The sequence below is a fragment of the Lathyrus oleraceus genome, chromosome 4 (assembly GCF_024323335.1).
Source record: "Lathyrus oleraceus cultivar Zhongwan6 chromosome 4, CAAS_Psat_ZW6_1.0, whole genome shotgun sequence".
Taxonomy (NCBI): Eukaryota; Viridiplantae; Streptophyta; class Magnoliopsida; order Fabales; family Fabaceae; genus Lathyrus; species Lathyrus oleraceus.
The window spans coordinates 57,224,901-57,296,989 of NC_066582.1; the positions used below are offsets into that span (position 1 = coordinate 57,224,901).

At 37.6% G+C, this 72,089-nt stretch overlaps 2 non-coding genes across 2 annotated transcripts; one reads left to right on the forward strand and one right to left on the reverse strand.

Annotated features, from left to right (window-relative positions):
* The first annotated feature begins 33,555 nt into the window (after positions 1-33,555).
* Positions 33,556-33,662, forward strand: LOC127077089 (small nucleolar RNA R71). The gene has a single exon (XR_007787073.1). It is a non-coding gene; the product is annotated as a small nucleolar RNA R71 (small nucleolar RNA).
* A 34,151-nt stretch (positions 33,663-67,813) lies between these two features.
* Positions 67,814-67,920, reverse strand: LOC127077865 (small nucleolar RNA R71). Its single transcript, XR_007787632.1, has one exon. It is a non-coding gene; the product is annotated as a small nucleolar RNA R71 (small nucleolar RNA).
* Positions 67,921-72,089: the final 4,169 nt, after the last annotated feature.

Genomic DNA, 72,089 nt, shown 5'->3' on the forward strand with positions numbered 1-72,089 from the left:
ACCTTGCAATGTAGTTCAACCTCCCTAAGAAACCACGAACTTGTTTCTCTGTTCTTGGCTCAGACATTTCTTGTATCGCTTTCACTTTGGCCGGGTCCACCTCAATCCCTTTTTCACTAACAATAAAACCCAACAATTTTCCAGATCTCACCCCGAAAGTACACTTGTTCGGATTAAGCCTCAGGTTGAATTTTCTCAAACGCTCAAACAATTTCTTCAAATTCACCAAATGTTCTTCTTCCGTCTGAGATTTGGCAATTATATCATCAACATAAACCTCGATTTCATGATGAATCATATCATGGAACAGAGTCACCATCGCTCGTTGATATGTTGCTCCGGCATTTTTCAGACCAAACGACATCACCTTGTAGCAGAAGGTGCCCCATGGGGTTATGAATGTTGTCTTCTCCATGTCTTCTGGTGCCATCTTAATTTGATTATAGCCAGAAAAGCCATCCATGAAGGAGAATACCGAGAACTGAGCCGTGTTATCCACCAAAACGTCAATGTGAGGTAATGGGAAATCATCTTTAGGACTAGCTCTGTTCAGATCCCGGTAGTCAACGCACATCCGTACCTTTCCATCCTTCTTAGGTATTGGAACGATATTTGCAACCCATGGCGGATAATTTGTGATTGCTAGAAACCCTGCATCCAACTGTTTTTGCACTTCTTCCTTTATCTTGACAGCCATCTCTGGTCTTGTTCTTCTGAGCTTCTGCTTGACCGGAGGACAACCTTCTTTGAGAGGCAAACGGTGTACCACAATATTTGTGTCAAGCCCTGGCATGTCCTGATAAGACCAAGCGAAGATGTCAACATATTCTTGCAGCAATTCAATCAACCCCTTCTTCACATTATCTTCCAAAGCAACCCCTATCTTGATCTCTCTCTTGACGTCCTCGGTGTCGAGATTAATCACTTCCACAGACTCTTGATGCGGTTGAATGACCCTTTCCTCTTGTTTTAATAACCTGGTAAGTTCTTCAGGGAGTTCACAGTCTTCATCACCCTCTTCTTCAGCTTGAAAGATTGGATTTTCAAAGTCGAAGCGAGCCATAGCAGAATCGTTATCAATAGGTTCTAGTGATGTGCATCTGCATGAGTGATGGTATGTGCTTATGAGTGTGAAAAAATGAAAACTAAACAAAACATTGCCAAATATTTTTTGATTTTTGAAAACTGCAAAAACGGAAAAACAGTGAACGAAATATTTGAATGCAAAAAGACGTCCTTTATTGATGATAAAAAATGCAAGTATCCACATAGATGAGCCCTACAATGAGTCATTACGCCCTGGGCGGAACGTAAGACTTGGATATGCATGAATAAACAAAGAAAATTACTCCTCCAGAAAAGTGACTTGGACAATCTCCTCAGAAGACCAATTGTTGATGACTTCACCCGGGATCCTCGGACGCACCCAATTATCGATGTCGCAATCACTATCCCCATCTTCATCGTTGACCGCAAAGACCTGGTCATACTGAATGATACCAACACTGGAGAAAGTAATCGGCCCCTGACGAGTCTGAAGTGTTGAAGTACACACATCCGAAACATCGGAATCAAGTTCAATTACATCAGAATCAACCACATTGGAAAAATTAAATGCATCATCATGGATTACAGAATCAGTAGGAACAACATCTGCGAATTCATCAGTAGCATCTTCAAACACCTCTTCCTCAACCCCTTCCGCAGACTCTTGGACAGACAAATCTTCAACCTGGAGGATAACTTTGTCGAGCAAGACCTGGATACCCTGCTGTAGCTTCAAACACCCTCCACTCTGAGTAGCACAATCCAAACAACCCTTCCCACAACCGGGGAAAACATCGGCCTTCAACAAGTATCCCTTGATACCCGACAACGGAGTCTTCAGCTTCAACGTATCTTTGAGGGATCTGGCTTCCCCTTCCATCATATTAACATTTGCACCACCATGCTGGGGCATGGGATTGTTGACGACATTCGGAGCCGGTGCAAGGTCGATGGCCTTTGAATCTATGAGATCCTGAACTACGTGCTTAAAAGCTTTGCAGTTCTCAATATTGTGGCCAGGTGCCCCAGAGTGGAAGCTACACCTAGCGTTGGCGTCGTAACCCATCGGAAGTTTACCAACGGGAGGAGCCAGAGTGCGTAACTGCACAAGTTGTAGTTGTTGAAGACTAGAAAGTAGCTGAGCGTACGACATTGGAAGAGTGTCGAAACGCCGGTCCATCGTCCTTTGCCTCTGTTGATAGGCGGGTTTGTTACCCTGTTACTGTTGTTGGTACTGAGTTTGCTGACGTCGTGGTTGTTGTTGTTGTAGTGGTGCTGCAGCTGGAATGGTCACAACCGCAACATACGGTTGCTGATGATAGTTCTGAAAGTTATTCCTCTGGTTATCCCTGTTCTGATAAGAAGATATGACATTTTCATCCCCTTCTCTCCTCTTCTGTCCCTGAATGAACGACATCTTCACCCCTGATGAAGATCCACCTCCACTCTGGATCTTACATGTCTTCAGATAGTTCTCCACCCTCTCTCCGGTAGAGACTACATCAGCAAAGTTGGAGGCATTGCAACCCACCAGGCGCTCCAAATAAGGTCTCGGCAGAGTGTTCATGAACATGTTAGCCATTTCCTTCTCCAACATAGGAGGTTGAACACGGGAAGCTGTCTCCCTCCAGCGTTGAGCGTATTCCCTGAAGCACTCATTGCCTTTAAGAGACAGATTCTGAAGTTGAGTTCTGTCCGGAGCCATGTTTGCATTATACTGATACTGCTTCACGAAAGCCTCAGCCAAATCCCTCCAGCAGCGGATGTGGGCTCTGTCCAGCCTTATATACCATTCCAGGGATGCCCCAGCTAGGCTATCCTGTAGAAAGTACATAAACAACTTTTCATCGTCAGAGTATGCAACCATTTTACGGAAGTAGGCTTGCACATGGGTCTTCGGGCAAGAGTTGCCGCTGTATTTGTCGAATATCGGGACCTTGAATTTCGGTGGCACCCTCACGCCTGGGACCAATCCCAAGTCAGCAACGTCTACTCCTAGAGGACTTTGTCCTTCCACTGCCTTCAACCTCTCTTCCAGTCTTCGAAACATAGGGTCCATACCATGACCCATACCAAAGTCTTCCAGAAGCAAGGGGAACTGATCCTCCTGGTCATCATGGACGGGTTGTTGACCGAAGTTGACAAGTAGGATCGGGGTAGGCCCTGGTCCACTGAGTCCGTTAGCTTCTCCAGCTGGGGGATCAGTCAACGTCTCTGGTTGAGTAGTGGCGGGATTCCTCTGCATCATCTGCCTGAGCTCTTGCTGTCCCTGAGCCATCCTTTGAACCACATCCTTGAATTGGTTCATGCGGATCTTCATCTCGGCGAGTTTTGCTTGTAGGCTTTCCATTACTCTCTGGTGGTTTCTGCGTGTACCATACCGGTGAATGCCTGAGTCAGCTATCTTGCTAGTGGAACACCAAACAACTGAGAACACTGTGGCGGTACCTGTTATGCAAGACATGCTAACGGATATGCCAATGCAATGACATGTTTATCATTTCCAAAGGGTATTCTAACCCCCTTGATTCGAGTCTCACATTTGATAAACAGTGTAAGAAGAAAACCCCGACTAGAATCAAGAAGAAGATATGAACCCATGGGAATAGATAAACATGTGTTAAATGATATGATTGCAAAATGATGTGATGCAATGATGTGAATGCAAAACGATGTGATGCAGTGCAGTGACATGGGAATCAGGATTGCTGGATCCGCTTGAACATTTGTCAGGTTGCACTGTCTGAAGAGAAACCCACTGAAGAATGTAATACAAGATCAGAACTCTGCTCTAGAAAACCGGGTTAGTTGGAGGTTAAGGTTTCCTGAATTTAGCCCGCCCCTCACTGGTAGGTTCTAAGAACAGAAGTTCGTCAACTTCAGCCCTTCGGTCGAGAATAATACGTTTACCACTGAAGGTTTGGCATTATTATGGGATAAAAGACCTCCACTGACTCCCCTCAACAGGACATCCTAATAGCAAGTTCCCAGTCTCGGGGTCCTCGGATTGATCAGCGAGAATGCGCCCACCAAAGCTAACATAATCACGTCTCAGAGGAGAGGCCTCGACTGAGTTCTCGGGAAATGGTCACCAGAGTCGACGATTTCTAGAGGAACATCTGCCGTTATGGAACACCCATAGGACAGAATATATCCAAAAGAAACCTCGTCTGGATGTGGGTCTTCATGAACGACTTAACATAGCAACACGTCACGCAAGCCTCATGACTATCCACTCTAAAACCTGTGTGTACACTCAAGCCTGGGTAATGGGCTTATCTCTCATAGAACACCCCATCCCAACAAACAAACAAACCAACAGCAGAGCCAACAGATACAACAATGATATGTACACAATGCAATGAAGCAGGTAAATGCTGAAAAATAAATAACTGTACAAAAGAATGAACACCCAATAAACAAACAACCTACAAAAGCTAGGAGGGACTCGCTCAGGGAAACCAGGGTCCCCAGCAGAGTCGCCAGCTGTCGCAACCTGAAAAAGGAGATGCGTAAAAACAACCGGCGAGAAAGAAATGACAGAAGAGTCGCCACCGTGCGTTAGTTATCCCAAAGGAGGGAAAGGAAACGCTCAAAGTAGACCTGGAAAAAAAGGAAAGGAAAAGACAAGGTCTCACAACCAAATCTTGGGTTCGGGAGTCGATTATGCGAAGGGAAGGTATTAGCACCCCTACGCATCCGTAGTACTCTACGGGATCCACTTTTGTTGTTCTTGTCTAAAGGGTGTGGGTTTATCTAATGTACTATTTGCTAAAAGAGGGGGTCAAAAGAAAATGACTCGCACGGATATCGCATCCACTGCATACGTATCTCATCTGGATATGAGAATCAGAGTCTTCGTAGCTCGGCTGCCTATGGGCTAAAGAGGAGTGTGCTCGCTAAGACATCGCGTCTTATGCCTACGTATCTCATCTGGAATGAGAATCAGAGCAAGCCGTAGTTCGACTAACTACGGGTTAAGGGTTGTGTTTTTTAGATGAACGACGTTACTACGCAATCTACCGGATGCTCGACCTTTGGAGACTTACTCGCCTGTAGTAGAAGGAGTTAACGTGTTCCTAGGAGAATAAAAATCAATGAGTTTGTTTGTGTTTTAGGGATGCTCATGCAAAAAAGGAAGTCCTAGACGAAGGAACAGTGCTACCTTAATTGACGTGCAAACGAGAGACTATATGAAGCCTAGCAATCCTATGGGGAGACGATCACACCATACAAAACAAACATGCATAAAGTAAAATGCCACCAAGGGGGCTCAAACCTACATGGGTAGGGCTTTAGTCAAGAGGGGTATCAACCTCGACAAACAAGCCATGGAATAGGTAATCAAATGGGCTCTTAACCACTGACATTGAACGTCAGGGTGAGCAGATCAAAAGGGTAATGAGGATAGGACCTCATAACTCTTAACCCTGGACAGGGTGAGCTCATGACAAAAAGTGGGGATTCAGAAAGGTGGAACCCTCTCCACTGACTGACCGGACAAAAGATCTTGGGCTTTTGTTCTGAAGCATCAGCACGTAGTGCGAGCATAAAGAACGACACACTGAATAACGGGGGATTGATTACTAATCCCTTTTATCCGTCAATTGCCTCTTCGTAGAGGTCTTTAGCACTGGTGCCTCCTTTTGGAGGTCTTTGGGCACAAAAGTAAACAAACAAAAGAAAACATTGCCTCCTATCGAGGTCTTCCAGCTAAGAAAGCGGTAAAATGCGGGAAAGATAAAGGGATCAAGAGGTCTACCACACGGATAAAGATCCGAAGTAATAACAGCTAGAGAAATAAGAAACCTAGAGATCTCTCGAGCTGGCACCATCAAAGAAAGCAAGTCAATACAGGTAATCGGAATAAATCTCCAAATGGTATCCCACAAATAAAGTGGAATACCAAGCAAGCTATCCTTTCAGGAGTCATGTGAGCCCTCACAAAAAACTCAACAAACAGGTTAGAGTGACAAGATGGGGTGCAATCAAGAGTTGCCCCAAATCAAAATGTAACCACATGAATCATACCATTAAAATTCACAAAAAGAGCTCACAAAAAGCAACCAAGTGTAGGAGGCCTAAACCTCTTGTCAAACACATGCATCAAAAGGGTATCAAAATTCAAAGTCAGGGGGCAAGGATCCACACATCAAGGCATGACATACATACTAAAACATATGCCCATATGCAAAACCTAACGATACCCACTCTTCCAAATTCACCCATAATACCTCATACATTCAGAAATTTCAGGTTGAAAGTATAAAGTAGTGGAAATAGGGCATACCTGATTGGGGAGGATCGATTAAAATTGAATTGCACCGTTGGCTTTGCAGAACAATCTTAGGGTTTATATGAGAGGGAATTGGTTCTTTGCAGATGAGTTCCCTTCAGTCTCTGGAGGTTGCTCTGAATTAGTTAGAATCTCTCTAGGGTTTTTTCACTGAATTTTTTTTAGAATTTATAACCTGATTTTCGTGGCTTTGTGGGCTCAAATGAGAGAGGTCCAAGTCCAAGATATTTCTGTTATATTTTATTTATTTATTTATTTATTTATTTATTTATTTATTTCGTTTATTATTTATTTTTTTCGTTTATTTTTTTCATTTATTTTTATTTATTTTTATTTATTTTTTTCGTTTATTTTTTTATTTTTTTATTTTATTCTCAAAACGCGTGGGCTTCGCCTAGCGAGCATGACAGTTCAAGAAATTCCTCTGAGCGTAGGTGATTCTGGTGGCTTTTCTTGGGACTCGCTAGGCGACCCATTCTGCTCGCCTAGCGAGCATGACAGCCCATGAACAAACTTTTGCTCCTTCAAGATTAACGTTTTGACTGATGAATAGACCCCATTTGAACATGTTGGAAGTATCTCAAGCCATTCCCTTGTGTTGACTGATCACCCAGATAGGACCCACAAAGTGTCTTGGATGATATTCAAGCTTCTTGGATCTAATTCCGATTGACATGATGAAATGCAATATGAAATGTTAAATGACCTAAAAATGAATGCATGAATGAGGGGGGCAAATTTTGAGGTATTACACCCGGCAACGGCGCCAAAAACTTGATCGTTGTCGATTCGCAAGTGCACGAATAACGTCAAAGTAATATAAAAGAAAATCGATCCCACAGAGACCAATCGTCAATCTATCGATTACTATCGTTACGGTGTTTATCTAAGGCGGTATAAAAGAGATATTGGGTTTACAAAATAACGGTAAATAATAAATGCAGGTAAAGACAGGTTCAATGTAATCCACGTCAGTTAAGTGATGTTTCGATTGTCTAAATAGAACTACTTATGAGGCAATATTTTCTACTCTTGAAAAGAATCATTTAACAGGAATTGTCGCTTTCGCGTATTCAGAACCGAGTTTACCCTTAAATTAAGGCCTTTTATTGTCACTTATAAAAGGTGCGCAGAACGCTAAAGTAGTAAACCTATTTTTAAGAAATGAGACTCGTAAACTTAGTTGAAAAGTGATTTTGATTTGGAAAGTTTACCCAAGGAGTTTCCTGATTTTAAATCTATCAACGCGTCCGAAAATAGTTTCAAAAATAGTTTTTCCTTAAAGTGATAAAAATTCCTAGTTACTAAGCCAGGGTGCTTTCGCACTCCTCGAATAGTTAAAACTAACCAAGTCTGTTTTAGAAAACTCAAGTTAAGAATCAAAACAACCTTTTAAGTATTTCTACAGATTTCAATATGTGAAACATTACTTTAACCACGATCCTTACATTCTAACCTTTAAAAGATTTAGCCAGACATGGTAACACAAACAAACACAACGGTGTTAATCATGATGAAAAGTTTGTTTTAGAATGTGAGGCGTAGAGAGCGAGTAAAGTGCGTAAAGTAAATAAAGTAAAGCGAGTGCGGAAAATAAATAAAGTAAAGCGAGTGCGGAAAATAAATAAAGTAAAGAGAGTGCGGAAAATAAATAAAGTAAAGTGAGTGTGGAAAATAAATAAAATAAAAGCGATGCAGGAAATAAATAAAATAAAAGCGATGCGGGAAATAAATAAAATAAAAGCAATGCGGGAAATAAATAAATAAAGCGATAAATAAGAACCTACTCCAAACGGAGGCTTCGATTCTGGTACAAAAATAAACCTCCGACTCCTGAAGCTAAAGACGACAACAACTCGAAGTGACCCAACTCAATCTCACAAAGGTGCGATAACCCCCCGATGTAACGGATTATCGCTATTACAAATGATAAATATATGCTTAGTGTTGTAAAACTAAGTTGGATGATTAGAAAACAAAATGGAACGAGCTATTTATAGAGGTTTCCAGCATCTTGTAAAGACCATGGTGCCCTCCAACTTCCCCTTAGTGGAACATGACTTCTAAAGGTGGTGCCCGCCATCCCTTCATGGCACCCGCCATGTGTGTAAATGGGGTGGATCCTGGGAACATGGCGGTTACCTCCTAGTTGAGGGTTGATGACTTATGGCTTCCCCTATAGCGGCCGCCATGTGCAACGCCATGTGTGTAAATGGGGTGGATCCTGGGAACGTGGCGGTTACCTCCTAGTTGAGGGATGAAGACTCATGGCTTCCCCTATAGCGGCCGCCATGTGCAATGCCATGTGTGTAATTTTACCGAAAAACCCTAATTTTAGGTCTTTTTGCTTTGTTTCTTCCAAAAGAGTCCAAAAGTGCTAAATATCTGAAAACAAGAGAAAAGAGAGCATAATACAAACAAAATGATAATAAAGTCCTAATAAACATGTGAAATCCGAGTCAAAAACACGATGTAATTCGGTGTGATCACATGTGAGAAGGATTTTTCTTAAAAATGAAAAATGAACAACAAATTACTTAGATTGGTGAACAATAACAAGAACATAAACAACAACCCAATTGTTGCAAGTCTGGCCATGCGTCACAAAATTGGCGCAGGCTTCGTCTTCATCATCCTCAATAACAATAGATGAGTGTTGATCATTACCATGAATGAACCCTCCACTGCAGAAACTCGGTTGCACATCTTCAACTTTGATGTTGAACGACCCTTGTTGAAATCCCAATCCGGCCTTGTTCTTATTCTCAACAATCTCTACCATGCGACCCCACTGATCAGTGCTTCTTGTCTCAATAGCTTTCTGAGCATCCTTGAAAGACGACATGGGTGCCCCAGTTTTCTTTACCTCAACAATAGAAAAGGCTTGGAACAGAGTTCCAACCTCCTTCTCAGTTTCAACATAGGAAAAGGATGACAAATGACTCACTAAGAGCGCCTTCTCCCCACCAACAACGACAAGCTTGTCGTTCTTCACAAATTTAAGCTTCTGGTGCAGAGTAGATGTTACAGCTCATGCTTCATGGATCCATGGCCTTCCCAATAAACAACTGTAGGCCGGATGGATATCCATTACTTGAAAAGTAATATGAAAATCACTCTGACCTATCTTAAGTGGCAGGTCCATTTCACCAATGACGGTTTTATGAGAACCATCAAATGCTTTAATGATCACACCACTGTACCTCATAGGGGAACCTTGATAAGATAGTCTAGATAGAGTTGACTTCGGAAGCACGTTCAAAGAAGAACCAATATCAACCAATACATTGGACATTGCATCCTCCTTGCAATTTATTGAATATGGAGTGCTAGGTTGTGATTTCTGCCTTCCTTAGGAAGCTCTTCATCACAAAAGCTCGGATTATTGCAAGAAGTGATGTTAGCCACAATGTGGTCAAACTGATCCACAGTAACATCGTGCTCAACGAGGCTTGCTCTAGTACCTTCTGCAATGCTTCTCTATGTGCTTCAGAATTCATTAATAGAGATAGTACTGAAATCTTTGACAGGGTTTGAAGCAGCCGCTCCACCACATTAAACTCGCTCTTCTTAATCAATCATAAAACCTCATCATCATCATTAGGCTTCAGCTTGCTGGATTCACCAGACTGACACACGGGAGCACTAATTGGGTTTTTCATAGGCACATCCTACTTCTTACTGGATGAAACATCCTCTACCTCCTTCGGAAAGACCGGACCAAAGACACGACCATTACGAGCCACCTTTGCAATATCAACTATACTCACCATAGAATTCATTACAAGCAAAGGAACCTCTCGACCATTTTTTACCATCGTAGCATTATACTGATAAGGCACATCTTTATCGGATTCATACGGAACAGGGCCTGCTAACCGTATGATCAACGACGATACCGATCTATTAATGCTGTTGTTGCTACTGCTATCAAACTGATTTACTACCCGCGCAGGGGTCATGAACACAGGAACAATCACATTCACATCATTTATATCTCTTGACTGACAAATTTGGATAAGCCCTTCATCCATCAACCTTTGAATATCCCTCTTGACAATAACATATCCTCGAGGGTTCATACTGCATATCACACAACCATCATGGTCATGCTCACAATCACTGACCAAACAGATATCTATATGAATTGCAACCAAAGACTGTCTGATATGGCGGACATCATAAACCTTCTACTCTCCAGGACAACCATCTACCATATTGACAAAAGCATTACCATGTGTGGGCAACGAATTAGCTTTTACATTAGGCGCACAATCCTCAAAGGACACCATCCCACTCTTCACAAGCTTTTGTACTTCGTACTTCAATGGATAGCAGTTCTCAATGTCATGGCCAGGGGCTCCCTGGTGAAACGCACAATGGAGTTCAGGTTTGAACCACCATGGAAGTGGCTCGGGAATTTGAGGTGGATTTCTTGGTTGGAGTAGGCTCTTGAGAACCAAATATGGATATAATTCTACATATGTCATAGGAGTAGGGTCAAAAGAGACCTTCCTCCTCTCAAAGCTTTGTTGTTGATTATTATTGTTGTAGTTGGTTCTTTGTTGTGATTGTTGTTGACGTTGTTGTTGTTGAATCGGAACAGATTAATTATTGGAATTGTTGGAAAATACAAGAATCAATGATGAAACCTGATGTTGATGCTAACGCGATTGAGAACTTCTTCTGACATGAGGCCTTCTCTGCCTCCCTATAGATACTGAATTGGTTTTCCCCTCCTTCCTCTTGGAAAAACCACCACCGTACTTCTTATTGGACGACGCTTCTTCCTTAGACAGACGTCCTTCATGGACTCCCTCTTCTAACCTAATCCCCATGTTTACAATTTTGGTAAAGTCACTAGGGGCACTGGAAATCATACGTTCGTAATAAAACGAACTCAAGGTCTTTAGGAAAATCTTCGTCATCTCTTTCTCTTCTAATGAAGGATTAATCTGAGCAGCAAGTTCCCTCCACCTCTGAGCATACTCTTTAAATGTCTTTTTATCCTTCAAGAACATAGACCTCAATTGGTCTCTATTAGGCGCCATATCCACATTATACTTGTACTTTTTAACAAAAGCTTCACCTAGATCGTTGAATATACGAACACTTGCACTGTCTAGCCCCATATACCATCTCAGAGCAGCACCAGTCAAACTGTTTTGAAAATAGTGAATCAGTAACTGATCATTATCAGTTTGAGTTGACATCTTTCTGGCGTAAATGCAAGGTTGATAAGTGGACAAGTATTTCCCTTATACTTTTCAAAGTCAGGGACTTTGAACTTCATAGGGATTTTCACATTCGGTACCAAGCATAGCTCAACAACACTCTTACCAAATAGGTCATTTCCTATCAACATCTTCAACTCCTTTCGCAACTCAAGGAATTGATCCTTCATTTCATCCATCTTCTCGTAAACATCTGGGCCCTCAGATGGCTCAAAATGGTAGATGGTGTCCTCAACACGGGGCAAGGTATGAACAACTGGAGGAGGCACAGACATGACAGGGCTAGATGCCGACATAGAGACAAAGGTAGGTGCAAACCCTTCAGGCACGAAGTTTGGTGGCATTCCCCACGAGAATCCAGCAGGCATGGACATACCAGATTGGCTGGTAGCAACAGGAATAGTCGAGGTAGCCACCTCGGAAATGACAGTCCTCTAGGGAGGAGCTGCGGGAGTTGGTGAAGACTGATTCTGCGCAGCAAGAACAGACTCCATCATAGCGATCAACCGTGAAATTTCGTCCTTCAGCTCTCTGTTCTCTTGTTCCAAATGTTCCATGATTCTGGGTTGATTGTTGTGAGTGTTATATCGGTGAGTCAGCTTGGCTGAAGCATAGAAGAATAACTGATAAGACAATCTAGCGACAGAAGACCTACTATGCAAATGATGCATGAAATGCAATGTTTTTGTTTATTTAATTTCAAGGAACATATTGTTTTATTTGCAAGTATATAATAACAATAATAACAATTTGATTGACCATAAAATCTCTTTTATTCATAAAAATTTGGGAGGATTACACTGGGTACAACTTTAGAAACCAAAGTACAAATATAAGAGAAAAGGAAACTAATAAGGATCCCCTAACAACATTATCAGATGATCTGGCTGCGGGCGTGTACTTCCTTTGGATGCATCGAATCTCAGACTCGAAAGAGGTCTTCATCTGAGCCTTCTCAAGGACAAGCTGGTCAACAATCTTCTTCCAAGCACCGGAAGGCTGAGGCATACTGTCGTAACCTGAAAAATACAGTGTGCGAAAAAACAACCGGCGAAAGAAAATGACAGAAGAGTCGCCACCGTGCGTTATTTATCCCAAAAGAGGGAAAGGAAACGCTCGAAGTAAACCTGAAAAGAGGAAAGGAAAGACAAGGTCGCGTAACCAAATCTTGGGTTCGGGAGTCGGTTATGCAAAGGGAAGGTATTAACACCCCTACACATCCGTAGTACTCTACGGGATCCACTTTCGTAGTTCTTGTCTAAAGGGTGTGAGTTTATCTTGTGTTGTTTACTAAAAAAGGGGTTAAATGAAAATGACTCGCGCGGATGTCGCATCCACTGCATACGTATCTCATATGAATATGAGAATCAGAGTCTTCGTAGCTCGGCTGACATATGGGTTGGGGGGATGTGTGCTCGCTAAGACATCGCGTCTTATGCCTACGTATCTCATCTGGAATGAGAATTAGAGCAAGCCGTAGTTCGGCTAACTACGGGGTTATGGATTGGGTTTTGGACGAACGACGTTACCACGCAATCTACCGGATGCTCGACCTTTGGAGACTTACTCGCCTGTAGTGGAAGGAGTAAACGTGTGTTTAGGAGAAGAAAAATCAATGAAGGGTTAGGGTTTGGGATGCTCATGCAAAAAGATTCCTGGACGAAGGAACCTGTAAAAAAAAAACACACACACAAAAACATTGCCTCCTATCGAGGTCTTCCAGCTAGGAAAGCAGTAAAATGCGGGAAAAAATGTAAAAGTACCACGCGGATAAAGATCCGAAGTAACAACAATTAGAGGAATGGGAAACCCAGGGATCCTTCCAAGCTAAACACCATCAAAGAAAGTGAGTCAGTACAGGTAATCGGAATAAAACCTCCAGGCGGTATCCCACAAATAAAGTGGAACACCAGGCAAACCATCTCTGCAAAAGTCATGTGAGCCCTCACAAAAACTCAACAAACAGGTTAGAGACAAAAAAAATAGGGTAATCAATGGTTGCCCCCAAATCAAAATGTAACCACATGAATCATGCCATTAAAATTCACAAAAAAGACATGCATCAAAAGGGTATCAAATTCACCCATAATACCTCAAACATTCAGAGTATTCAAATTCAAAGCTCAAAGGTAATGGGAATAAGGGCAAACCTGATTGGAGAGCTTGATTGAAATTGAGTTGCACCCGTGAGGTTTACAAAACAATCTTTAGGGTTTATGTGAGGCAGAGGTGATTCTGTGCAGTTGAGTTCCCTTCAGGGTTTGGAGGCTGCTCTGAACTCCGTTAGCTCTTCTCTCACTATCTTTTTCCCCAGGGTTCTTCTCTCACTATCTTTTTCCCAAACAGGGTAATAGGAATAGAATCGCCTTTTGTTTCACTGAAACTCTGAATTTATAACTTGATTTTTGTGGACCTGTGGGCTCAAATGAGAGAGGTCCAAGTCCAAGATTTTTTTCTTTTATTTATTTATTTATTTACTATTTATTTTTTTCGTTTTCCGTTTTTTTTTCAAAACACGTGGGCTTTCGCCTAGCGAGCATGACAGCTCATGAACAAACCTTTGCTCCTTCAAGATTAACGTTTTGACTGACGAATAGACCCCTGTTGGAAGTAACTTAAGTTTTTCCCTTGTGTTGACTGATCATCTAAATAAAGCCCACAAAGTGTCCTGGATGATGTTCAAGCTTCTTGGATCCGATTCCGATTGCCATGATGAAATGCAAATGCTAAGTGACCTAAAAATGAATGCATGCATGAGGTGTAAAGCGTATGCTTCCAGGAAAAATGAAGGGTAAATTTTGGGGTATTACAGCTGCCCCTATTCAATCAACTGGAGACCTGGAAAGAAGATAGCAGCGGCTTTCGTGCTTTCGAGGTATCAAGGGATTGAATACAATAAAAGCCCGAAAATTTGCACTGAAGTGAAGTGAAGTAACAATGCCTGTCAGAATCGGAAAAGAGGTGGTCTTGAAAGAGGAATCCGTATGGTACGGTGAGAGTCAGTCTGAATACCGAAAAAGAATGTTAACCTGGATACCAAAATAAATGGTAACACAGAAATAACCATGGCCTGAATGCCGCTCATCAGTCTGAATACTGGAAATGACTTCGATCTGAACATCGGGAGATATGAGATTATTAATATCGGTCTGAACACCGAGAGGCTGGCCTGAATGCCACAAGTTGCGTCGACCTGAACATCGGAAACTTCTTCAATCTAAACATCGGAAAATTGGCCTGAATGCCACAAGTTGCATCGACCTGAACGTCGGAAGCTTCCTCGATCTGAACATCGGAAAATTGGCCTGAATGCCACAAGTTGCATCAACCTGAACGTCGGAAACTTCTTCGATCTGAACATCGGAAAACTGGCCTGAACGCCACAAGTTGCATCGACCTGAACGTCGGAAACTTCTTCGATCTGAACATCGGAAAACTGGCCTGAATGCCACAAGTTGCATCGACCTGAACGTCAGAAACTTCTTCGATCTGAACATCGGAAAATTGGCCTGAATGCCACAAGTTGCATCGACCTGAACGTCGAAAACTTCTTCGATCTGAACATCGGAAAACTGGCCTGAACACCACAAGTTGCATCGACCTGAACGTCGGAAACTTCTTCGATATGAACATCAGAAAACTGGTCTGAACGCCACTTCGGTCTGAATACTGGAAACTTCATGCCTGTCGGCATCGGCAGAAATAGGGAACGATAATAGAGGCAGCGCATGGGCCAATGACACTTGCTGGGGATAACAAAGGTAAGTCATGAACAATCTTCAGTCTGAGTACTGGAAACGACTTCTGGCTTATCACTTGGGATACCGAGAATGTTTTATACTTACATGCGTATGTTTGAATTTTTCAATGGCGTAATGCTCCATGGAAATGGAAATGCTACGCAATTTGCAATGCAATATGATTCTACATGCAGGGATGCAAAATGCTGGGTAGAATGCCAAGCCGAGGCAAGGGAATCTGCTGGGGAAATGATCACCATCTTCTGGACCCTGGCAAGGCTGCTGGAGATGCACAGCGCAAAGAATTCTATGAGGAAATGACCCGCCACACGGTGTTCTAGTAATGACGAACTACCGAGATTCTGACTGGGGAGAGAACGGCACTGAAAACCTGCTGTTGGGGAAAGCGATAGTGGTTCTGGCAACCACGATCTGTGAGAGATGACTCAGCAGGGGAAGCAAACACCGATATGGTACCGAAGTTCTGCTTCAAGGAAAGAAACCATGGATCTGGCATTGGGATTATCGATCTGGCCTCGAACTCTGAGGAGCAGCCGCTTCTGCTGGGAAGATACAGTCTGACACTGTCAACTCCGCTGGGGGTATATAGTTTGACACTGTCAACCCTACTGGGGAGTGTATAATCTGAAACCACTGCTTGGGGGGGGGGGGGGGGGGAGGTACAGTGGTGAGAACCTGCTGGGGATTGAAGAATCCAACGCTCTGATCAGCTCTGCAGGGATAAGATACCGAATTCGTCTGTTGGTTGAAAACATTCACGATCATCTGCAGGGGATTTTAAGGAAATGCCCCGAGGGTACCTGTTCTGAATAGACGATCCAAAGCACTTAAAATTTACAGCAATTTTAAATGTTTATTAAGCATGTACCTGTAAAGCTCTTATGTGTCATGATGCAATGTTTATCAAAAATTTGGACGTCATTTTTGCAAACAAAACAGAAAAATGAAAATGAAAACAGAGATATACTGAATAACATGATTTTATTGATTGAACGACCTCCGAATAGGCATTTACATCAGGAAGCAATCCCTGGAAAGATGCAATCGCACAACAGATAAAAACAGACATTAATCTAATGGCAATGTGAAATGGATTTCTATTGGGTTCCAATTCTGCTATGACTTGCTCGTCTTCAAGATCCTCTAGATGATCAGCTTTCTGAAAGAGTGATTGGACTGTTTCCTATCCTTCAAAAGTTTCCAGTCATTGACACGAGATGAGATTCAGAACTACTCAGAACGCAGTCATTCGCTTAATCCCTAACTTTTGCCTGGATCGTCCTTTTCGGGTTTTCAATCCACCGGGATACCCATTTTTGCCTAAGTTGCCTTTTCAGGTTTTCAACTTACCGGGTGTACAATCTTTTCACTTTTAATCCCTAATTTTTGCCCGAACCTTTTTCATTTTCTTGGTTCGCCGGGATGCCCATTTTTGCCTGGACTACTCTTTTTATTGTCCAGCGGGTCTATTTCATGCGAAGTATTTTTTAACTGCGTCTGAGTTCACCGGGGAAGTGAAGTTTTCACCATCCATCGTTGCAAGCATTAAGGCCCCACAATAAAAAACCTTGGTGACAATATACGGTCCATCATAGTTAGGAGTCCACTTGCCCCTGTGATCTGTCTGAGGAGGAAGGATCCTTTTCAACACTAAATCTCCGACCTGGAAGCATCGAGGACGCACTTTCTGATCAAAGGCTCTCTTCATCCGACTTTGATACAACTGCCTATGACAAATGGCTGCCATTCGCTTCTCTTCGATAAGACTAAACTCATTGAACCTTGTCCGAATCCATTCAGCTTCGTCTAACTTGACATCCAACAGGACTCTTAGAGAAGGAATCTCCACTTCAATAGGTAGGACTGCTTCCATACCATACACAAGGGAGTAAGGGGTTGCCCCGGTCGATGTACGTACTGAAGTACGGTACCCATGCAAGGCGAAGGGTAGCATCTCATGCCAATCTCTGTACGTAACGACCATCTTCTGCACAATCTTCTTTATGTTCTTATTTGCTACCTCAACAACGCCGTTCAACTTAGGGCGGTAAGGGGAAGAATTGTGATGCTGAATGTTAAAGTTCTGGCACAACTCCTTCATCATTTTGTTGTTGAGATTAGAACCATTATCACAATGATTCTTTCGGGAATCCCATAGCGACAAATGATTTCTTTCTTGATGAATCGAGCAACCACATGTCTAGTGACCTTCGCAAATGACGCTGCTTCGACCCACTTGGTGAAATAGTCGATGGCAAAATGGATGAAGTGATGCCCATTGGAAGCGGTCGGCTCAATCTTTCCAATCATATCGATGCCCCACATAGCGAAAGGCCACGGCGAAGACATCACATTCAAAGGATTCGGCGGCACATGCACCTTATCAGTATGAATTTGGCATTTATGGCACTTCCAAGCATATTTGAAACAATCAGATTCCATGGTCATCCAGTAATAACCTGCTCTCAACAATTTCTTAGCCATTGCATGTCCACCGGCATGAGTACCGAAGGAGCCTTCATGAACTTCCTACATTAACATGTCTGCTTCGTGTCTATCCACGCATCTGAGCAAAACCATGTCGAAGTTCCTCTTATACAACACATCGTCTTTGTTCAAGAAGAAACTTCCTGCCAATCTTCTCAAAGTCTTTCTATCATTGTTGGATGCCCCTGAAGGGTACTCTTGATTCTTCAGAAAGCACTTGATGTCGTGATACCAGGGCTTGTCATCAACTACCAATTCAGCAGCAAACACATATGCGGCCTTATCAAGGCGCATCACGTCGATTTTGGGAGCATGGTTCCAACGGATCACCGTGATCATGGAGGATAGAGTAGCAAGAGCATCTGCCATCTGGTTCTCATCACGAGGTATATGGTACAACTTTATTGTTGTGAAGAAAGTCAACAGTCTTCTCGTGTAATCTCTGTAGGGGACCAGAGTAGGCTGGAGAGTGTTCCAATCACCATTCACTTGATTGATTACCAGAGCTGAATCTCCGAAGATGTCCAAATTCTTGATTCTCGAATCAATGGCTTGCTCAATACCCAAGATACAGGCTTCATACTCAGCTTCATTATTGGTGCACTCGAAACTCAGACGAGCGGTGAAAGGCATGTGGGCACCTTTCGGAGTTGTAATGACAGCACCAATTCCACTTTCTCTGGCGTTGACGGCCTCATCAAACATTAAAGTCCACTTTTCTTCTGGATCAGGTCCCTCTTCAACAACTGGCTCTTCACAGTCTTTCATCTTGAGGAACATGATGTCTTCATCTGGAAAATAAAACTTCATCGGCTCATAATCTTCAACCGGCTGTTGAGCAAGATAGTCTGATAGAATACTCCCCTTGATGGCTTTCTGGGAAGTATACTAGATATCGTACTCTGTCAGTACCATTTGCCAACGAGCAACTCTTCCGATGAGAGCTGGCTTCTCAAATATATACTTCACTTGATCCATTTTGGAGATCAGTAAGGTTGTGTGATACAACATGTATTGTCTCAATCGCTTAGCAGCCCGTGCAAGTGCACAACATGTTTTTTCAAGCATTGAGTATCTCGAATCGCAATCTGTGAATTTCTTACTCAGGTAGTAGATGGCATGCTCTTTCCTACCTGTCTCGTCGTGTTGACCGAGAACACAACCCATGGAATTGTCTAGTACTGTCAAATACATAATCAGCGGTCTCCCTGGGACCGAAGGCACAAGGATAGGAGGATTCTGCAAATACTCTTTTATCTTCTCGAACGCCCTTTGACAATCATCATTCCACCTGATAGCCTGATCTTTTCTCAAGAATTTGAATATTGGCTCACACGTGGCTGTTATGTGAGAGATGAACCTTGCAATGTAGTTCAACCTCCCTAAGAAACCACGAACTTGTTTCTCTGTTCTTGGCTCAGGCATTTCCTGTATCGCTTTCACTTTGGCCGGATCCACCTCAATCCCTTTTCCGCTAACAACAAAACCCAGTAGTTTTCCAGATCTCACCCCAAAAGTACACTTGTTCGGATTAAGCCTCAGCTTTAATTTCCTCAAACGCTCAAACAGTTTCTGCAAATTCACCAAATGTTCTTCTTCTGTCTGAGATTTGGCAATCATATCATCAACATAAACCTCGATTTCATGATGAATCATATCATGGAACAGAGTCACCATCGCTCGCTGATATGTTGCTCCGGCATTTTTCAGACCAAACGGCATTACCTTGTAGCAGAAGGTGCCCCATGGGGTTATGAATGTTGTCTTCTCCATGTCTTCTGGTGCCATCTTAATTTAATTATAGCCAGAAAAAGCCATCCATGAAGGAGAATACCGAGAACTGAGTCGTGTTATCCACCAAAACGTCAATGTGGGGTAAGGGGAAATCATCTTTAGGACTAGCCCTGTTCAGATCCCGGTAGTCAACACACATCCGTACCTTTCCATCCTTCTTAGGTACCGGAACGATATTTGCAACCCATGGCGGATAATTTGTGACTGCTAGAAACCCTGCATCCAACTGTTTTTGCACTTCTTCCTTTATCTTGACAGCCATCTCTGGTCTTGTTCTTCTGAGCTTCTGCTTGACCGGAGAACAACCTTCTTTGAGCGGCAAGCGATGTACCACGATGTCTGTGTCAAGCCCTGGCATGTCCTGATAAGACCAAGCGAAAATGTCAACATACTCTTGCAGCAATTCAATCAACCCCTTCTTCACATTGTCTTCCAAAGCAGCCCCTATCTTGATTTCTCTCTTGGCGTCCTCGGTGCCGAGATTAATCACTTCAACAGAATCTTGATGCGGTTGAATGACCCTTTCCTCTTGTTTTAATAACCTGGTAAGTTCTTCAGGGAGTTCACAATCTTCATCACCCTCTTCTTCAGTTCGAAAGATTGGATTTTCAAAGTCGAAGCAAGCCATAGCAGAACCGTTATTAATAGGATCCAATGATGTGCATCTGCATGAGTGATGGTATGTGCTTATGAGTGTGAAAGAAAAAAAAGTGGAAACTAAACAAAACATTGCCATTTTTTTTGAAAAACTGCAAAAATAGAAAGACAGGGAACGAAATATTTGAATGCAAAAAGACGTCCTTTATTTATGATAAAAAATGCAAGTGTCACATAGATGAGCCCTACAATGAGTCATTACGCCCTGGCGGAACGTAAGACTTGGATATGCATGAATAAACAAAGAAAATTACTCCTCCAGACAAGTGGCTTGGACAATCTCCTCAGAAGACCAATTGTTGAGAACTTCACCCGGGATCCTCGGACGCACCCAGTTATCGATGTCGCAATCACTATCCCCATCTTCATTGTTGACCGCAGAGACTAATTTGACTTCTCCTTCAACCATGTTAACGTTGGCTCCATCATGCTGGGGCATGGGATTGTTGATGACATTAGGAGATGGTGCAAAGTTAACGGCCTTTGAATCAATGAGGTCCTGAACTACGTGCTTAAAAGCTTTGCAGTTCTCAATATTGTGGCCAGGTGCCCCAGAGTGGAAGCTACACCTAGCGTTGGCGTCATAACCCACCAGAAGCCTACCAACTGGAGGAGCCAGAGTGCGCAACTTCACAAGTTGTAGTTGTTGAAGACTAGAAAGCAACTGAGCATACGACATTGGAAGAGTGTCGAAACGCCGGTCCACTGTCCTTGGCCTCGGTTGATAGGCGGGTCTGTTACCTGGTTGTTGTGGTTGGTACTGAGCTGGTTGACGCTGTGGTTGTTGTTGTAGTGGTACTGCATCTGGAATGGTCACAGCCGCAACATACGGTTGCTGATGATAGTTCTGAAATTTATTCCTCCGGTTATCCCTGTTCTGATAAGAAGATATGGCACTTGCATCCCCTTCTCTCCTCTTCTGTCCCTGAATGAACGGCTTCTTCACCCCTGATGAGGATTCACCTCCACTCTGGATCTTGCATGTCTTCAAATAGTTCTCCACCCTCTCTCCGGTAGAGACTACATCAGCAAAGTTAGAGGCATTGCAACCCACCAGGCGCTCCAAATAAGGTCCTGGCAGAGTATTCATGAACATGTTAGCCATTTCCTTCTCCAACATAGGAGGTTGAACACGGGAAGCTGTTTCTCTCCAGCGTTGAGCGTATTCTCTGAAGCACTCATTGCTTTTAAGAGACAGATTTTGAAGTTGAGTTCTGTCCGGAGCCATGTCTGCATTATACTGATACTGCTTCACGAAAGCCTCAGCCAAATCCCTCCAGCAACGGATGTGGGCTCTGTCCAGCCTTATATACCATTCCAGGGATGCCCCAGCTAGGTTGTCCTGGAAAAAGTACATAAGCAACTTTTCGTCATCGGAGTATGCAACCATTTTACGGAAATAGGCTTGCAAATGGGTCTTCGGGCAAGAGTTGCCATTGTATTTGTCAAATATCGGGACCTTGAATTTCGGTGGCACTCTCACACCTGGGACCAGCCCCAAGTCAACAACATCTACTCCCAGAGGATTCTGTCCTTTCACTGCCTTCAACCTCTCTTCCAATCTTCTAAACATGGGGTCCACACCATGACCCATACCAAAGTCTTCCTGCAGCAAGGGGAACTGATCGTCCTGATCATCATGAACGGGCTGTTGACCGAAGGTGACATGTAGGATTGGGATAGGCCCCGGTCCATTGGGTCCATTAGCCTCTCCAGCTGGAGGATCAGTCACCGTCTCTGGTTGAGCAGGGGGATTCCTTTGTATCATCTGCCCGAGCTCTTGCTGTCCCTGAGCCACCCCTTGAACCACATCCACGAATTGATTCATGCGGATTTTCATCTCGGTGAACTCTGCCTGTAGGCTTTCCATTACTCTCTGTTGGTTTCTTCGGGTACCGTACCGGTGAATGCCTGGGTCAGCTATCCTGATAATGGAACACCAAACAAACTGAGAACACTGTGGCGGTACCTATTATGCAAGACATGCTAATGAATATGTAAATGCAATGACATGTTTATCAATTCCAAAGGTATTCTACCCCCTTGATCCCAATCTCTCGTTAGATAAACGATGTAAAAAAAAAGACTAAGCCGTTGATGAGAACCAAGAAAATTTCGACTAGAATCAAGTAGAAGATATAAACCCCACAGAAATGGATAAACATGTGTGAATGATTATGAATGCAAAATGATGTGATGCAAAATGATGTGAATGCAGTGCAGTGGCATGGGAATCAGGAACGCTGTATTTGCTTGAACATCTGTCAGGTTGCACTGTCTGGAGAGAAATTAAGAGCACACCAAACAAAGGTCATGGGATGGATCATGTTATCCTTAATATCAACCACCCATTTTGGTGGATTATGGTTTACACCTTATCAACACCCAAGTTTCATTGATATTAAGGATACCTGATCGGATCAACCATGAATCAAGGGTTTGTTGCAAGTCACGAGCATGGAGTTTAGGTTAAGAACCACCCACAAGGAGTGTACTAAGGTTTAAACCTGCCAAACATGTTCTACAAAAGGTTCCCATAGTCATAATCCCATCTTTCGGATATTATCGGAGGAACGACTACTCGTATTCCAAAAATATTCTCAAGAGAGACTCTTATGAGTGTAGTATCGCGTAACAATCGTATCAAATCTTACACTTGAACGACTTTCGCACTACGTCCTACGAATAGGCCAAGATGGGTTTGGTAAACTAAGGTCCTCGGCTTCTAAGGTCTATATTGGAAAAAGTAATGTCTAACCACAACTTACTTGTGTGACATTATTGATCCCAACACGACCTCCACCAAGTGAATGGGCTTGCAAGTCAACTTGCTAAGGAATAACTACACACAAGTCGACAAGACTATGCCATTCTCCTATCCTAAGTGCACTCGAGTTCGGGTATAGAACTCATCTCACAAAGATCACCAAGCAGCCATAGCCAGCCAACAGATACAACAATGATATGTACACAATGCAATAGGGTAAAGCAGGTAAATAAATAACTGTACAAAAGCATGAACACCCAATAAACAAACAAACTACGAAAGCTAGGAGGGACTCGCTTAGGGAAACCGAATCCCCAGCAGAGTCGCCAGCTGTCGCAACCTGAAAAATACAATGTGCGAAAAAACAACCGGCGAAAGAAAATGACAGAAGAGTCGCCACCGTGCGTTATTTATCCCAAATGAGGGAAAGGAAACGCTCGAAGTAAACCTGAAAAGAGGAAAGGAAAAGACAAGGTCTCGCAACCAAATCTTGGGTTCGGGAGTCGGTTATGCGAAGGGAAGGTATTAGCACCCCTACGCATCCGTAGTACTCTACGGGATCCACTTTCGTAGTTCTTGTCTAAAGAGTGAAAGATTATCTTGTGATGTTTACTAAAAAAGGGGTTAAATGAAAATGACTCACGCGGATGTCGCATCCACTGCATACGTATCTCATCTGAATATGAGAATCAGAGTCTTCGCAGCTCGGCTGACCTATGGGTTGGGGGGATGTGTGCTCGCTAAGACATCGCGTCTTATGCCTACGTATCTCATCTGGAATGAGAATCAGAGCAAGCCGTAGTTCGGCTAACTATGGGGTTATGGATTGGGTTTTGGACGAACGACGTTACTACGCAATCTACCGGATGCTCGACCTTTGGAGACTTACTCGCCTGTAGTAGAAGGAGTAAACGTGTGTTTAGGATAATAAAAATCAATGAAGGGTTAGGGTTTGGGATGCTCATGCAAAAAGAGTCCTGGACGAAGGAACCTGTAAAAAAAAATAAACACACAAAAACATTGCCTCCTATCGAGGTCTTCCAGCTAGGAAAGCAGTAAAATGCGGGAAAAATGTAAAAGTACCACGCAGATAAAGATCCGAAGTAACAGCAATTAGAGGAATGGGAAACCCAGGGATCCTTCCAAGCTAAACACCATCAAAGAAAGTGAGTCAGTACAGGTAATCGGAATGAAACCTCCAGGCGGTATCCCACAAATAAAGTGGAACACCAGGCAAACCATCTCTGCAAAAGTCATGTGAGCCCTCACAAAAACTCAACAAACAGGTTAGACACAAAAAAAAATAGGGTAATCAAGGGTTTCCCCCAAATCAAAATGTAACCACATGAATCATGCCATTAAAATTCACAAAAAAGACATGCATCAAAAGGGTATCAAATTCACCCATAATACCTCAAACATTCAGAGTATTCAAATTCAAAGCTCAAAGGTAATGGGAATAAGGGCAAACCTGATTGGAGAGCTTGATTGAAATTGAGTTGCACCCGTGAGGTTTACAAAACAATCTTTAGGGTTTATGTGAGGCAGAGGTGATTCTGTGCAGTTGAGTTCCCTTCAGAGTTTGGAGGCTGATCTGAACTCCGTTAGCTCTTCTCTCACTATCTTTTTCCCAGACAGGGTAATAGGAATAGAATCGCCTTTTGTTTCACTGAAACTCTGAATTTATAACCTGATTTTTGTGGACCCGTGGGCTCAAATGAGAGAGGTCCAAGTCCATGATTTTTTTCTTTTATTTATTTATTTATTTATTTTTTCCATTTTTTTTTCAAAACACGTGGGCTTCGTCTAGCGAGCATGACAGCTCATGAACAAACCTTTGCTCCTTCAAGATTAACGTTTTGACTGACGAATAGACCCCTGTTGGAAGTAACTCAAGTCTTTCCCTTGTGTTGACTGATCATCTAAATAGAGCCCACAAAGTGTCCTGGATGATGTTCAAGCTTCTTGGATCCGATTCCGATTGCCATGATGAAATGTAAATGCTAAGTGACCTAAAAATGAATGCATGCATGAGGTGTAAAGCGTATGCTTCCAGGAAAAATGAAGGGTAAATTTTGGGGTATTACACATACCAGAGGAAGATGGACCCCCTGGCTCTCTCTGTCTCTTCACTACTCAGTCTTCAAGAAGTTCAATAAGCGCGTCTTTGTCTTTTGACTCAAGCTGCAACTCCTCAGGCTTTCGGCTCAAATCATGGAACCATTCTTCCCACATATATCTCTCTTGCTTCATCTTGGCGAGTGCGTCTTCCAACTCCTCTACATCTTGGTTAAGGAGAGTTGATGGCTCAGCCACAACCAAAGACATAAGTCTTTCACAAGCATACGACATCTTCAACTCCAAAGGTTTCTTCTTCACCCAAATAATGTAAGCTTCCACAGCTACACAGTTAAGCGGACCAAGCTCAGATCTTCCTTTCCTATGCACATTATGCCAAGCATGTATCATCCTTTGCTTCAAATGTCGGGGATCTTTACCCTCTTGATAGAAAAGACCTTCTAACTGAGTGCTATTAGGTTTGTATCTCAAGGGGAACCCAAGTTGACGATGAGCCAAAGCAGGGTTGTAGTTGATTCCTCCTTGTGTACCAATGAGAGGCACATTAGATAACTCACCATAATAATCAATGATATCCATGCTACTCAATGTAGAATCATACCAAACAATATCATCATTAGTGAGAGACATGAGTCTTTGGGACCACCTTAGACATTATTTGTTCTCCAAGAAAGCAGGCGTCTGAGGTAAGTGCGAAATAAACCACTTGTACAGAAGAGGAACACAACACACAATAGTCCCACCACCTTTAGAATTCCTCAAATGCAAAGAGAAATACATATCACCCAACAGAGTAGGCACATGATTCCCAATCAAGAAGGTTCTAATGGCGTTAACTTCAACAAAACCGTCAATGTTAGGGAACAAAGCTAAACCATAGATAAGCAACACAAAAATGGCTTCAAAAGCATCCACACTACTGGCTTGAGCAAAGACAGTAGCTTTACCAATGAGAAACTCATAAGTCAACCCAAACATTCCTCCCTTCTTCACCCAATGAGCCTCAATCTCAAACTTCTACAGATGAAGAGCTTCAACTATGATATGAGATCTGGGAATCTCCTCCAATCCACTAAAAGGCACCTTGTCAGAACCAGGTATCCACAAGAGATGGGCATACTCCTCTAACATAGGCATAATCTGATAATCGGGAAAAGTGAAACAATGGTAGAGAGGGTCATAGAACTTAACCAAAACACTCAAGAGTCCTTCAACCAAATTAGCAGATAACACAGATAAAAGCTTTCCATGACGTTGCTTGAAGTCCAAGGGATATAATACAAAAGATGATAGCTTCCTTAGCTCTTTCAAATCAGGACATCTGAAACTGTACTTCTTAGTGTTCCTTCGTTCATAATATATGGTCTGAAAACATTTGCAAATAAGACCTCAGTTCCTTGAAATTTATTTTTCTGTGATGAATGTTATGATGTGCATGTATGCATGAATACAACAATCACAACTAGGGATCACACACAAGGAAAACATAAACAAAGGTCAAGGGATGGATTAAGTCAGCATCAAGATCAATCATCCATTTTGGTCGATTATGGTTTTCAACTTATCAACACCCAAGTTCCATTGATATTGACAAGACTTGATCGGATCAACCAAGAATCAAAGGGTTTGTTCTGAGTCACGAGCATGGAGTCAGGTTAAGAACCATCCCAAAGAAGTGTACTAGGGATAAAAACATGTAGATCATGTTCTAAAAAGTTCACAGAGTCTTAATTCCATCTATCGGAAATTATAGGTTAGGATGACTGACTCATCAACCTATAATATTCTCAAGAGAAACTCATCTGAGTGTAGTATCACGTAACAACAGTTATCAAGTCTACACTTGAACAATCGTTGCATTACGTCCTAAATAGGCCAAGTTGGGCTAAATGTTCTACGGTCCTCAGCTTCTCGGACCCCAAATCAGAGAAAGCAATGCCTAACCACAAATAACTTGTGTGACATTAATAGCTTCAAAAGGGTCTCCATTGAGTAGATGGGTCTCCAGCCAACTTGTTAAGGACTACTCCACACAAGTTGGACATGACTATACCATCCTCCTATCTTAATTTTACTCAAGTTCGGGTTAGAACTTATCTCACCACTCAGAGATCACCAAGCACAACCGATAAACTATATCACATAAACAAGTATACAAACATCAAACATACAAATATATACACACATAAAAAAGTAGGCTAAACCCACTGAGGACTACTCCCCAGCAGAGTCGCCACTTAATTTCTATAACGGTAAATTCATGACCATCAAACTATAGATAAGTTTAACGTCAATAAAACTAGAGTCGCCACCGTGCTTTTATTGTTTCCAAAGGAAAAGGGAAAAGTACGAACAAAACCCAAAGATAACAAGTTTTCAAATCAAAACTAATAAAATTCCAGAGATTAAAGGTACTCCTAGGTACTCCTAGGGAGCCCTTTCTTATGTGTTTATGTGTTTTTGGTATAAAAGATGTTTGAGAAAAATAGAGTGTGAGGATGAGAAAAGAATTCATTGATTATATTTTTGTGTTTGACAAGACCTTTGGACTTATGCCTACGTACCAACATAAAAATGAGGGATCAAAACCTCGTAGTTCGTGGTAACAATTTCAAAATGGGTGGATTGCTTTTAATCAAAAATTAAGATAAAAGAGGAGCACAAAGAGCCCAAAAGTTTGAATGAGTGTTAGCTCTTTTTGTCTTTTGAAATTTTAAGTGAATATGATTAGATTTATTTATAAGTTTGATTTAAGAAAAGAATTTGAAAATTCAATGGCATAAGGCCAAAGTTTCTAATTGAAATAAGGTCAAAGTTTGAAATCACAAACAAAGAAGGTTTTTGAAAAAGGGGGAGAGATTTGAAATTTAAGAAGTGGGAGGAGATGAAGAGTCTAACCTAAGCATAAAATTTAAAAGTGACGAGCTGAAAAGATCTGACCAATGGGATGCAATCCAATAGACAAGAATGTCATATAGAAAACCCACTTTCCCTTTGGACTTTGAATCAAGAAAATATCCACAAGCAATTAGCAATATGAAGAGCAAGGCATCAAATAAAGATGGCCACATCCAAGCAAGCAAATCCCATAGCTAACAGTCTTCTTTGTCTTCTCATGTATTAGATGAAATACTCCTTTGTTAACTCAGAATAAATCATTAGACACAAGATCAAAATAACAGTTGTATATAGACCATGTAACAAATGAATTCAAGTGGATGCCGATACTTGCATCAGATGAAGGCTCAAATCACAATACTTGGTCTCAGAAATGTTGGCATTGGCCAAGTCCTTTTGCATATGAAATGTTACCTAATCCTAAGTCCAAAAGTTCAGATCAAACCCAACAGTCCACACAAACATTGTTTAGGTTTTTTTATTGTTTATTAGGTATATTAAGGTCCTAAGACCACAAACACAAACAAAATACTCAAGCAAATATATACAATCACAATATATGGCTCAAATGAGCAAAGTGAAAATGGCATAAAAGTAAACAAGTTAAATGATATGTAAATGACAATGAATGGTAAATGACTAGAAATTAAGTTGCATAAAAAATAAATGACTTGAGAGTAAAAGCAATATTAATAAAAGTTAGTCAAATGCTAGTTAATTAGATGTTAGTGATGTTTTGCTTTTCAATTGATTAAGTCATTCTTTGGAGAACACTCAACCATCTATTCACAAGCATGAATCCTTTAACTAAGACATCTTCCAAAGGAAGGAAAAAAGGCGAAGTTTCCATACAATACCATGAAATATGGGAGACTTACAATCTCACTTACTAGAATGCTATGCCTTTAGGGTCAAATTTTAGCCATATGTTAAGCAATCGTAATTGGACTTATGTAGAAGTCACAACTATCTGAGGCCGGGCAATAAAAATTTACGTGCTAATGCATGTTAGAGATTTGGTATAATGAACCAAACTCCTAAAACATACCACACTCTAAAAGAAAAAAAATATCAAAGGGTGGAGCTATCTCATCCATAGTTGTATTGGTTCATCTACCACAAGGTTATTGATGAACCAATTAGCCTTAGGATCTTGAGATTTCATTGGTCAATGAAAGGGATGGGAAATAATGGGATTGAAGATGAAGAGGGATGGGAGATGAGAGAAACACAAGTTGATCATGGGAGGAATTTTATCAAATTAAAACCACCCATTCATTTTGGGAGATGAAATGTACATTTTATCAATCCCCTAAACCCAATGATTTTAACTCAACAAAAGTCAAATCAACCTTGACCAAGGCCTAAACACATAGTCAAACATCACAAGTCAATAAAAATGGCTCACCATAATTTTTAGACAACTACTCAATTAAAAATCAAAATAAAAAATGCATTTAAATTCAATTTAATTTGGTCAAAACCTAAAATCTCTTCAAAACACAAAATAATTGGCCAAGAGAATTATCCTAGGTCAAACAAGGTCAAAGGACCTTAGACAAAAAATTTCATGATTTTTGAAAAGTCAGAATTATTTTTAAAGAATTAAAAATATGCACAAAAACATTTAATTCATGAAAAATATCAAATTTAATCCAAAAAATAATTTTAATTCAGAAAATGAAAGAGAAAAATATTTAAAGATTTTTGGTGAAAGTCCCATATTTTTTGGATTAAAAATGAAATTAATATGAATTAAACAAAAAATCAGAAAATAAAAAGAAATTCAAAAAAACAAGGGCAACTAGATCTCCCTCATTAATTGAGGTGGCAGATCCGATGGCCACGCGATCATGTCCATGGTGTTCCAAAGTCAGCGCGTTGCAACATTGGTAATTAAAATCAAAGGCCAAGATTAAAACAATTTAAACATATCTGATTGTTGAGAGGCGTGACAACACACCACCAGAGCTAGGGCTCCAGTCTTCTTCTCTGGTGGATCTTACCAGACTGGTCCACTATCAACCATCATTAAAATAAAAAGCAAGGACATGGATTCAAGGAAAAAGTGCTCAGGAGCTCGAATCTTGCCTCAATTTTCTCCAATTCCAAGTATATAGAAAGATACAGGGATTTGAATTTTGAGGATCATGAATTGAGTTGCTTCGATTTCACCTCAAAGCAACTCAATCTTGTTGCCTACATTGGTAGGACTCAGAAAACCAAAAATCACAAATAATGGTGAAGAATTGAGAGAGAATCGAAGAGATGAAGTTTCTGAAAAATCACCTTCGAGTTGCTTCAAATTCACTTGATCTTGATCTGGATTTGCTTGCTTTCTCTTCCTCTTGCTTGCAGAAGCCAATTGAGATAAAAAGGGAAGTGAATTTCTGGAGTTTGAACTTCCAAACAGAAGATGAAGTTCATGCTCGATTTTAAAAGAAATCTTCAGAAATTCTATGGAATGGAGGGTTTTGATTGGTATGGCAAAGCTTGGGCACGATATTCATGGAGTTCTGATCACAATGCACTCCTAGTTATAGCCAATGCAATTGATTTCCACACACTTTCTTTCAAATGTTCAAAAATAGAAAGTTTATTCATCAGCTAGCATGGGCGTGCACAAAGCCCAAACAATCATTTGCAAATGTCCAAAATCGTGCATAGGTCATGCTGAAAGTGTTGCATCATGCCATGCAAAGTTGGAATGAGTTTGATCATGAAAATTTTCCAAATGGTACCACACATTGCACCCATGCGCAAGTCCTTCAATTTTAATCCAAATGAGATGATCTTGGAAGTTTTGGAAATTTAAGATCAAGGGGATAAACTTTAATGTTGAACACTTTTCCATTTGAAGCTTGGACCATGATGAATTTTGAGGTGGAACTTTGGAAAATCAAACATATTTGAAAATTTTCTAAGTATCAAGTCAAATGTTCACTTCTTCCACCTTGAATAACTTTTGATATCGACTTCAAATGGAAAACGTTCCTTCATCAAAGTTGTAGATATTTCAAAACTCTTCAATTTGGTCACAAATTTGACCTCATTTTGATTTTTCATGAAGGAGTTATGCATTTTAGAAGTTGAGGAAAATCACTTGTTCAATGGTAATGGCCCAAAATGACCTATAATGTTTCCTCTTGGCACATGCATTTTCATGTTGAATTTGAACTTCATCAAAACGTAAAATTTGAAGTAGACATATTAAATTGGATCATGGAATTTTAATGTCTTTCATATCATATTTATTGAGCAAGTTATGGTCTTGGGAAGTTGACCTCCCTACTAGGGTTCAGACAAAATGACCTATATTCATTCCCCATAAAAATTGACTTTCCAAGCAAAATCATCTCTTGACTTCAACGTGAAAGTTGTTTGTAATGTCATTTTGAGTAATGTTTATCTTGGAATAATTTTCATATGACAAAAAGTGTAGGAGATAGGGTCTAGGGAACCCCAGTTTTGACCAGTTGACTTTCTCTAGTCAACCAGCAAGAACCATCTTGCTAGCTTGATATTTTATTGACTTTTGGGACTCATGGATGATCATATATATTCATAATATGATGTAATATGAAGTGTACCTTGAAATATTTGATCAAATGGTGAAGAAACTTGTTGAGGAAGTCACATAAGATACCTAGATGAATTAGGGCTTCCAAGGAAAACAAACTTCCAACTCTTGATGAATTCTTGATCAAAATGATATGTGAAGACCATGGGGATCTATATATGATGTCTAGAGTCATTGTGAACGATATATTAATTAGTCTCCTTGCATTCAGGGTCTCAAACCCTAGATATGAGCTTGATGGAGCATAAGTGAGCATACACACTACCTACAAAAACAACAAACTATACATTGGCATATTTTTGGTATTTTGGTTAGTAAATAACGAATGACAAAGTATGATACAATAAAAATGTGCTTGGTGACCTCTCCCAATGCAAACCCAATGAATGATGGGTAAGAAGGATGCCAAGGTGTGATCTCAATGCCAATGCATATGATGAGATAGCATGAGGGATCTTAGGGTCAAAATTGGGGTCTTACAGATACTTAACCCATCTATCGATAAGTTGAAAAAACACATTAGTAGGATTCATTTCTCTCATGTCTAACTTCTTACACACGGACAAAAGCATCAAGCTAACACTAGCTCATAAATCACAAAGTGCTATATCAAAGTCCATGTTACCTACATGGCAAGGGATAGAGAAAATTCTCGGATCTTTGAGCTTATGGATTACCATATTTTGAATCACGATACTAATACCAAGGGTTATGGCCATAGTTTCATGGTCCTCTAGATTTATTTTATTGGAAAGAATTTCTTTTAAGAACTTAACATAGGAAGGAATTTGAGTTAGTTCTTCGGTGAAAGGTACATTGAGATGGATCTTTTTGAGAAGTTCCACAAAATTTTTAAATTGTGCCTCCACTTTAGATTTCACAAGTAATTGTGGGAAAGGAACAATAGGTTTGTAAGGAGGAGAAACAATAGAGGGTGCTTCCTTCTCAACCTCTTTAATGACCTCTTTTTCGGGTGGTGTTGGCACACATTCTTCAACATCTCTCTCTCTCTTTCTCTCTCTCTCTCTTACACACACACACACACACACCACACATGTGCGCGTGCACACACACACACACACACACACACTAGAACTACCCACTTGCTTACCACCATGGGTTGTCATGACATTCAAATTTCCCTTTGGATTTTGTTCTGATTGCCTCAGAATTGATCAGGGAGGGACGAAAGAAGCAGCTTATTGTTGTGCTACTTGGGAGATTTTAGTCTCCAACATTTTTTATGAGTGACAACATTGTCAACCTTAGTGTTCAAATTTCTAAGTGCCTCATTGGTGAGGAGGTTTTGATTTCTAAACTCATCGTTTTGATGGGTTTGCGTCAACACGAAATTCCCCATAAAAAGTTCTAGGTTAGATTTCTTAGGATCGGTTGGTGTAGCGTTTTGGTAACCCGGCGGTACCATGGCTTGTTAGGGGGTTGTTATTCCTATAAGAGAAATTAGGGCGATCATGCCACCCCGAGTAATAGGTGTTAAAGTACAAATTGTTTCGCTGGTTATTGTTCATAAAATTGGCATTTTCTTGGTTGGATCCTCCTATGAGGATCAATTGATAATATTTATCGGTATGCCCATTAACTATACATATCTCACAGTAGAGAGTAGCGGGGGCAACATAAGCAACAAGGGCCGGAGTAACGGGTGTAGAAGGTGCGATGCTTAAACTATCCATATTTTGGTAAAAGGCATCCACCTTAGCATTCATATGGTCAAACACATTAACCTCATAAAGACCATCGGTCTTAGGGGTAGAATTATCGGCAACTTGTCACACGCTTCCCAATGAGTGGTGGTTTTTTGCCATCTCTTCTATCAATTTATATACTATATCTTGAGGACTATTTATTAAGGCTCCGCCAGAAGCCGCATCTAAGGTCATCCTTGTGGAGTAAAGGGGACCATTGTAAAAGGTATGGATAATCATCCACTTCTCAAGCCCATGAAAAAGGCATAGTCTCAATAAATCTTTATAATTCTCCCATGCATCAAACAATGATTCCCTATCTTCTTGTCTAAAGTTGTTAATCTCATTCCTAACTTAGTCTATTTTACTTGGCAAAAAGTACCGCGTAAGAAAGGCCGCTTTCAACTAGGTCCAGGAAGTGATAGAATTGGAGGGCATGGGTTGAAGCCAAGCTTGTGCACGGTCTCTTAAAGAAAAGGGAAACAAACATAGGTAGATAGAATTTTGGTTAACACCACTATCCCTAATAGTACCATAATTATCAACAAATATCGAAAGGTGAAGATTTGTATTTTTAGAAGGTAAACTCGCAAATTGATTTTATTGAACCATACCAATCAAAGAAGGTTTTAATTAAAAATTATTAGCCGCAATTGGCGGGTGCACAATGTTACAACGCGGTTCCTCTTTGATAGGAATTGCATAGTCCTTAAGAGGCTTAGTATCAATCGGATCAGCCATAGCTTTCAATCAAAGATTTTGGTGTCTCTTGAGTAAGAAATGCTGGATTTCATCTATAGGTTCAACTAGATTTCCATCAGAACGGTTTCTTCACATACAAGAGTAGTGAAACCACAACAAACAAACACAGTAAAAATAAACAGAAAAATAAAGCTCTAGTTTATACGGTGATCAAACGGTAATTCAATATTAGACACAATTGATCCCCGACAATGGAGCCAAAAACTTGACACGCCACAAGTGCACGACTGTGCAGAGTAGTAAAAATATATCGAACCATAGAGACCAATGACTTAAGTACCGAATTACGTCTTTTCAATGTATATCTAGAGCAATCAAAAATATGAGTTTTAGTGAAAACAACTTAAATGAAAAACACTCAAATGAAAATAACTTAATTGTAAAATCACTTAATTTTCAATTGAGGCAAACAAGAATTAGGATTACGGTTCTCACTCTAACACAATCGATTATGAGAATTCCGCATAAATTATAAATAGATAAATATGGGCAATACCTGGTTTCTCTAGAGCATTTCCCTATCGACAACGAATAATTCATCTGCTTTCATTACTTTTTCTCAACTCTATAGTTTTCTCAAATTCGTCTATGTGCTTTCGTTGAATTGGACTTGGTTGTTTAAAAATTTGTGCCCCTGTATCGACACATATCCTTTCAAACTACAGTCGATACCTGAGAACACCTTATTTTCGTAGAGGAATTAGAATGCATGAACTTAGATTATAAAATAAGTTTAAGCTAAAATTCTCGTAATCGATATGTAACAGATCATTCAAAAGGTTGTAAGATAATCCCCATAACCCCTAGTCCTTAATGGACTACTCACTCATGGTGAGGGCAAACAAAATTAAATCAGTGTTCATCATCAAATTCATAACAAACAATTGTAATGGATAAGTAATTGAATAAGAAACAAATAAGAAAAATTGATTTAAATTAAGCTTTGATCCAATCTTGCTCCCTTGGAGACTTGAGAATAGAGGAAAAATAAGAAATACGTAGAAACTTGTAGAATAAAACTTGGATTCTAAACTCATAACATGCTATGAGTTTTATGGAAAAAGTAAAACTAGCACAATATCATTGGTTCAATGCCTATTACATAAGAATAATATCAAATCAAATAATGCCTAAGATCCACAATCATTACGGATCGATATAAAAAGGAAAGAAAAGAATCCACTCTCGTCCTCCTGATACGACCCATAACAACTGTTACGGCTGGTTGTAACAGGTCCCTGCTTTTTGTACTAGAGATAGATCAAGGGAAACCCTAGACGCCTCTGCTGCTACGACCCTTAGAAGCTTCTATGTCCCATAGCAGCTGCTATGGGTGGCTGCAGCAGCCCCCTGGTTTTACTATGAGGAAAATTTTACTTTTGTCTTTTTGCCTTATTTTGCTTGTTTTTGACCCCTCTTGGTCTTTGATGCTCATTAGGCCCTGGAAATAGTAAGAACACACAACCAAAGCATAAAATATGGTAAATGGAAGTAAACCAATCCAAATGCAATGAAATACTAAGAGAAAATGATTAGAAATAACGATATGAAAACCACTTATAAACTTCCCGACATCACTACGAAATAAGAAGTAACTACTGTCACACGATGGAACAAATTAAACTGAACCAAGTTACGATGAAAGAAGAGATTGATGATGTCAAAGGGAAGGTTGATCAGATTTTGGAGGCCATGTTGGCCTTCACAAGTAAGGAGGACAACCCTCAGGTGGTTGCGGATGCTAGGAACATTGCTTCCCAGTTTGGCTCCTCTTCACTCTGGATACCTGAGGTGGAAGATTCTGAGTTTGGGCATCCATAGGGATACATCCCTCATAGAGGTGTCGACGTTCCCCCACCAGTTAGAATCTTGATGGTGAACTTGGTTACTCAAGAACATTATGTTTCTTCAGCGAGACTAGGCTCTCAATATGATGAGGATGACATGCGATATGCGTATTTCATGCCAACTCAGGTATCGCATCCAACGATGCAAATGGGTGAACCATTGCCCAATCATGTTGATGAGAGGCCTATCCAAGTTAGGACTATCACGCCAAATCAGTATGAACACCAGGCCTATCCAATGCCTCCAATACAAGAGCCATGGGTGCCACCCCAACCGAAATATCAATAACAATACACCCTACAACAACAACACCAATACACTCAGTAGAGGCCCAAAAAGTCTGAATGGCAGTTTGATCATTTACCAATGCCATATAGTCAAATTATTTCATACTTGATTAAAGGTGGATTGGTAGCACCAAAAGATCTGAAAGCCAACCTTTCATGCATACCCACCAGACTATGATGTTAACGCCCGATGTGACTTTCATATGGGTGCACCAGAGCACACATTAGACAACTAGAAAGCGCTCAAGTCCAAAGTACAAGAGCTAATTGATTCTAAAGCAATTTCATTTACACCTAATAGCCCAAACATTAAAAATAACCCCATGCCAGCGCATGTGGGCATGTCTATTAGTGTTCTTGAACAATCTGACAGCCAAGAGTTGGTCACTGTGGTGGAGGAAATACAAAGACCTGTGTTGGTAGTACGAGAACAATTATCGAGACACAGTTCGATCCCAACAAACCATGTTAGTTGCAAAGATTGCATCTCCAATCCCGAGATCTGTGAGAAGTTGAAGGGTTATGTTCAGTAATTGATAGATCAAGGAATCGTCCAAGTTTGACACATAACAAAGGAAGAAGAATTCGCCGCACTAGAAATTCCATATTGTCATACCCGAAAATTTCCCCTCCCTTTTTCATTTTCATCTAAACTTTTGGTTTGAGATTTCATCTGCATATCCATTAGCATCATAATACACTCATTTGTACTAAGAAACAAAATCATGGATTCAAAGGTCTTGATCACACAAAGCATTGAATGGAGGCTGACTCATAAGCCAAGGTTTTTCCATGGTATGTTTGTATGTGTGAGTCCTTCATCTTGGTTGTCTTGATCATGGAGTATGTTGAAGCGATAAAGCAGCAAACAAAAGTAAGTATTTTTATTTTTATCGTATCCACAGGGATTGGTGCGACATCAACACCATTCAAGGGTCTCTACGATTTTAAGCTTTGGTTTGTAAGCGTACAGATGCGAAAAGTAAAGCATTTGCACAAGTAATTAAAGTAGCAGAGAGAACTCGTCAGGAGTGAATTTCACCCACCTATCTAATACACAAATTTACCAATCAGTTATACACAACCTAAAATAATCATCAATATCATTACGTATCGCTCATAATAGGGTTCATGTCTAAACTTCCATCTAGAGTTCAACCGTATTGTCTAATCAACGATATCTCATCCTATCAAACAATTAGGAGCATTAAGATTTGATACTCATGTGAATGTTATATCTAAATCTATGTCTAGAGTTTAATGTCTAACATATGATTATCCTAGACCTAGATCCGAAGAGTATTTCTCAATAACAGTTCATATCAATAGATAAACAAGTAAACAAGGATAACACCAATATAGATTCATAAAATAGATTGTATACAACGCCATGGTCAATAAATATACATACTATGAAAGTAAACTTACATACAAAACCCTAACAAGAAAGGTACAAATAGAAGAAGGAAGATGAAGAAGAATATCTCCATGTGTCAAGCATATTGATGCAAATCCAACTCCGGATCTTCAAGATGCAACCCCTAATGTTATCACTAAGCTACTCTCCACAAATAATGGTGGTGATGGAAATGGGGTTAAAAGTTCTCAAAATCATACATAAAAATCTGATTTGGACCTATTTATACAAAATTGAAAATTTACTGTCTCGCTCGGCGAGCTAGGACTCGCCCGATGAAAGTTGCTTTAAGTGCCTTCCACCCGGCTCAAACATAGCAAACCTTCATTGGTAAAAATATCTATTCTCTCCCAACGACCACATCCTCTCCCGACGAACTCAAAATCTCAGATCCTCGCTCGACGACCACCACACGTTTTTCTCTTAGAATTAAATTTTTTGGCCTCGCCAAAGCTCTCCCGACGAGCTCACTTCCTGGTTACTATCTGTCGTTGGGCGAACAAGCTCACATTCCACATATTTGGATTTGCTCCTCCTTCATTGTTCTATGGTTCAAATTGTAAAAGTGCAAGCAAAATAATGCTTACCACTATACTACAACGACACCATGATTATGAAATAAATTCTAAGCATAAAACACATGTCAAATTTCTAATGCAATACATATTCAAGAATGAATCACACCTAACGCACAAATTCAGCAAGGGATGAAAAACAAACATGAGAGACTTAACTCACACCCAACAATATTGCTAACATCCTTATCAAATTAAGCATTTATCTAAAAAAAACTCATATCGAAAGTATAAAACACAAATCACAAGGACTTCTAAGGGTTGTAATGTGGCATGATTAATAAAGAAAAGTCATATCTAACAGTAATTGAAACAAAAATATTTCCTAATCATATGAGAGGGATCACTTCCCAAATTCTCAAGCATTCATAACTTCATTTACCTTTTTTTCATTGCTCAATTGTTACACCTTTTCACACAACTTATTAGCACAAAACATCTGATCTCTTTTTTTCAAGACTTTTTCATTTTTTCTTTTATATTTCACTTTTCTTTTCTATCTTTTTTTCAGAATTTTCTTTTTCTTTCTCAACCTCTTAGCAACCAACCTTTTCTCCCAAACTTGAATACAATCAGACATTGTAATGTGAATGCTCCCAAACTTTCTAAGACAAGGGTAAAAATTCAAACCACGATTTATGGTTGAGGGTTCAAGAAAAAATCTCATAATCCAATCTAAAATCAATAATGAACTACTCTTTGCGTCCAAAGGAAAAATTACACAGTTCAGAATTAATATCAATCCTGATACTAAGGCTCAAAGGGGTTAACGAATACTCACTCACTCACAAGGTAGGCTACTTTTTAGTCAAGTGGTTATGCTCAAAATCAAACAAAATGCCTTGATCATTTTAGTGCTTCCATACAAATCAAACACGAATGCAAGATTAAACATAATTCAAACGAGTTAAAACAAGAATTATTGGTCGCCTGTGCATATAGTAAATAATGGAAAGTTTCTTCACATTGGTTATGATCTAAAGTGATTCAAATATGAACATTTATAGCAAAAGAATGAATGGCATGAAATTTGTACAAAGCCTAAGTTTCATATTCATGTTTTTATCTAGAAAGCATTAAACATGTACCTTGACAATGTAACTTCCTTTCAAACTTTTATCATTACCATGACATTTTCTTGTTAATCCAATCAAATTTGAAACAATCGCTCCATGTTTCTTCAAGCCAATCAAAACCAAGCTTAAGAATAAACACAAAATTTGCTAAGTTCTTACAATTATAAACTACTAAACTACTAAACTATTAAACACATATAACAAAGCTATAAAAACTTATAAACATTGGGTTGGCTCCCAATAGGCACTTGTTTTACGTCGTTAGCTCGATGCCTTTATTTATTAGATGCTCCTCCATGTTGGCTCTTTTGCGTGGATAGTTGTTCACCAACGACTATCCCTAACTAACACTTTAGCAAACGTGAAAGGAAACAAAAATATATACAAACACTTGAACAAACGTTATGAAAAACAAGAATATATACAATATAAACAAGTATGGCAAGCAATTATCTATATAATATAGACAAGTTTATATTAAAGCATCTATACAAGTATCTATACACTATACACAAATGTATAAAGCTTAAAAAAGATAGAAACTATTGCGATGTTTTCACTATCTAAACACCAATCCCCGACAACGACGTCATTTTGTTGAATCGGTAAAGCAGCAAGAAAAAGTAAGTATTTTGATTTTTATTATCTCAACAAGGATTGGTGCGATATCAATTCCATTCAACGTTTTCTACAATTTTAAGCTTGGGTTTATAGGCGTACAAATGCGGAAAGTAAAACATATGCACAAGTAATTAAAGTAATAGAGACAAATCGTCAGGAATGAATTTCATCCACTTATCTAATACGAAAGTTTACCAATCAGTTGTGCACAACCTTATACACTTATCAATATCATCACGCATCGCTCACATCAGTGTTCATGTCTAAAGCGCTGACAAGAGTTATACTTTATTGTCTAATCGATGATCTTTCAGCCTATCAAAAAATATAGAGCATTAAGATTTGATACTCATGCGAATGTTATATCTAAAGCTATGTCTAGAGTTTAGAATCTAATAAATGTTCATGTTAGATCAAGATCTAAAGAGTATTTCTCAATAACGGTTCAAATCCAAATATAAAACAAGTAAATAAAGATGACATCGATATAGATTCACAAAATAGATTGTATACAACGCCATGGTCAATAAATATACATACTATGAAAGTAAACTTACATACAAAACCCTAACAAGAAAGGTACAAATAGAAGAAGGAAGATGAAGAAGAATATCTCCATGTGTCAAGCATATTGATGCAAATCCAATTCCGGATCTTCAAGATGTAACCCCTAATGTTATCACTAAGCTACTCTCCACAAATAATGGTGGTGATGGAAATGGGGTTAAAAGTTCTCAAAATCATACATAAAAATATGATTTGGACCTATTTATACAAAATTGAGAATTTACTGTCTCGCTTGGCGAGCTAGGACTCGCCCGATGAAAGTTGCTTTAAGTGCCTTCCACCCGGCTCAAACATAGCAAACCTTCATTGGTAAAAATATCTATTCTCTCCCAACGACCACATCCTCTCCCGACGAACTCAAAATCTCAGATCCTCGCTCGACGACCACCACACGTTTTTCTCTTAGAATTAAATTTTCTGGGCTCGCCCCGAGCTCGCCAAAGCTCTCCCAACGAGCTCACTTCCTGGTTACTATCTGTCGTCGGGCGAACAAGCTCACATTCCACATATTTGGATTTGCTCCTCCTTCATTGTTCTATGTCCTTTCTCTTTGTTTTCTTGGCAAAACTCATGTATACTAACACACGCATAAGGGAGACCAAAGCGATATGCAATTATTCTGAAATTTCACACAAACTTATGGATTTAGACAATAAAAAATGCAAAAGAGTTCAAAAAATACAAATTTTTATATATCAATTATAGCCCAAGTTAGCACTTATCAAACTCTCCCCAACTTTAAACTTATTTATGCTCAAACAAGAATCAATAATACCTAAAGGAACAAGAGCAACTACCAAGAAATCCTGATCAACAAGTTTTTAGAAACAAAAAAAAATGTATGGTTCAAGTTGAAAAATTGCAACCAAAATAATGCTTACCACTATACTACAACGACACCATGATTATGAAATAAATTCTAAGCATAAAACACATGTCAAATTTCTAATGCAATACATATTCAAGAATGAATCACACCTAACGCACAAATTCAGCAAGGGATGAAAAACAAACATGAGAGACTTAACTCACACCCAACAATATTGCTAACATCCTTATCAAATTAAGCATTTATCTAAAAAAAACTCATATCGAAAGTATAAAACACAAATCACAAGGACTTCTAAGGGTTGTAATGTGGCTTGATTAATAAAGAAAAGTCATATCTAACAGTAATTGAAACAAAAATATTTCCTAATCATATGAGAGGAATCACTTCCCGAATTCTCAAGCATTCATAACTTCATTTACCTTTTTCTCATTGCTCAATTGTTACACCTTTTCACACAACTTATTAGCACAAAACATTTGATCTTTTTTTCAAGACTTTTTCATTTTTTCTTTTATATTTCACTTTTCTTTTCTTTCTTTTTTTCAGAATTTTCTTTTTCTTTCTCAACCTCTTAGCAACCAACCTTTTCTCCCTAACTTGAATACAATCAGACATTGTAATGTGAATGCTCCCAAACTTTCTAAGACAAGGGTAAAAATTCAAACCACGATTTATGGTTGAGGGTTCAAGATAAAATCTCATAATCCAATCTAAAATCAATGATGAACTACTCTTTGCATCCAAAGGAAAAATTACACAGTTCAAAATTAATATTGATCCTGATACTAAGGCTCAAAGGGGTTAACGAATACTCACTCACTCACAAGGTAGGCTACTTTTTAGTCAAGTGGTTATGCTCAAAATCAAACAAAATGCGTTTATCATTTTAGTGCTTTCATACAAATCAACACGAATAAAAGATTAAACATAATTCAAACGAGTTAAAACAAGAATTATTGGTCGCCTGTGCATATAGTAAATAATGGAAAGTTTCTTCACATTTGGTTATGATCTAAAGTGATTCAAATATGAACATTTATAGCAAAAGAATGAATGGCATGAAATTTGTACAAAGCCTAAGTTTCATATTCATGTTTTTATCTAGAAAGCATTAAACATGTACCTTGACAATGTAACTTCCTTTCAAACTTTTATCATTACCATGACATTTTCTTGTTAATCCAATCAAATTTGAAACAATCGCTCCATGTTTCTTCAAGCCAATCAAAACCAAGCTTAAGAATAAACACAAAATTTGCTAAGTTCTTACAATTATAAACTACTAAACTACTAAACTATTAAACACATATAACAAAGCTATAAAAACTTATAAACATTGGGTTGGCTCCCAATAGGCACTTGTTTTACGTCGTTAGCTCGATGCCTTTATTTATTAGATGCTCCTCCATGTTGGCTCTTTTGCGTGGATAGTTGTTCACCAACGACTATCCCTAACTAACACTTTAGCAAACGTGAAAGGAAACAAAAATATATACAAACACTTGAACAAACGTTATGAAAAACAAGAATATATACAATATAAACAAGTATGGCAAGCAATTATCTATATAATATAGACAATTTTATATAAAAGCATCTATACAAGTATCTATACACTATACACAAATGTATAAAGCTTAAAAAAGATAGAAACTATTGCGATGTTTTCACTATCTAAACACCAATCCCCGACAACGACGTCATTTTGTTGAATCGGTAAAGCAGCAAGAAAAAGTAAGTATTTTGATTTTTATTATCTCAACAAGGATTGGAGCGATATCAATTCCATTCAACGTTTTCTACAATTTTATGCTTGGGTTTATAGGCGTACAAATGCGGAAAGTAAAACATATGCACAAGTAATTAAAGTAATAGAGACAAATCGTCAGGAATGAATTTCATCCACTTATCTAATACGAAAGTTTACCAATCAGTTGTGCACAACCTTATACACTTATCAATATCATCACGCATCGCTCACATCAGTGTTCATGTCTAAAGCGCTGACAAGAGTTATACTTTATTGTCTAATCGATGATCTTTCAGCCTATCAAAAAATATAGAGCATTAAGATTTGATACTCATGCGAATGTTATATCTAAAGCTATGTCTAGAGTTTAGAATCTAATAAATGTTCATGTTAGATCAAGATCTAAAGAGTATTTCTCAATAACGGTTCAAATCCAAATATAAAACAAGTAAATAAAGATGACATCGATATAGATTCACAAAATAGATTGTATACAACGCCATGGTCAATAAATATACATACTATGAAAGTAAACTTACATACAAAACCCAAACAAGAAAGGTACAAATAGAAGAAGGAAGATGAAGAAGAATATCTCCATGTGTCAAGCATATTGATGCAAATCCAATTCCGGATCTTCAAGATGTAACCCCTAATGTTATCACTAAGCTACTCTCCACAAATAATGGTGGTGATGGAAATGGGGTTAAAAGTTCTCAAAATCATACATAAAAATCTGATTTGGACCTATTTATACAAAATTGAGAATTTACTGTCTCGCTTGGCGAGCTAGGACTCGCCCGATGAAAGTTGCTTTAAGTGCCTTCCACCCAGCTCAAACATAGCAAACCTTCATTGGTAAAAATATCTATTCTCTCCCAACGACCACATCCTCTCCCGACGAACTCAAAATCTCAGATCCTCGCTCGACGACCACCACACGTTTTTCTCTTAGAATTAAATTTTCTGGGCTCGCCCCGAGCTCGCCAAAGCTCTCCCAACGAGCTCACTTCCTGGTTACTATCTGTCGTCGGGCGAACAAGCTCACATTCCACATATTTGGATTTGTTCCTCCTTCATTGTTCTATGTCCTTTCTCTTTGTTTTCTTGGCAAAACTCATGTATACTAACACACGCATAAGGGAGACCAAAGCGATATGCAATTATTCTGAAATTTCACACAAACTTATGGATTTAGACAATCAAAAATGCAAAAGAGTTCGAAAAATACAAATTTTTATATATCAATTATAGCCCAAGTTAGCACTTATCAAACTCTCCCCAACTTTAAACTTATTTATGCTCAAACAAGAATCAATAATACCTAAAGGAACAAGAGCAACTACCAAGAAATCCTGATCAACAAGTTTTTAGAAACAAAAAAAAATGTATGGTTCAAGTTGAAAAATTGCAACCAAAATAATGCTTACCACTATACTACAACGACACCATGATTATGAAATAAATTCTAAGCATAAAACACATGTCAAATTTCTAATGCGATACATATTCAAGAATGAATCACACCTAACGCACAAATTCAGCAAGGGATGAAAAACAAACATGAGAGACTTAACTCACACCCAACAATATTGCTAACATCCTTATCAAATTAAGCATTTATCTAAAAAAAACTCATATCGAAAGTATAAAACACAAATCACAAGGACTTCTAAGGGTTGTAATGTGGCTTGATTAATAAAGAAAAGTCATATCTAACAGTAATTGAAACAAAAATATTTCCTAATCATATGAGAGGAATCACTTCCCGAATTCTCAAGCATTCATAACTTCATTTACCTTTTTCTCATTGCTCAATTGTTACACCTTTTCACACAACTTATTAGCACAAAACATTTGATCTTTTTTTTCAAGACTTTTTCATTTTTTCTTTTATATTTCACTTTTCTTTTCTTTCTTTTTTTCAGAATTTTCTTTTTCTTTCTCAACCTCTTAGCAACCAACCTTTTCTCCCTAACTTGAATACAATCAGACATTGTAATGTGAATGCTCCCAAACTTTCTAAGACAAGGGTAAAAATTCAAACCACGATTTATGGTTGAGGGTTCAAGATAAAATCTCATAATCCAATCTAAAATCAATGATGAACTACTCTTTGCATCCAAAGGAAAAATTACACAGTTCAAAATTAATATTGATCCTGATACTAAGGCTCAAAGGGGTTAACGAATACTCACTCACTCACAAGGTAGGCTACTTTTTAGTCAAGTGGTTATGCTCAAAATCAAACAAAATGCGTTTATCATTTTAGTGCTTTCATACAAATCAACACGAATAAAAGATTAAACATAATTCAAACGAGTTAAAACAAGAATTATTGGTCGCCTGTGCATATAGTAAATAATGGAAAGTTTCTTCACATTTGGTTATGATCTAAAGTGATTCAAATATGAACATTTATAGCAAAAGAATGAATGGCATGAAATTTGTACAAAGCCTAAGTTTCATATTCATGTTTTTATCTAGAAAGCATTAAACATGTACCTTGACAATGTAACTTCCTTTCAAACTTTTATCATTACCATGACATTTTCTTGTTAATCCAATCAAATTTGAAACAATCGCTCCATGTTTCTTCAAGCCAATCAAAACCAAGCTTAAGAATAAACACAAAATTTGCTAAGTTCTTACAATTATAAACTACTAAACTACTAAACTATTAAACACATATAACAAAGCTATAAAAACTTATAAACATTGGGTTGCCTCCCAATTGGCACTTGTTTTACGTCGTTAGCTCGATGCCTTTATTTATTAGACGCTCCTCCATGTTGGCTCTTTTGCGTGGATAGTTGTTCATCAACGACTATCCCTAACTAACACTTTAGCAAACGTGAAGGGAAACACAAATATATACAAACACTTGAACAAACGTTATGAAAAACAAGAATATATACAATATAAACAAGTGTGGCAAGCAATTATCTATATAATATAGACAAGTTTATATAAAAGCATATATACAAGTATCTATACACTATACACAAATGTATAAAGCTTAAAAAAGATAGAAACTATTGCGATGTTTTCACTATCTAAACACCAATCCCCGACAACGACGTCATTTTGTTGAATCGGTAAAGCAGCAAGAAAAAGTAAGTATTTTGATTTTTATTATCTCCACAAGGATTGGTGCGATACCAATGCCGTTCAACGTTCTCTACAATTTTAAGCTTGGGTTTGTAGGCGTACAAATGCGGAAAGTAAAACGTATGCACAAGTAATTAAAGTAATAGAGACAACTCGTCAGGAATGAATTTCATCCACTTATCTAATACGAAAGTTTACCAATCAGTTGTGCACAACCTTATACACTTATCAATATCATCACGCATCGCTCACATCAGTGTTCATGTCTAAAGCGCTGACAAGAGTTATACTTTATTGTCTAATCGATGATCTTTCAGCCTATCAAAAAATATAGAGCATTAAGATTTGATACTCATGCGAATGTTATATCTAAATCTATGTCTAGAGTTTAGAATCTAATAAATGTTCATGTTAGATCAATATCTAAAGAGTACTTCTCAATAACGGTTCAAATCCAAATATAAAACAAGTAAATAAAGATGACATCGATATAGATTCATAAAATAGATTGTATACAACTCCATGGTCAATAAATATACATATTATGAAAGTAAACTTACATACAAAACCCTAACAAGAAAGGTACAAATAGAAGAAGGAAGATGAAGAAGAATATCTCCATGTGTCAAGCATATTGATGCAAATCCAACTCCGGATCTTCAAGATGCAACCCCTAATGTTATCACTAAGCTACTCTCCACAAATAATGGTGGTGATGGAAATGGGGTTAAAAGTTCTCAAAATCATACATAAAAATCTGATTTAGACCTATTTATACAAAACTGAGAATTTACTGTCTCGCTCGGCGAGCTAGGACTCGCTCGATGAAAGTTGCTTTAAGTGCCTTCCACCCGGCTCAAACATAGCAAACCTTCATTGGTAAAAATATCTATTCTCTCCCAACGACCACATCCTCTCCCGACGAACTCAAAATCTCAGATCCTCGCTCGACGACCACCACACGTTTTTCTCTTAGAATTAAATTTTCTGGGCTCGCCCCGAGCTCGCCAAAGCTCTCCCGACGAGCTCGCTTCCTAATTACTATCTGTCGTCGGGCGAACAAGCTCACATTCCACATATTTGGATTTGCTCCTCCTTCATTGTTCTATGTCCTTTCTCTATTTTTTCTTGGCAAAACTCATGTATACTAACACACGCATAAGGGAGACCAAAGCGATATGCAATTATTCTAAAATTTCACACAAACTTATGGATTTAGACAATCAAAAATGCAAAAGAGTTCGAAAAATACCAAATTTTTATATATCAATTATAGCCCAAGTTAGCACTTATCAAACTCTCCCCAACTTTAAACTTATTTATGCTCAAACAAGAATCAATAATACCTAAAGGAACAAGAGCAACTACCAAGAAATCCTGATCAACAAGTTTTTAGAAAAAAAAAATGTATGGTTCAAATTATAAAAGTGCAAGCAAAATAATGCTTACCACTATACTACAACGACACCATGATTATGAAATAAATTCTAAGCATAAAACACATGTCAAATTTCTAATGCAATACATATTCAAGAATGAATCACACCTAACGCACAAATTCAGCAAGGGATGAAAAACAAACATGAGAGACTTAACTCACACCCAACAATATTGCTAACATCCTTATCAAATTAAGCATTTATCTAAAAAAAACTCATATCGAAAGTATAAAACACAAATCACAAGGACTTCTAAGGGTTGTAATGTGGCTTGATTAATAAAGAAAAGTCATATCTAACAGTAATTGAAACAAAAATATTTCCTAATCATATGAGAGGAATCACTTCCCGAATTCTCAAGCATTCATAACTTCATTTACCTTTTTCTCATTGCTCAATTGTTACACCTTTTCACACAACTTATTAGCACAAAACATTTGATCTTTTTTTTCAAGACTTTTTCATTTTTTCTTTTATATTTCACTTTTCTTTTCTTTCTTTTTTTCAGAATTTTCTTTTTCTTTCTCAACCTCTTAGCAACCAACCTTTTCTCCCTAACTTGAATACAATCAGACATTGTAATGTGAATGCTCCCAAACTTTCTAAGACAAGGGTAAAAATTCAAACCACGATTTATGGTTGAGGGTTCAAGATAAAATCTCATAATCCAATCTAAAATCAATGATGAACTACTCTTTGCATCCAAAGGAAAAATTACACAGTTCAAAATTAATATTGATCCTGATACTAAGGCTCAAAGGGGTTAACGAATACTCACTCACTCACAAGGTAGGCTACTTTTTAGTCAAGTGGTTATGCTCAAAATCAAACAAAATGCGTTTATCATTTTAGTGCTTTCATACAAATCAACACGAATAAAAGATTAAACATAATTCAAACGAGTTAAAACAAGAATTATTGGTCGCCTGTGCATATAGTAAATAATGGAAAGTTTCTTCACATTTGGTTATGATCTAAAGTGATTCAAATATGAACATTTATAGCAAAAGAATGAATGGCATGAAATTTGTACAAAGCCTAAGTTTCATATTCATGTTTTTATCTAGAAAGCATTAAACATGTACCTTGACAATGTAACTTCCTTTCAAACTTTTATCATTACCATGACATTTTCTTGTTAATCCAATCAAATTTGAAACAATCGCTCCATGTTTCTTCAAGCCAATCAAAACCAAGCTTAAGAATAAACACAAAATTTGCTAAGTTCTTACAATTATAAACTACTAAACTACTAAACTATTAAACACATATAACAAAGCTATAAAAACTTATAAACATTGGGTTGCCTCCCAATTGGCACTTGTTTTACGTCGTTAGCTCGATGCCTTTATTTATTAGACGCTCCTCCATGTTGGCTCTTTTGCGTGGATAGTTGTTCATCAACGACTATCCCTAACTAACACTTTAGCAAACGTGAAGGGAAACACAAATATATACAAACACTTGAACAAACGTTATGAAAAACAAGAATATATACAATATAAACAAGTGTGGCAAGCAATTATCTATATAATATAGACAAGTTTATATAAAAGCATATATACAAGTATCTATACACTATACACAAATGTATAAAGCTTAAAAAAGATAGAAACTATTGCGATGTTTTCACTATCTAAACACCAATCCCCGACAACGACGTCATTTTGTTGAATCGGTAAAGCAGCAAGAAAAAGTAAGTATTTTGATTTTTATTATCTCCACAAGGATTGGTGCGATACCAATGCCGTTCAACGTTCTCTACAATTTTAAGCTTGGGTTTGTAGGCGTACAAATGCGGAAAGTAAAACGTATGCACAAGTAATTAAAGTAATAGAGACAACTCGTCAGGAATGAATTTCATCCACTTATCTAATACGAAAGTTTACCAATCAGTTGTGCACAACCTTATACACTTATCAATATCATCACGCATCGCTCACATCAGTGTTCATGTCTAAAGCGCTGACAAGAGTTATACTTTATTGTCTAATCGATGATCTTTCAGCCTATCAAAAAATATAGAGCATTAAGATTTGATACTCATGCGAATGTTATATCTAAATCTATGTCTAGAGTTTAGAATCTAATAAATGTTCATGTTAGATCAATATCTAAAGAGTACTTCTCAATAACGGTTCAAATCCAAATATAAAACAAGTAAATAAAGATGACATCGATATAGATTCATAAAATAGATTGTATACAACTCCATGGTCAATAAATATACATATTATGAAAGTAAACTTACATACAAAACCCAAACAAGAAAGGTACAAATAGAAGAAGGAAGATGAAGAAGAATATCTCCATGTGTCAAGCATATTGATGCAAATCCAACTCCGGATCTTCAAGATGCAACCCCTAATGTTATCACTAAGCTACTCTCCACAAATAATGGTGGTGATGGAAATGGGGTTAAAAGTTCTCAAAATCATACATAAAAATCTGATTTAGACCTATTTATACAAAACTGAGAATTTACTGTCTCGCTCGGCGAGCTAGGACTCGCTCGATGAAAGTTGCTTTAAGTGCCTTCCACCCGGCTCAAACATAGCAAACCTTCATTGGTAAAAATATCTATTCTCTCCCAACGACCACATCCTCTCCCGACGAACTCAAAATCTCAGATCCTCGCTCGACGACCACCACACGTTTTTCTCTTAGAATTAAATTTTCTGGGCTCGCCCCGAGCTCGCCAAAGCTCTCCCGACGAGCTCGCTTCCTAATTACTATCTGTCGTCGGGCGAACAAGCTCACATTCCACATATTTGGATTTGCTCCTCCTTCATTGTTCTATGTCCTTTCTCTATTTTTCTTGGCAAAACTCATGTATACTAACACACGCATAAGGGAGACCAAAGCGATATGCAATTATTCTAAAATTTCACACAAACTTATGGATTTAGACAATCAAAAATGCAAAAGAGTTCGAAAAATACCAAATTTTTATATATCAATTATAGCCCAAGTTAGCACTTATCAAACTCTCCCCAACTTTAAACTTATTTATGCTCAAACAAGAATCAATAATACCTAAAGGAACAAGAGCAACTACCAAGAAATCCTGATCAACAAGTTTTTAGAAAAAAAAATGTATGGTTCAAATTATAAAAGTGCAAGCAAAATAATGCTTACCACTATACTACAACGACACCATGATTATGAAATAAATTCTAAGCATAAAACACATGTCAAATTTCTAATGCAATACATATTCAAGAATGAATCACACCTAACGCACAAATTCAGCAAGGGATGAAAAACAAACATGAGAGACTTAACTCACACCCAACAATATTGCTAACATCCTTATCAAATTAAGCATTTATCTAAAAAAAACTCATATCGAAAGTATAAAACACAAATCACAAGGACTTCTAAGGGTTGTAATGTGGCTTGATTAATAAAGAAAAGTCATATCTAACAGTAATTGAAACAAAAATATTTCCTAATCATATGAGAGGAATCACTTCCCGAATTCTCAAGCATTCATAACTTCATTTACCTTTTTCTCATTGCTCAATTGTTACACCTTTTCACACAACTTATTAGCACAAAACATTTGATCTTTTTTTTCAAGACTTTTTCATTTTTTCTTTTATATTTCACTTTTCTTTTCTTTCTTTTTTTCAGAATTTTCTTTTTCTTTCTCAACCTCTTAGCAACCAACCTTTTCTCCCTAACTTGAATACAATCAGACATTGTAATGTGAATGCTCCCAAACTTTCTAAGACAAGGGTAAAAATTCAAACCACGATTTATGGTTGAGGGTTCAAGATAAAATCTCATAATCCAATCTAAAATCAATGATGAACTACTCTTTGCATCCAAAGGAAAAATTACACAGTTCAAAATTAATATTGATCCTGATACTAAGGCTCAAAGGGGTTAACGAATACTCACTCACTCACAAGGTAGGCTACTTTTTAGTCAAGTGGTTATGCTCAAAATCAAACAAAATGCGTTTATCATTTTAGTGCTTTCATACAAATCAACACGAATAAAAGATTAAACATAATTCAAACGAGTTAAAACAAGAATTATTGGTCGCCTGTGCATATAGTAAATAATGGAAAGTTTCTTCACATTTGGTTATGATCTAAAGTGATTCAAATATGAACATTTATAGCAAAAGAATGAATGGCATGAAATTTGTACAAAGCCTAAGTTTCATATTCATGTTTTTATCTAGAAAGCATTAAACATGTACCTTGACAATGTAACTTCCTTTCAAACTTTTATCATTACCATGACATTTTCTTGTTAATCCAATCAAATTTGAAACAATCGCTCCATGTTTCTTCAAGCCAATCAAAACCAAGCTTAAGAATAAACACAAAATTTGCTAAGTTCTTACAATTATAAACTACTAAACTACTAAACTATTAAACACATATAACAAAGCTATAAAAACTTATAAACATTGGGTTGCCTCCCAATTGGCACTTGTTTTACGTCGTTAGCTCGATGCCTTTATTTATTAGACGCTCCTCCATGTTGGCTCTTTTGCGTGGATAGTTGTTCATCAACGACTATCCCTAACTAACACTTTAGCAAACGTGAAGGGAAACACAAATATATACAAACACTTGAACAAACGTTATGAAAAACAAGAATATATACAATATAAACAAGTGTGGCAAGCAATTATCTATATAATATAGACAAGTTTATATAAAAGCATATATACAAGTATCTATACACTATACACAAATGTATAAAGCTTAAAAAAGATAGAAACTATTGCGATGTTTTCACTATCTAAACACCAATCCCCGACAACGACGTCATTTTGTTGAATCGGTAAAGCAGCAAGAAAAAGTAAGTATTTTGATTTTTATTATCTCCACAAGGATTGGTGCGATACCAATGCCGTTCAACGTTCTCTACAATTTTAAGCTTGGGTTTGTAGGCGTACAAATGCGGAAAGTAAAACGTATGCACAAGTAATTAAAGTAATAGAGACAACTCGTCAGGAATGAATTTCATCCACTTATCTAATACGAAAGTTTACCAATCAGTTGTGCACAACCTTATACACTTATCAATATCATCACGCATCGCTCACATCAGTGTTCATGTCTAAAGCGCTGACAAGAGTTATACTTTATTGTCTAATCGATGATCTTTCAGCCTATCAAAAAATATAGAGCATTAAGATTTGATACTCATGCGAATGTTATATCTAAATCTATGTCTAGAGTTTAGAATCTAATAAATGTTCATGTTAGATCAATATCTAAAGAGTACTTCTCAATAACGGTTCAAATCCAAATATAAAACAAGTAAATAAAGATGACATCGATATAGATTCATAAAATAGATTGTATACAACTCCATGGTCAATAAATATACATATTATGAAAGTAAACTTACATACAAAACCCTAACAAGAAAGGTACAAATAGAAGAAGGAAGATGAAGAAGAATATCTCCATGTGTCAAGCATATTGATGCAAATCCAACTCCGGATCTTCAAGATGCAACCCCTAATGTTATCACTAAGCTACTCTCCACAAATAATGGTGGTGATGGAAATGGGGTTAAAAGTTCTCAAAATCATACATAAAAATCTGATTTAGACCTATTTATACAAAACTGAGAATTTACTGTCTCGCTCGGCGAGCTAGGACTCGCTCGATGAAAGTTGCTTTAAGTGCCTTCCACCCGGCTCAAACATAGCAAACCTTCATTGGTAAAAATATCTATTCTCTCCCAACGACCACATCCTCTCCCGACGAACTCAAAATCTCAGATCCTCGCTCGACGACCACCACACGTTTTTCTCTTAGAATTAAATTTTCTGGGCTCGCCCCGAGCTCGCCAAAGCTCTCCCGACGAGCTCGCTTCCTAATTACTATCTGTCGTCGGGCGAACAAGCTCACATTCCACATATTTGGATTTGCTCCTCCTTCATTGTTCTATGTCCTTTCTCTATTTTTTCTTGGCAAAACTCATGTATACTAACACACGCATAAGGGAGACCAAAGCGATATGCAATTATTCTAAAATTTCACACAAACTTATGGATTTAGACAATCAAAAATGCAAAAGAGTTCGAAAAATACCAAATTTTTATATATCAATTATAGCCCAAGTTAGCACTTATCAAACTCTCCCCAACTTTAAACTTATTTATGCTCAAACAAGAATCAATAATACCTAAAGGAACAAGAGCAACTACCAAGAAATCCTGATCAACAAGTTTTTAGAAAAAAAAAATGTATGGTTCAAATTATAAAAGTGCAAGCAAAATAATGCTTACCACTATACTACAACGACACCATGATTATGAAATAAATTCTAAGCATAAAACACATGTCAAATTTCTAATGCAATACATATTCAAGAATGAATCACACCTAACGCACAAATTCAGCAAGGGATGAAAAACAAACATGAGAGACTTAACTCACACCCAACAATATTGCTAACATCCTTATCAAATTAAGCATTTATCTAAAAAAAACTCATATCGAAAGTATAAAACACAAATCACAAGGACTTCTAAGGGTTGTAATGTGGCTTGATTAATAAAGAAAAGTCATATCTAACAGTAATTGAAACAAAAATATTTCCTAATCATATGAGAGGAATCACTTCCCGAATTCTCAAGCATTCATAACTTCATTTACCTTTTTCTCATTGCTCAATTGTTACACCTTTTCACACAACTTATTAGCACAAAACATTTGATCTTTTTTTTCAAGACTTTTTCATTTTTTCTTTTATATTTCACTTTTCTTTTCTTTCTTTTTTTCAGAATTTTCTTTTTCTTTCTCAACCTCTTAGCAACCAACCTTTTCTCCCTAACTTGAATACAATCAGACATTGTAATGTGAATGCTCCCAAACTTTCTAAGACAAGGGTAAAAATTCAAACCACGATTTATGGTTGAGGGTTCAAGATAAAATCTCATAATCCAATCTAAAATCAATGATGAACTACTCTTTGCATCCAAAGGAAAAATTACACAGTTCAAAATTAATATTGATCCTGATACTAAGGCTCAAAGGGGTTAACGAATACTCACTCACTCACAAGGTAGGCTACTTTTTAGTCAAGTGGTTATGCTCAAAATCAAACAAAATGCGTTTATCATTTTAGTGCTTTCATACAAATCAACACGAATAAAAGATTAAACATAATTCAAACGAGTTAAAACAAGAATTATTGGTCGCCTGTGCATATAGTAAATAATGGAAAGTTTCTTCACATTTGGTTATGATCTAAAGTGATTCAAATATGAACATTTATAGCAAAAGAATGAATGGCATGAAATTTGTACAAAGCCTAAGTTTCATATTCATGTTTTTATCTAGAAAGCATTAAACATGTACCTTGACAATGTAACTTCCTTTCAAACTTTTATCATTACCATGACATTTTCTTGTTAATCCAATCAAATTTGAAACAATCGCTCCATGTTTCTTCAAGCCAATCAAAACCAAGCTTAAGAATAAACACAAAATTTGCTAAGTTCTTACAATTATAAACTACTAAACTACTAAACTATTAAACACATATAACAAAGCTATAAAAACTTATAAACATTGGGTTGCCTCCCAATTGGCACTTGTTTTACGTCGTTAGCTCGATGCCTTTATTTATTAGACGCTCCTCCATGTTGGCTCTTTTGCGTGGATAGTTGTTCATCAACGACTATCCCTAACTAACACTTTAGCAAACGTGAAGGGAAACACAAATATATACAAACACTTGAACAAACGTTATGAAAAACAAGAATATATACAATATAAACAAGTGTGGCAAGCAATTATCTATATAATATAGACAAGTTTATATAAAAGCATATATACAAGTATCTATACACTATACACAAATGTATAAAGCTTAAAAAAGATAGAAACTATTGCGATGTTTTCACTATCTAAACACCAATCCCCGACAACGACGTCATTTTGTTGAATCGGTAAAGCAGCAAGAAAAAGTAAGTATTTTGATTTTTATTATCTCCACAAGGATTGGTGCGATACCAATGCCGTTCAACGTTCTCTACAATTTTAAGCTTGGGTTTGTAGGCGTACAAATGCGGAAAGTAAAACGTATGCACAAGTAATTAAAGTAATAGAGACAACTCGTCAGGAATGAATTTCATCCACTTATCTAATACGAAAGTTTACCAATCAGTTGTGCACAACCTTATACACTTATCAATATCATCACGCATCGCTCACATCAGTGTTCATGTCTAAAGCGCTGACAAGAGTTATACTTTATTGTCTAATCGATGATCTTTCAGCCTATCAAAAAATATAGAGCATTAAGATTTGATACTCATGCGAATGTTATATCTAAATCTATGTCTAGAGTTTAGAATCTAATAAATGTTCATGTTAGATCAATATCTAAAGAGTACTTCTCAATAACGGTTCAAATCCAAATATAAAACAAGTAAATAAAGATGACATCGATATAGATTCATAAAATAGATTGTATACAACTCCATGGTCAATAAATATACATATTATGAAAGTAAACTTACATACAAAACCCTAACAAGAAAGGTACAAATAGAAGAAGGAAGATGAAGAAGAATATCTCCATGTGTCAAGCATATTGATGCAAATCCAACTCCGGATCTTCAAGATGCAACCCCTAATGTTATCACTAAGCTACTCTCCACAAATAATGGTGGTGATGGAAATGGGGTTAAAAGTTCTCAAAATCATACATAAAAATCTGATTTAGACCTATTTATACAAAACTGAGAATTTACTGTCTCGCTCGGCGAGCTAGGACTCGCTCGATGAAAGTTGCTTTAAGTGCCTTCCACCCGGCTCAAACATAGCAAACCTTCATTGGTAAAAATATCTATTCTCTCCCAACGACCACATCCTCTCCCGACGAACTCAAAATCTCAGATCCTCGCTCGACGACCACCACACGTTTTTCTCTTAGAATTAAATTTTCTGGGCTCGCCCCGAGCTCGCCAAAGCTCTCCCGACGAGCTCGCTTCCTAATTACTATCTGTCGTCGGGCGAACAAGCTCACATTCCACATATTTGGATTTGCTCCTCCTTCATTGTTCTATGTCCTTTCTCTATTTTTTCTTGGCAAAACTCATGTATACTAACACACGCATAAGGGAGACCAAAGCGATATGCAATTATTCTAAAATTTCACACAAACTTATGGATTTAGACAATCAAAAATGCAAAAGAGTTCGAAAAATACCAAATTTTTATATATCAATTATAGCCCAAGTTAGCACTTATCAAACTCTCCCCAACTTTAAACTTATTTATGCTCAAACAAGAATCAATAATACCTAAAGGAACAAGAGCAACTACCAAGAAATCCTGATCAACAAGTTTTTAGAAACAAAAAAAAATGTATGGTTCAAGTTGAAAAATTGCAACCAAAATAATGCTTACCACTATACTACAACGACACCATGATTATGAAATAAATTCTAAGCATAAAACACATGTCAAATTTCTAATGCGATACATATTCAAGAATGAATCACACCTAACGCACAAATTCAGCAAGGGATGAAAAACAAACATGAGAGACTTAACTCACACCCAACAATATTGCTAACATCCTTATCAAATTAAGCATTTATCTAAAAAAAACTCATATCGAAAGTATAAAACACAAATCACAAGGACTTCTAAGGGTTGTAATGTGGCTTGATTAATAAAGAAAAGTCATATCTAACAGTAATTGAAACAAAAATATTTCCTAATCATATGAGAGGAATCACTTCCCGAATTCTCAAGCATTCATAACTTCATTTACCTTTTTTTCATTGCTCAATTGTTACACCTTTTCACACAACTTATTAGCACAAAACATTTGATCTCTTTTTTTCAAGACTTTTTCATTTTTTCTTTCATATTTCACTTTTCTTTTCTATCTTTTTTTCAAAATTTTCTTTTTCTTTCTCAACCTCTTAGCAACCGACCTTTTCTCCCTAACTTGAATACAATCAGACATTGTAATGTGAATGCTCCCAAACTTTCTAAGACAAGGGTAAAAATTCAAACCACGATTTATGGTTGAGGGTTCAAGAAAAAATCTCATAATCCAATCTAAAGTCAATGATGAACTACTCTTTGCGTCCAAAGGAAAAATTACACAGTTCAAAATTAATATCGATCCTGATACTAAGACTCAAAGGGGTTAACGAATACTCACTCACTCACAAGGTAGGCTACTTTTTAGTCAAGTGGTTATGCTCAAAATCAAACAAAATGCCTTGATCATTTTAGTGCTTTCATACAAATCAACACGAATGCAAGATTAAACATAATTCAAACGAGTTAAAAGAAGAAATATTGGTCGCCTGTGCATATAGTAAATGATGGAAAGTTTCTTCACATTTGGTTATGATCTAAAGTGATTCAAATATGAACATTTATAGCAAAAGAATGAATGGCATGAAATTTGTACAAAGCCTAAGTTTCATATTCATGTTTTTTTCTAGAAAGCATTAAACATGTACCTTGACAATGTAACTTCCTTTCAAACTTTTATCATTACCATGACATTTTCTTGTTAATCCAATCAAATTTGACACAATCGCTCCATGTTTCTTCAAGCCAATCAAACTCAAGCTTAAGAATAAACATAAAATTTGCTATGTTCTTACAATTATAAACTACTAAACTACTAAACTATTAAACACATATAACAAAGCTATAAAAACTTATAAACATTGGGTTGCCTCCCAATAGGCACTTGTTTTACGTCGTTAGCTCGATGCCTTTATTTATTAGACGCTCCTCCATGTTGGCTCTTTTGCGTGGATAGTTGTTCACCAACGACTATCCCTAACTAACACTTTAGCAAATGTGAAGGGAAACAAAAATATATACAAACACTTGAACAAACGTTATGAAAAACAAGAATATATACAATATAAACAAGTATGGCAAGCAATTATCTATATAATATAGACAATTTTATATAAAAGCATCTATACAAGTATCTATACACTATACACAAATGTATAAAGCTTAAAAAAGATAGAAACTATTGCGATGTTTTCACTATCTAAACACCAATCCCCGACAACGACGTCATTTTGTTGAATCGGTAAAGCAGCAAGAAAAAGTAAGTATTTTGATTTTTATTATCTCCACAAGGATTGGTGCGATACCAATGCCGTTCAACGTTCTCTACAATTTTAAGCTTGGGTTTGTAGGCGTACAAATGCGGAAAGTAAAGTATATGCACAAGTAATTAAAGTAATAGAGACAACTCGTCAGGAATGAATTTCATCCACTTATCTAATACGAAAGTTTACCAATCAGTTGTGCACAACCTTATACACTTATCAATATCATCACGCATCGCTCACATCAGTGTTCATGTCTAAAGCGATGACGAGAGTTCTACTTTATTGTCTAATCGATGATCTTTCATCCTATCAAAAAATATAGAGCATTAAGATTTGATACTCATGCGAATGTTATATCTAAATCTATGTCTAGAGTTTAGAATCTAATAAATGTTCATGTTAGATCAAGATCTAAAGAGTATTTCTCAATAACGGTTCAAATCCAAATATAAAACAAGTAAATAAAGATGACATCGATATAGATTCATAAAATAGATTGTATCTAATGCCATGATCAATAAATATACATACTATCAAAGTAAACTTACATACAAAACCCCAACAATAAAGCTACAAAGATAAGAAGGAAGATGAAGAAGAATCTCTCCACGTGTCAAGTTGATTCATGCGAATCCAACTCCCAATCTTCAATGTGCAACCCCTAATGTTGTTTCTAACCTACTATCCATAGCATGGAAAGATATATTTAATTCATTCAAATTCATTTCAATGGCATGATTCATAGGTCTTTCATTCTAACAAAAGGTTCATTTGTGCAAGTGCATCATTCATTCAAATTCATTTCATTAAGTCATGTTTCATTCAAAATCCATGTTTCATTCAAAATCCATTTTCCATTTCAAAAGCCATCATTCCATTTCAAAATAAACCAAGGAATACATCAAAAGTCCTTACAAATAAAACCATAAAAAAACAAAAAATACATTTTTTCCTAAGTTGACTTTGTTCAACTATTGACTTTTTGGTCAACTGACTAATTCTACCTATCACAAACCATAGTTCTTCCCATTTTTACTTTTCCACAAGTTATCTTTTTGTATGAATCTTCAAAGCTCCACATGTCTTCTTGATGTTGCTTTCACCATGTTACTTCAAGTGCAACTCACTTTGTATGCCTTGTTCAAATCCCCATTTTTGCCAAATACCCTACAAAAACATCCCAAATAATGCATAATGATTAACAATCCAAACAAATCATGTCATATATGTTATCACAACTTAGCATCCAATTAACAATAAATATAAGGCAATGCATCCAATACTTCAAACATGACAAGCCTAATGTAGTAATTCAAAACACCACATTTTGATCATTCAAAACCATGACATGTTAAAAACAACCAGCTATCATTAACCATTAACAATGACTTTCAAATTTGTGGGTTAAAACATTAACAATTCATACACGAGCAAAGTATCATAATAATCATCCAACAGCTAGCATTAAGCTCATAGCATAATAGGGCTACAGTTCAACATTCATGCATCACTAACAGTTCATTCACCAATTATCGTGGGAGGAAATTAACCTCACATACCAATATTTTAAACCTAGTTAGCTAGCATTCATTCAATCATCTTAATAACAATACAACTTAACAGAAAAACATCCCTAACAGAAATGCTCATCTAACTAAGCTCATAACCTAACATAAGTAACTTCATTTAACAGTTCATCAACTAACTTCTAACAATTAATATGCTAACATTTTTTTAACAATAACAGGCCAATCTAAACATATTCACATAACAACAACACATATCAACTAACATAAAAATCATTAATAGAAAATTCACTTAGCAGGAAATCAATTCACTATCATCATTCATTCACAACTAACACATTCATCCTAACATCAACATCCACACTAACAAAATTAGCATCAAGGCATTCATCTAACATCATAACAATTCATCTAACAGAAACATAACAAATTTAAAGCTAACATCTAACATGGAATTTTAACAGCAACAATTTACATTCCTAACTGATTCCCTCGCAACTCTAATAGAAATTCAAATCAATATAACAGTTGCAACCAAACTAACCATTTCTCACCAATCCCCATAACTAGTAGTGTGATAAACTCTCAATTGATTCCACATGAATAAGAATTAATAGATTTAACTCTGTTAAACTTCAACTGATATAAAACCTCATCATCTCCAATCATTGCTCCGGGAATCATCGATTGAACCATTCACCACTTTCAGAACCACTCTCACAGAACCTTCACTATTCAATCCCTCACTTTCTCAATCCAACAACCTCACCCTCTCAATTGAACAACCTTACGCAAGCCCATAACAACAATATAAGCACAACAAAGTAGAAGAAGAGGAAGGTGTAGAAGAAGGAGAAGAGGAATCATTGAATTCATAAGCGAGAAAGAAACTCGGGGAGAGGAATTAGGCTTATCGAAATCATGCTCGTCTTCTCCGGCAGGTAGGTTCACTTTGCTCACCATTTTTCTTCGAATCGGTTATCGTGATGTAGCTTAGGGTGTGGGGAATCAAATGTGAAGACAAGCTTCTCAAAGTGTTTTGATGAAGACATGCTTAACATATATGGATTGCAAAAAGAATGACTCAAGACTCAAGCTCAAGCATTTCCTTTTAAAGCATTTTAAAGTCTTGAAGATTGTTATTGATTCGATCAAAGTATTAAGGTATTAAGTTCTCATTCTCTCTATGATAAGTCAAGTGATCTAGTTTTTATCATTCATTCATGTGTTGGATGCTTAGGTCTCTTAAATTTTTATCTTGTGGCAGTCACCTTCATTTGAAATTGCATTCAGCCATTCTGCTGTGTGGTAATTGGTAACCAGCATTAAGTAATCGATTATCAGCTATGCGTGTTGCTGTGCAACATAATTTTTACAGTAAGTAATCGATTACACCCCTTTTGGTAATCGATTACACAGTGTATTTTTTCAAATATTATAACATTGGCTCAGGTATAACCGATTACACCACATTGGATAATCGATTACCACTGAACTAGTGGCAGAAATCATTGCATTTTTTCATAAAACTTTTCTATGGAGTGTGTTCTTGAACCATGGCATCCTTTCATGTATCATAACCATTTAGAGAGCTATTTAAGGGTTATATATAACACTTTTCTACAGAATTTGAACACACCTCCTTTCTCACAAAATATTTTCAAACAATATTCTTCATTCATATTCTCAAATTTATTTCAAGTGTTCTTGATCAAATTTTCTGGTGAAACTATTTATAGAATTTTCATACACATTCATATAGTTTCATCCATATCATTAGAGCACTTATTTGTCATAAAGAAGTTTGATTACTTTAAAGGATAAGATCAATCAATAGATTGATAGATTATTTTCACTTGTAAAAAATTCATACTATTGCTTTATCCTTGTTGTCCAGGGTTGTTGGAAACAAGAGGTTCATTAAAAGGGAGGATTGTTCTCTTTTTTAACTTAGTGAAAAATCCAAGAGGATTGTTCTTGGTGTGGTTGTTAGTGTCTTAATAGAAAGACTAGGAAGAGTCTTGTAAAAATCCTAACAATAGTAAAATCTCTTTTATGTTGAAAGGGTACTGGAGTACTCTCGATCTGTGATGGGAACCAGGATATCTCTTCGTATTCTTTACCTTTCCGCACTTTACTGTTAATCGCTTAACATAACCAGAAAAGAAAGAACAAAGTTTTTCATAAAACCGGAAAAAGTTTCAAAGAACCTAATTCACCCCCTCTTAGGAGCTCCTCAACTAACAATTGGCATCAGAGTAGGTTATTGGTAACTTGCTCCTCTGGTCCAAAAGATGACTTCCGCAAGCGTAAACCAGATTTTCAAAGATGGAGGTAGTAGCAATAAACCACCCCTATTTTCTAGAGAATATTTTGACTTCTAGAAAATCCGCATGAAAGCATATTTAGAAGCACAAGGAGATGGTATATGGAAAACCGTTGAAAATGGTCTGCATAATCCTGTGAGTGTGGTCAATGATGTTGGCACTCCGAAGGTTAAAAGTTCATATGATGAAGACGATAGGAAACAAATACTTAATGAAAAGAAAGCTATCAATATTCTTTAAAGTGCATTAAGTATGGATGAGTTTTTCCGCATATCTCAATGTAAATCGACAAAAGAAATATAGGACACTTTGGTGGAGACTCGCGAAGGAACCGCTGAAGTTAAAAGATCCAGATTAAACATATTGAGTCAAGAATATAAAATGTTCAGAATGCATCCCGGAGAATCCATTATTGCATTATAGAAAAGATTTGTTCGCTTGACGAATCATTTAACTGCTCTCGGAAAAAAATTATAAATGATGATCTCAACCTTAAAGTGCTAAGATCCTTGACTAGAGAATGGCAACCAAAAGTAACGGCCATATCAAAGAAGAAAAGTCTTTCCACTATGATGTTTGCATCATTATTAAGAAAACTCTAAGAACATGAACTTGAACTTGGAAGACTTGAAAAGCCTGAAAGTCAAGAGAAGAAATCCAAAGGAATTGCTTTAAAAGTAGATTCAAAGGAAGATAAAGATGGTGGTGCACCGGAGGAAGATGAAAATTCCATGCTCCTTGTTAAAAGGCTTGGTATGTTTTTTAGTAAAAATGACAAACCCTTTCATGCAAAAAGAAATAGACATTTTAGGAAAAGGGAGGATTCCACATCTACGCAAGAAGTCACATGTTATAAATGTGGAAAGCAAGGTCATATAAAGCCGTATTGTTCGAAACTCTCCAAGAAGGGTGGCTTTAAAGGCAAGATGGATTTCAAGAATAAAAAGGCGTATGTTGCATGGGAAGATAATGAGATAAGTTCTTCATCCGGATCGGAAAGCGACAAATGTGCAAATCTAGCATTAATGGCTTCACACCATTCCGACGATGAAGAAGATGAGGTTAGTAGCGATTTTTCTCTTTTCGATAGTGATGCACAAGGTGCTATAAATGAACTTATTAAAGAATGAAAAATCATGTATAAAACAATATCATCTCAAAATAAAATAATTTCATCTCTAGAAGAAAAAGTCGTGATAATTTAAAAAGATTTCGATGATGAAAAACAAAAGATGATTCGTTAAAAATAGAATTTTGTATGTAAAAATTGTGATTCACTTTCTTTACAAATTGTCCAATTAAAAAGGGTTCTTAAAAGGTATGAGAAAGGGAAAATTGGGTTGGGAAGTATCATTAGCCAACAAATATATTCCAATGACAAAAGTGGACTTGGTTATTCAAAGTTTTCCAAACCAAGTTCTAGTAAAACTATCTTAGTTAAAGCTAATGACCAACTAAATAAAGAGAAAGTGAACAAGGCAAAATATGTTCATCACTATCCTAAAAGAAAAAGATTTTCTAAAAATAAATCTTATGTTCCTAGATATAGAAGCAATTTTGAACCTACTTGTTTTTATTGCGGAATAATTGGCCATACACCTAATGCATGTTATGTTAGAAATTTTAGCGTAGCAAGTGGGCATTACGTGTGGATAAAGAAAGGAACTTTATGAAGGACCCAAATCAATTTGGGTACCTACCAAAACATAATTTTGTTTAGTAGGTATGCTTGAAAACCAAATCAAACGTTTAGTATCTTGATAGTGGATGTTCCAAGCATATGACGGGAGACATTAACAATTTTTCAAATCTAGCATTGAAGGCCAAGGGTTATGTCACATATGGTGATAACAACAAAGGGAGAATTCTTGGCATAGGAAAAGTTGGAGGACCACCTTTCACATCCATTGAAGATGTCCTTTATGTCGAAGGACTAAAGCACAATCTTCTAAGTATTAGCCAACTTTGTGACAAGGGCTTCAAAATCAAGTTCATCAAGGATGAATGCTTGATTGAAGATGAAGTCTCTCATGAGGTAAAACTCAAAGGTACGAAAATTAATAATATATTTATGATTTGTCTTTGAAGGTAAAATGTCTTATGGTGAACAGTAACGAGTCATGGTTTTGGCATAAAAGATTCACACATATTCATATGGAACATTTGAATAAACTTATAAAACATGATCTTGTTATTGGATTGCCTAAGATAAAATTCGTCAAAGATAGACTTAGTGATGCATGTCAAAAGGATAAACAAACCAAATCAACTTTCATATCAAAGAATGTGGTGTCCACTACAAGTCCACTACAATTGTTGCATATGGACTTATTTGATCCATCAAGAACTAGAAGCTTCAAAGGTAATGTATACGCTTTAGTTATCGTTGATGATTTCTCTAGATACACTTGGAATTTATTCTTAGTGCAGAAAAATGATGCATTCAAGGATTTCAAGAAATATGCAAAGCAAATTCAAAACGAGAAATCTCTATCTATTGCCTCAATAAGAAGCGACCATGGTGGAGAATTCCAAAATGCATCATTCAAAGAGTTTTGCGAAGAACATGGAATATTTCACAATTTATTGGCACCAAGGACTCCTCGACAAAATGGAGTGGTGGAGAAAAAGAATAGGTCACTTATGAAACTTGCAAGACTAATGCTTAGCAACTAAAATCTTCCAAAGTATTTTTGGGCGGATGCGGTAAGCACTACATGCTATGTAAGTAATAGAATTATTATTAGACCTATCTTGAAAAAGACCCCTTATGAACTCTTCAAAGGAAGGAAACCAAACATCTCTTACTTTCACATTTTTGGATGCAAATGCTTTGTCTTCAATAATGACAAAGACAATCTAGGTAAGTTCGACGAGAAATCCGACGAAGCTATTGATATATTGAAATAATATCACATTTTTGGACTCGATTTAATTAAATCATATTATTATTTGATTCAATTTATTTCATATTATTCGATATTACTTGGTATTTTCCTTCTATTTATTTCAGGTCACACTATTTGAAGCATACGTGAAAAAGAAAGAAAAGGAGGTGCAAAAAGAGGATAAAAAGCAATCCACTAAAGCCAAGCCCACAACTACAAGTAGGCGCTGTGATGCTGTGACGAGCGCCACACAAGGTGTGACGAGCGTCACGCCCTCCTGCTAAGTGTTACGAGCGCCACACAAGGTGTGACGAGCGTCACACCCCCATTCCTATATTTTTGGCTTTGATGCGTAACAGAAGGACGTTCACCCTTTTTCTTCGCTTGACCAGTTGACGTGTGATGAAAACCTACTGAAGGACTTTGGAAGAAACGGTCACTTGATGGATTGGTATAAATAGGACCAATGATGGAACCCTGGAGTTGTCTCTCAATCTTTTCCAGTTTTCGGCACCGTGCATTATTTTTACTGCTTTTTAATTTTCCAGCACTCAACTTTCCTAGCAATTTTAATTTCCTTTTCTTTTCCAGTCAATTTTCAAAGCATTCAATTAATTTTCTCACAGTAGTTTCTACACCAGAAACTATTGTGTAACTTTTACTGGATCTAACCTTACGTTAGATCATAGTATTTTATTCCTTCGCCTTTATTTTACTGTCTGATTGAAGATTGTGAAGAACAAATCCAACCGGTCTGTGGTAGAGTGTTCAAGCATCGAAGCTAGGAATAATCAAGATCTCTATTAATTTTACAGGTTCTTTAATTTTATTGTTCTAATTTATATATGTGCTCTGTACTGCTGTTTATCTATACTGTTTGTCTGACATGGCTGTATTTAAGCATAATGATTGTTTAGGCTTGTTTAGCATGTCCGGCTAAATAAACTTAGGTATCGATATGTAAAGTAAGCGGAATAAAGGAATCAAAACTAAGTTGATTTAAATTTATTTAAAGATATAGTCACTCTTTTTATGGTCTCAATTTACAGGGTTAATACCAAAGTTTTTGTACGAGAGTAAAAGACATAAAGAAGTTAAAATCAATAGAACGACAGTTTGAGCTTTTAACTGGACAGTGTAAATTGGACATTAATTTTAAATCAGGGCGAAAGCAATTTTTAGAGTTAATTAAATTCTAATCATTTTCAAAAAGTATTTTTAAAGGTTAAATGTGAGGACGAGAGTTAAGCATTTAAGTTTAATCATATAATCTAAGTCAACAGAGCGAGAGTTTGAGACGAGGGTGTTTAGATGGTTAGCATTTTCTTAAAAAGAGTTTCTATAGATTCTATTGTTTTCAAAAAGTGATTTTAGTTTTAACTAATAGTGAGAGCGTACGTTAAGGTAAAATCATAGTCTATTCAACAGAGCGAGAGTTTGAGAAAAGATTTTTAATCAATAGTGTCTAATGAAAGGACTTATTTTAAAACTAAGAAACCAACGAAGATTTGATTCCCTAATTACGACGAACTACATACCGATATCCGCGTTATTCAATATTTAATCTAGATCTCAAATTAGCTTTACTTTTCCCCCTAATCATCAAAGTATCATCCGCCTTAGCTTTACGAAGTGACCTTAGAAAACGGTATATCGATTCATAAGTCCCTGTGGGATCGATATCTTTTATTACTATGCGATTAGACTGTGCACTTGCAGTTAATACCCCAATAGACTCATAAAGTCGCGATCAAGTTTTTGGCGCCGTTGTCGGGGACTTTTATTTAGTCGATATCGTAACTTTTATTTATTTATTATTTTTTCTTGTTTTTCGTTGATTTGTATGCCACACACTCTCTCACAAGGCGAACCGTATTACTTACGAATCAACGACGTTGAACGATATCTCCGAGTCTTACGACGAATTCGAGAGTATCGTGCTGCAAACAATCTTCCTCCAATCGAAATTCCTGATCTCAAAAATCTTCTTCCTTCGCCGATACCCGAGATGGCAGAACCAGCTTGTGCCCTTCGAGATTACGCCGCTCCATCGCAAGATGAGCCGCATTCGAGTATTGCTCCACCCACAATCGAAGCAAACAATTTCGAACTTAAACCTTCGTTGTTACAAGCAGTGCAACAGAATCAATTCTCTGGAAATCCTACCGAGGATCCAAACCTTCATTTATCCGTATTTGTCCAATACGCTGATACTGTTAAAGCTAATGGTGTCACTTCAGAGGCAATTCGACTTCGCATTTTTCCTTTCTCGTTAAGGGATAAAGCTAGAAGATGGCTTCAGTCTCTTCCTTCCAGCTCAGTCACCACATGGAATGAGTTGAAGAAAGTCTTCCTTGCCCGATATTTTCCTCCAAGCAAAACAACTATATTAAGAGCCCAGATAAATGGATTTAAGCAGAAAGATAACGAGTCTCTTTTCGAAGCATGGGAAAGATACAAAGACATGATGAGACTTTGTCCACACCATGGTTTAGAGGACTGGTTAGTAATTCATACCTTCTATAATGGTCTCTTGTACAACACAAGGTTAATAATAGACGCCGCCGCATGTGGTGCGCTTATGGATAAACCTTACGCTGACGCTTATCAACTTATCGAAAGCATGGCCCAAAACCACTATCAGTGGGGAAGCGACAAAACAATGGTAGAAAAACCTCAAACGAAAACTGGCATGTACGAGATAAGTAGCCTTGATCATGTTAATGCAAAAGTGGATGCTCTTGCCCAGAAAATTGAAAGTTTAAATGTAACACCTCCAGCCACCGTGGTTGTCGTGACTCAAAATTGCGAAATCTGTGGAATCCAAGGTCACACTCCTACAGATTGTCAACTCCTAACAGGAATCCAAGCAGAGCAAGTGAACTATGCTCAAGGAAATCCTTACTCGAATACCTATAACTCAAACTGGAAGAACCATCCTAATTTTTCATATAAGAGTAATAATGCTCTATACGCACCAGGACAGGCTCCCAGTCAAGCCCCAGCTATACCTCCTGGATATCAAAAGCCAACCTCATCTACGCCTAACAATAACGTTCCTAGGAAATCCAACTTGGAAATCATGATGGAGAACTTCATAGCTTCTCAACAGCAAACCAATAAAGATTTCTTAAACCAGAATGTACACACTAACGAACAGATTAAACAACTAGCAAGTAAAGTAGATGCCCTGGCTACCCATAACAAAATGCTGGAAACACAAATCTCACAAGTAGCTCAACAACAAGTGCCTACTGCTGCCCCAACTGGTACATTTCCTGGACAGCCCCAACCTAACCCGAAAAGCCACGCTCATGCAATTATATTGAGAAGTGGAACAGAGGTAGAAGGACCATCTGATCCAAGAGTTGAGAACCAAAACTCTAAAAAGTCAACTGAGGAAGAAGATAAACCTAAGGAAAAGGAAGAGAGTAATAAGGAAACCGTAGAAAAGAAAGAACCTTATGTACCTCCACCGCCTTACAAACCACCTATCCCTTATCCTCAGAGGCTGATTAAAACCAAAGACGCGGGCCAATTTAAAAAATTTGTTGACCTACTGAAAAAATTAAACGTCACCATTCCTTTCACAGAAGTTATTACACAGATGCCCTTGTATGCTAAGTTCTTAAAACAAATTCTTTCTAATAAAAGGAAACTTGAAGATAGCGAAACCGTTACACTCACTGTTGAATGTAGCGCTATAATCCAGAATATGCCTCCTAAACTTAAAGATCCTGGTAGTTTCTCTATACCCCGTCACATAGGAAAATTTGTCATAGACAAAGCTTTATGCGATTTAGGAGTCGGTATCAGTGTTATGCCCTTATCCATATGCAAGAGACTTGAAATGGGAGAATTAAGACCAACTAAAATGTCTGTGCAATTAGCAGATCGTTCCGTTAGATATCCCGTAGGAATTCTTAAAAACGTTCCCGTGCGCATAGGTTAATTCTACATTCCCACCGACTTTATAATTATGGACATAAGAGAAGATGAAGTTACCCCCATTATATTGGGAAGACCATTCTTAGCAACCGCCGGTGCTATCATAGACGTAAAACGAGGACGACTCACTTTCGAAGTAGGATAAGAGAAAATTGAATTCATTCTTTCCAAATTTTTGAAAGCACCTGCAATAGAAGACACATGTTACTTCATGGATATCATCGATGAATGCATAAAAGAAACAGAATTAGAAAATGACGAATTAACTGACTGTCGTGTAGAAGACAGACTGAACCAATGTTTAGCAGTAACATCGGATCCTACGCAATGCCTTAAGAAACCTACCCTCGACCTGAAAACACTTCCCAAAAATCTGAGATATGAATTCCTAGACTCAGAACTTGAACGACTCGTGATAGTCAATGCAAAATTAGGAAAACTCGAAACCAAAAAACTCCTACATATCTTAAGAAAATATCCGACCGCACTAGGATACAACATCACCGATCTTAAAGGGATAAGTCCTTTTATTTGTATGCACCGCATCATGCTAGAAGAAGACTGTAAAACTTCTAGGGAACATCAGAGGAGACTAAACCCGATCATGAGTGAGGTAGTGAAGAAGGAAGTAACGAAGTTATTAGAGGCAGGTATCATATATCCTATATCCGACAGCAAATGGGTTAGTCTTGTACACGTAGTACCAAAGAAAGGAGGTATAACAGTTATCGAAAATGAAAAAGGAGAAACTATAACCAAACGAATCGAATCGGGATGGAGAATGTGCATTGATTATAGAAAGCTAAACAAAGCAACCCGAAAAGATCATTTTCCTTTACCATTCATAGACCAGATGTTAGAACGATTAGCCAAACATTCTCATTTCTGCTATCTGGACGGTTACTCAGGCTTCTTTCAAATACCATTTCATCCTGATGACCAAGAAAAGACAACGTTCACATGTCCTTTTGGTACCTTCGCTTATCGACGAATGCTGTTTGGCTTATGCAATGCTCCTGCAACCTTCCAAAGGTGCATGATGGCAATATTCGCCGATTTTCTTGAAAACATCATGGAAGTCTTTATGGATGGTTTTTCCGCATGCGGACAAAGTTTTGAAGAATGCCTTGAAAACCTAGAAAGAGTTCTAGAACGATGTGTAAAAGTAAACCTAGTACTCAATTGGGAAAAATGTCACTTTATGGTACAAGAAGGAATTGTTTTAGGACACATCATATCAAATAGAGGAATTGAAGTAGACAAAGCCAAAATAGAAGTAATCGAAAACCTTCAACCTCCGAAAACTGTGAGAGAAGTACGAAGCTTCTTAGGACATGTCGGTTTTTATCGACGATTTATTAAAGATTTCTCTAAAATAACTAAACCTTTAACCGGATTATTAATGAAAGATGTTGAATTCATCTTCGACAATAAATGTTTAGAAGCATTTCAAACGCTTAAAGAAGCATTGATCTCCGCGCCCATAATGCAGACTCCGGATTGGAATGAACCATTCGAAATAATGTGTGACGCAAGCGACTACGCCGTAGGCGCTGTTTTAGGACAACGAAAGGATAAAAAACTTCACGTCATATATTATGCAAGTAGAACTCTAGATGAAGCACAGATGAATTACGCCACGACCGAGAAAGAACTTTTAGCAGTAGTGTTCGCACTTGATAAATTTCATTCTTACTTGGTCGGAGCTAAAATAATCGTTTACACTGACCACGCTGCCATTAAGTACCTCCTAACAAAAAAGGACGCTAAACCTAGACTCCTAAGGTGGATCTTGTTGTTACAAGAATTTGATTTGGAAATCAAAGATAAAAAAGGAACTGAAAACGTAGTAGCAAATCACCTTTCTAGACTTGAAAATCTGGAACCGGAAAGAACATCAATCAACGATGACTTCTCGTACGATAAACTTATAGCTAATTTGGATGAAAATAGAGCTGATGAACGGGTAGAGACCACCTTGGCTGTATGCGTTACACCATGGTACACCGACTTTGTCAATTATCTAGCCGCCGGAATAGTTCCACTTGATTTATCCTACCAACAAAAGAAACGATTCTTCCATGACATAAAACATTATTATTGGGACGACCCTTTACTTTTCAAAAGAGGCCCCGATGGTATTTTCCATCGGTGTATACCTGAAGAAGAGATAGAAAGTATAATCCAACATTGTCATTCCGCCCCTTATGGTGGACACGCAAGTACATCCAAGACCTGCTCTAAAATCCTACAAGCCGGTCTTTATTGGCCAAATATATGGAAGGATGTGCATGCTGCTGTCAAGAAATGTGATAGATGTCAACGCACAGGAAACATATCTAGACGTGACGAGATGCCACAAAAGGGCATTTTGGAAGTAGAGATTTTCGACGTGTGGGGAATAGATTTCATGGGACCTTTTCCACCTTCTTTCGGTAACAAGTACATACTCATAGTGGTTGACTACGTATCAAAATGGATTGAAGCTATAGCTTCTCCAACAAACAACACACGAGTAGTAACTAGACTCTTTAAGAATATAATCTTTCCAAGATTTGGTGTCCTAAGAATAGTAGTCAGTGATGGTGGATCGCATTTCATATCTAGGATATTTGAAAAACTATTGTTTAAGTATGGTGTAAAACATCGAGTAGCGACACCTTACCATCCTCAAACCAGTGGACAAGTGGAAGTGTCTAACAGAGAAATTAAAC